We start from the raw sequence: 72,089 nt of genomic DNA, 5'->3' as shown, positions 1-72,089 counted from the left end.
CTCTCTAACACACGTTATACAGTCTCCTGAATATAATTTAGCAGCATGCTACAACTCTCTAACATACGTTATACAGTCTCCTGAATATAATTTAGCAGCATGCTACCACTCTCTAACATACGTTATACAGTCTCATGAATATAATTTAGCAGCATGCTACAACTCTCTAACATACGTTATACAGTCTCCTGAACATAATTTAGCAGCAAGCTACAACTCTCTAACATACGTTATCCAGTCTCCTGAATATAATTTAGCAGCATGCTACAACTCTCTAACATACGTTATACGGTCTCCTGAATATAATTTAGCAGCATGCTACAACTCTCTAACATACGTTATCCAGTCTCCTGAATATAATTTAGCAGCATGCTACAACTCTCTAACATACGTTATACAGTCTCCTGAATATAATTTAGCAGCATGCGACAACTCTCTAACATACGTTATACAGTCTCCTGAATATAATTTAGCAGGATGCTACTACTCTCTAACATATGTTATACAGTCTCCTGAACATAATTTAGCAGCAAGCTACAACTCTCTAACATACGTTATCCAGTCTCCTGAATATAATTTAGCAGCATGCTACAACTCTCTAACATACGTTATACGGTCTCCTGAATATAATTTAGCAGCATGCTACAACTCTCTAACATACGTTATCCAGTCTCCTGAATATAATTTAGCAGCATGCTACAACTCTCTAACATACGTTATACAGTCTCCTGAATATAATTTAGCAGCATGCGACAACTCTCTAACATACGTTATACAGTCTCCTGAATATAATTTAGCAGGATGCTACTACTCTCTAACATATTTTATACAGTCTCCTGAATATAATTTAGCAGCATGCTACAACTCTCTAACATACGTTATGCAGTCTCCTTAATATAATTTAGCAGCATGCTACAACTCTCTAACATACGTTATCCAGTCTCCTGAATAAAATTTAGCAGCATGCTACAACTCTCTAACATACGTTATACAGTCTCCAGAATATAATTTAGCAGCATGCTACAACTCTCTAACATACGTTATCCAGTCTCCTGAATATAATTTAGCAGCATGCTACAACTCTCTAACATACGTTATACAGTCTCCTGAATATAATTTAGCAGCGTGCTACAACTCTCTAACATACGTTATACAGTCTCCTGAATATAATTTAGCAGCATGCTACAATTCTCTAACATACGTTATACAGTCTCCTGAATATAATTTAGCAGCAAGCTACTACTCTCTAACATATGTTATACAGCCTCCTGAATATAATTTAGTAGCATGCTACAACTCTCTAACATACGTTATACAGCCTCCTGAATATAATTTAGCAGCAAGCTACAACTCTTTAACATACGTTATCCAGTCTCCTGAATATAATTTAGCAGCATGCTACAACTCTCTAACACACGTTATACAGTCTCCTGAATATAATTTAGCAGCATGCTACAACTTTCTAACACACGTTATACAGTCTCCTGAATATAATTTAGCAGCAAGCTACAACTCTCTAACATACGTTATACAGCCTCCTGAATATAATTTAGTAGCATGCTACAACTCTCTAACATACGTTATACAGCCTCCTGAATATAATTTAGCAGCAAGCTACTACTCTCTAACATACGTTATACAGTCTCCTGAATATAATTTGGCAGCATGCTACAACTTTCTAACATACGTTATACAGTCTCCTGAATATAATTTAGCAGCATGCTACAACTCTCTAACATACGTTATCCAGTCTCCTGAATATAATTTAGCAGCATGTTACAACTCTCTAACATGCGTTATACAGTCTCCTGAATATAATTTAGCAGCATGCTACAACTCTCTAACATACGTTATACAGTCTCCTGAATATAATTTAGCGGCATGCTACAACTCTCTAACATACGTTATCCAGTCTCCTGAATATAATTTAGCAGCATGCTACAACTCTCTAACATACGTTATACAGTCTCCTGAATATAATTTAGCAGCAAGCTACAACTCTTTAACATACGTTATCCAGTCTCCTGAATATAATTTAGCAGCATGCTACAACTCTCTAACACACGTTATACAGTCTCCTGAATATAATTTAGCAGCATGCTACAACTTTCTAACACATGTTATACAGTCTCCTGAATATAATTTAGCAGCAAGCTACAACTCTATAACATACGTTATACAGCCTCCTGAATATAATTTAGCAGCAAGCTACAACTCTCTAACATACGTTATACAGCCTCCTGAATATAATTTAGCAGCAAGCTACTACTCTCTAACATACGTTATACAGTCTCCTGAATATAATTTAGCAGCATGCTACAACTTTCTAACATACGTTATACAGTCTCCTGAATATAATTTAGCAGCATGCTACAACTCTCTAACAGACGTTATACAGTCTCCTGAATATAATTTAGCAGCAAGCTACAACTTTCTAACATACGTTATACAGTCTCCAGAATATAATTTAGCAGCATGCTACAACTCTCTAACATACGTTATACAGTCTCCTGAATATAATTTAACAGCATGCTACAACCCTCTAACATACGTTATACAGCCTCCTAAATATAATTTAGCAGCAAGCTACAACTCTTTAACATACGTTATACAGTCTCCTGAATATAATTTAGCAGCATGCTACAACTCTCTAACATACATTATACAGTCTCCTGAATATAATTTAGCAGCAAGCTACTACTCTCTAACATACGTTATACAGTCTCCTGAATATAATTTAGCAGCATGCTACAACTCTCTAACACACGTTATACAGTCTCCTGAATATAATTTAGTAGCAAGCTACAACCCTCTAACATACGTTATACAGTCTCCTGAATATAATTTAGCAGCATGCTACTACTCTCTAACATACGTTATACAGTCTCCTGAATATAATTTAGCAGCATGCTACAACTCTCTAACATACGTTATACAGTCTCCTGAACATAATTTAGCAGCAAGCTACAACTCTCTAACATACATTATACAGTCTCATGAATATAATTTAGCAGCAAGCTACTACTCTCTAACATACGTTACACAGTCTCCTGAATATAATTTAGCAGCATGCTACAACTCTCTAACACACGTTATACAGTCTCCTGAATATAATTTAGTAGCAAGCTACAACCCTCTAACATACGTTATACAGTCTCCTGAATATAATTTAGCAGCATGCTACTACTCTCTAACATACGTTATACAGTCTCCTGAATATAATTTAGCAGCATGCTACAACTCTCTAACATACGTTATACAGTCTCCTGAACATAATTTAGCAGCAAGCTACAACTCTCTAACATACGTTATACAGTCTCCTGAATATAATTTAGTAGCATGCTACAACTCTCTAACATACGTTATACAGTCTCCTGAATATAATTTAGCAGCATGCTACAACCCTCTAACATACATTATACAGTCTCCTGAATATAATTTAGCAACGAGCTACAACTCTCTAACATACGTTATCCAGTCTCCTGAATATAATTTAGCAGCATGCTACAACTCTCTAACACACGTTATACAGTCTCCTGAATATAATTTAGCAGCATGCTACAACTCTCTAACATACGTTATACAGTCTCCTGAATATAATTTAGCAGCATGCTACTACTCTCTAACATACGTTATACAGTCTCCTGAATATAATTTAGCAGCATGCTACAACTCTCTAACATACGTTATACAGTCTCCTGAACATAATTTAGCAGCAAGCTACAACTCTCTAACATACGTTATCCAGTCTCCTGAATATAATTTAGCAGCATGCTACAACTCTCTAACACACGTTATACAGTCTCCTGAATATAATTTAGTAGCAAGCTACAACCCTCTAACATACGTTATACAGTCTCCTGAATATAATTTAGCAGCATGCTACTACTCTCTAACATACGTTATACAGTCTCCTGAATATATTTTAGCAGCATGCTACAACTCTCTAACATACGTTATACAGTCTCCTGAACATAATTTAGCAGCAAGCTACAACTCTCTAACATACATTATACAGTCTCCTGAATATAATTTAGCAGCAAGCTACTACTCTCTAACATACGTTATACAGTCTCCTGAATATAATTTAGCAGCATGCTACAACTCTCTAACACACGTTATACAGTCTCCTGAATATAATTTAGTAGGAAGCTACAACCCTCTAACATACGTTATACAGTCTCCTGAATATAATTTAGCAGCATGCTACTACTCTCTAACATACGTTATACAGTCTCCTGAATATAATTTAGCAGCATGCTACAACTCTCTAACATACGTTATACAGTCTCCTGAACATAATTTAGCAGCAAGCTACAACTCTCTAACATACGTTATACAGTCTCCTGAATATAATTTAGTAGCATGCTACAACTCTCTAACATACGTTATACAGTCTCCTGAATATAATTTAGCAGCATGCTACAACCCTCTAACATACATTATACAGTCTCCTGAATATAATTTAGCAGCAAGCTACAACTCTCTAACATACGTTATCCAGTCTCCTGAATATAATTTAGCAGCATGCTACAACTCTCTAACACACGTTATACAGTCTCCTGAATATAATTTAGCAGCATGCTACTACTCTCTAACATACGTTATACAGTCCCCTGAATATAATTTAGCAGCATGCTACTACTCTCTAACATACGTTATACAGTCTCCTGAATATAATTTAGCAGCATGCTACAACTCTCTAACATACGTTATACAGTCTCCTGAACATAATTTAGGAGCAAGCTACAACTCTCTAACATACGTTATCCAGTCTCCTGAATATATATTAGCAGCATGCTACAACTCTCTAACATACGTTATACAGTCTCCTGAATATAATTTAGCAGCATGCTACAACTCTCTAACATACGTTATACAGTCTCCTGAATATAATTTAGCAGTATGCTACAACTCTCTACCATACGTTATCCAGTCTCCTGAATATAATTTAGCAGCATGCTACAACTCCCTAACATACGTTATACAGTCTCCTGAATATAATTTAGCAGCATGCGACAACTCTCTAACATACGTTATACAGTCTCCTGAATATAATTTAGCAGGATGCTACTACTCTCTAACATATGTTATACAGTCTCCTGAATATAATTTAGCAGCATGCTACAACTCTCTAACATACGTTATACAGTGTCCTTAATATAATTTAGCAGCATGCTACAACTCTCTAACATACGTTATACAGTCTCCTGAATATAACTTAGCAGCATGCTACAACTCTCTAACATACGTTATCCAGTCTCCTGAATATAATTTAGCAGCATGCTACAACTCTCTAACATACGTTATACAGTCTCCTGAATATAATTTAGCAGCATGCTACAACTCTCTAACATACGTTATACAGTCTCCTGAATATAATTTAGCAGCATGCTACAATTCTCTAACATACGTTATACAGTCTCCTGAATATAATTTAGGAGCAAGCTACAACTCTCTAACATATGTTATACAGCCTCCTGAATATAATTTAGTAGCATGCTACAACTCTCTAACATACGTTATACAGCCTCCTGAATATAATTTAGCAGCAAGCTACAACTCTTTAACATACGTTATCCAGTCTCCTGAATATAATTTAGCAGCATGCTACAACTCTCTAACACACGTTATACAGTCTCCTGAATATAATTTAGCAGCATGCTACAACTTTCTAACACACGTTATACAGTCTCCTGAATATAATTTAGCAGCAAGCTACAACTCTCAAACATATGTTATACAGCCTCCTGAATATAATTTAGTAGCATGCTACAACTCTCTAACATACGTTATACAGCCTCCTGAATATAATTTAGCAGCAAGCTACTACTCTCTAACATACGTTATACAGTCTCCTGAATATAATTTGGCAGCATGCTACAACTTTCTAACATACGTTATACAGTCTCCTGAATATAATTTAGCAGCATGCTACAACTCTCTAACAGACGTTATACAGTCTCCTGAATGTAATTTAGCAGCATGCTACAACTTTCTAACATACGTTATACAGTCTCCTGAATATAATTTAGCAGCATGCTACAACTTTCTAACATACGTCATACAGTCTCCTGAATATAATTTAGCAGCATGCTACAACTCTCTAACACACGTTATACAGTCTCCTGAATATAATTTAGCAGCATGCTACTACTCTCTAACATACGTTATACAGTCTCCTGAATATAATTTAGCAGCATGCTACAACTCTCTAACATACGTTATACAGTCTCCTGAACATAATTTAGCAGCAAGCTACAACTCTCTAACATACGTTATCCAGTCTCCTGAATATAATTTAGCAGCATGTTACAACTCTCTAACGTACGTTATACAGTCTCCTGAATATAATTTAGCAGCATGCTACAACTCTCTAAAATACGTTATACAGTCTCCTGAATATAATTTAGCGGCATGCTACAACTCTCTAACATACGTTATCCAGTCTCCTGAATATAATTTAGCAGCATGCTACAACTCTCTAACATACGTTATACAGTCTCCTGAATATAATTTAGCAGCAAGCTACAACTCTTTAACATACGTTATCCAGTCTCCTGAATATAATTTAGCAGCATGCTACAACTCTCTAACACACGTTATACAGTCTCCTGAATATAATTTAGCAGCATGCTACAACTTTCTAACACACGTTATACAGTCTCCTGAATATAATTTAGCAGCAAGCTACAACTCTCTAACATACGTTATACAGCCTCCTGAATATAATTTAGCAGCAAGCTACAACTCTCTAACATACGTTATACAGCCTCCTGAATATAATTTAGCAGCAAGCTACTACTCTCTAACATACGTTATACAGTCTCCTGAATATAATTTAGCAGCATGCTACAACTTTCTAACATACGTTATACAGTCTCCTGAATATAATTTAGCAGCAAGCTACAACTTTCTAACATACGTTATACAGTCTCCAGAATATAATTTAGCAGCATGCTACAACTCTCTAACATACGTTATACAGTCTCCTGAATATAATTTAACAGCATGCTACAACCCTCTAACATACGTTATACAGCCTCCTAAATATAATTTAGCAGCAAGCTACAACTCTTTAACATACGTTATACAGTCTCCTGAATATAATTTAGCAGCATGCTACAACTCTCTAACATACATTATACAGTCTCCTGAATATAATTTAGCAGCAAGCTACTACTCTCTAACATACGTTATACAGTCTCCTGAATATAATTTAGCAGCATGCTACAACTCTCTAACACACGTTATACAGTCTCCTGAATATAATTTAGTAGCAAGCTACAACCCTCTAACATACGTTATACAGTCTCCTGAATATAATTTAGCAGCATGCTACTACTCTCTAACATACGTTATACAGTCTCCTGAATATAATTTAGCAGCATGCTACAACTCTCTAACATACGTTATACAGTCTCCTGAACATAATTTAGCAGCAAACTACAACTCTCTAACATACATTATACAGTCTCATGAATATAATTTAGCAGCAAGCTACTACTCTCTAACATACGTTACACAGTCTCCTGAATATAATTTAGCAGCATGCTACAACTCTCTAACACACGTTATACAGTCTCCTGAATATAATTTAGTAGCAAGCTACAACCCTCTAACATACGTTATACAGTCTCCTGAATATAATTTAGCAGCATGCTACTACTCTCTAACATACGTTATACAGTCTCCTGAATATAATTTAGCAGCATGCTACAACTCTCTAACATACGTTATACAGTCTCCTGAACATAATTTAGCAGCAAGCTACAACTCTCTAACATACGTTATACAGTCTCCTGAATATAATTTAGTAGCATGCTACAACTCTCTAACATACGTTATACAGTCTCCTGAATATAATTTAGCAGCATGCTACAACCCTCTAACATACATTATACAGTCTCCTGAATATAATTTAGCAGCGAGCTACAACTCTCTAACATACGTTATCCAGTCTCCTGAATATAATTTAGCAGCATGCTACAACTCTCTAACACACGTTATACAGTCTCCTGAATATAATTTAGCAGCATGCTACAACTCTCTAACATACGTTATACAGTCTCCTGAATATAATTTAGCAGCATGCTACCACTCTCTAACATACGTTATACAGTCTCATGAATATAATTTAGCAGCATGCTACAACTCTCTAACATACGTTATACAGTCTCCTGAACATAATTTAGCAGCAAGCTACAACTCTCTAACATACGTTATCCAGTCTCCTGAATATAATTTAGCAGCATGCTACAACTCTCTAACATACGTTATACAGTCTCCTGAATATAATTTAGCAGCATGCTACAACTCTCTAACATACGTTATACGGTCTCCTGAATATAATTTAGCAGCATGCTACAACTCTCTAACATACGTTATCCAGTCTCCTGAATATAATTTAGCAGCATGCTACAACTCTCTAACATACGTTATACAGTCTCCTGAATATAATTTAGCAGCATGCGACAACTCTCTAACATACGTTATACAGTCTCCTGAATATAATTTAGCAGGATGCTACTACTCTCTAACATATGTTATACAGTCTCCTGAATATAATTTAGCAGCATGCTACAACTCTCTAACATACGTTATACAGTCTCCTTAATATAATTTAGCAGCATGCTACAACTCTCTAACATACGTTATCCAGTCTCCTGAATAAAATTTAGCAGCATGCTACAACTCTCTAACATACGTTATACAGTCTCCAGAATATAATTTAGCAGCATGCTACAACTCTCTAACATACGTTATCCAGTCTCCTGAATATAATTTAGCAGCATGCTACAACTCTCTAACATACGTTATACAGTCTCCTGAATATAATTTAGCAGCGTGCTACAACTCTCTAACATACGTTATACAGTCTCCTGAATATAATTTGGCAGCATGCTACAATTCTCTAACATACGTTATACAGTCTCCTGAATATAATTTAGCAGCAAGCTACTACTCTCTAACATATGTTATACAGCCTCCTGAATATAATTTAGTAGCATGCTACAACTCTCTAACATACGTTATACAGCCTCCTGAATATAATTTAGCAGCAAGCTACAACTCTTTAACATACGTTATCCAGTCTCCTGAATATAATTTAGCAGCATGCTACAACTCTCTAACACACGTTATACAGTCTCCTGAATATAATTTAGCAGCATGCTACAACTTTCTAACACACGTTATACAGTCTCCTGAATATAATTTAGCAGCAAGCTACAACTCTCTAACATACGTTATACAGCCTCCTGAATATAATTTAGTAGCATGCTACAACTCTCTAACATACGTTATACAGCCTCCTGAATATAATTTAGCAGCAAGCTACTACTCTCTAACATACGTTATACAGTCTCCAGAATATAATTTGGCAGCATGCTACAACTTTCTAACATACGTTATACAGTCTCCTGAATATAATTTAGCAGCATGCTACAACTCTCTAACATACTTTATCCAGTCTCCTGAATATAATTTAGCAGCATGTTACAACTCTCTAACATACGTTATACAGTCTCCTGAATATAATTTAGCAGCATGCTACAACTCTCTAACATACGTTATACAGTCTCCTGAATATAATTTAGCGGCATGCTACAACTCTCTAACATACGTTATCCAGTCTCCTGAATATAATTTAGCAGCATGCTACAACTCTCTAACATACGTTATACAGTCTCCTGAATATAATTTAGCAGCAAGCTACAACTCTTTAACATACGTTATCCAGTCTCCTGAATATAATTTAGCAGCATGCTACAACTCTCTAACACACGTTATACAGTCTCCTGAATATAATTTAGCAGCATGCTACAACTTTCTAACACATGTTATACAGTCTCCTGAATATAATTTGGCAGCAAGCTACAACTCTCTAACATACGTTATACAGCCTCCTGAATATAATTTAGCAGCAAGCTACAACTCTCTAACATACGTTATACAGCCTCCTGAATATAATTTAGCAGCAAGCTACTACTCTCTAACATACGTTATACAGTCTCCTGAATATAATTTAGCAGCATGCTACAACTTTCTAACATACGTTATACAGTCTCCTGAATATAATTTAGCAGCATGCTACAACTCTCTAACAGACGTTATACAGTCTCCTGAATATAATTTAGCAGCAAGCTACAACTTTCTAACATACGTTATACAGTCTCCAGAATATAATTTAGCAGCATGCTACAACTCTCTAACATACGTTATACAGTCTCCTGAATATAATTTAACAGCATGCTACAACCCTCTAACATACGTTATACAGCCTCCTAAATATAATTTAGCAGCAAGCTACAACTCTTTAACATACGTTATACAGTCTCCTGAATATAATTTAGCAGCATGCTACAACTCTCTAACATACATTATACAGTCTCCTGAATATAATTTAGCAGCAAGCTACTACTCTCTAACATACGTTATACAGTCTCCTGAATATAATTTAGCAGCATGCTACAACTCTCTAACACACGTTATACAGTCTCCTGAATATAATTTAGTAGCAAGCTACAACCCTCTAACATACGTTATACAGTCTCCTGAATATAATTTAGCAGCATGCTACTACTCTCTAACATACGTTATACAGTCTCCTGAATATAATTTAGCAGCATGCTACAACTCTCTAACATACGTTATACAGTCTCCTGAACATAATTTAGCAGCAAGCTACAACTCTCTAACATACATTATACTGTCTCATGAATATAATTTAGCAGCAAGCTACTACTCTCTAACATACGTTACACAGTCTCCTGAATATAATTTAGCAGCATGCTACAACTCTCTAACACACGTTATACAGTCTCCTGAATATAATTTAGTAGCAAGCTACAACCCTCTAACATACGTTATACAGTCTCCTGAATATAATTTAGCAGCATGCTACTACTCTCTAACATACGTTATACAGTCTCCTGAATATAATTTAGCAGCATGCTACAACTCTCTAACATACGTTATACAGTCTCCTGAACATAATTTAGCAGCAAGCTACAACTCTCTAACATACGTTATACAGTCTCCTGAATATAATTTAGTAGCATGCTACAACTCTCTAACATACGTTATACAGTCTCCTGAATATAATTTAGCAGCATGCTACAACCCTCTAACATACATTATACAGTCTCCTGAATATAATTTAGCAACAAGCTACAACTCTCTAACATACGTTATCCAGTCTCCTGAATATAATTTAGCAGCATGCTACAACTCTCTAACACACGTTATACAGTCTCCTGAATATAATTTAGCAGCATGCTACAACTCTCTAACATACGTTATACAGTCTCCTGAATATAATTTAGCAGCATGCTACTACTCTCTAACATACATTATACAGTCTCCTGAATATAATTTAGCAGCAAGCTACTACTCTCTAACATACGTTATACAGTCTCCAGAATATAATTTAGCAGCATGCTACAACTCTCTAACATACGTTATACAGTCTCCTGAATATAATTTAGCAGCAAGCTACAACTCTTTAACATACGTTATCCAGTCTCCTGAATATAATTTAGCAGCATGCTACAACTCTCTAACACACGTTATACAGTCTCCTGAATATAATTTAGCAGCATGCTACAACTTTCTAACACATGTTATACAGTCTCCTGAATATAATTTGGCAGCAAGCTACAACTCTCTAACATACGTTATACAGCCTCCTGAATATAACTTAGCAGCAAGCTACAACTCTCTAACATACGTTATACAGCCTCCTGAATATAATTTAGCAGCAAGCTACTACTCTCTAACATACGTTATACAGTCTCCTGAATATAATTTAGCAGCATGCTACAACTTTCTAACATACGTTATACAGTCTCCTGAATATAATTTAGCAGCATGCTACAACTCTCTAACAGACGTTATACAGTCTCCTGAATATAATTTAGCAGCAAGCTACAACTTTCTAACATACGTTATACAGTCTCCAGAATATAATTTAGCAGCATGCTACAACTCTCTAACATACGTTATACAGTCTCCTGAATATAATTTAACAGCATGCTACAACCCTCTAACATACGTTATACAGCCTCCTAAATATAATTTAGCAGCAAGCTACAACTCTTTAACATACGTTATACAGTCTCCTGAATATAATTTAGCAGCATGCTACAACTCTCTAACATACATTATACAGTCTCCTGAATATAATTTAGCAGCAAGCTACTACTCTCTAACATACGTTATACAGTCTCCTGAATATAATTTAGCAGCATGCTACAACTCTCTAACACACGTTATACAGTCTCCTGAATATAATTTAGTAGCAAGCTACAACCCTCTAACATACGTTATACAGTCTCCTGAATATAATTTAGCAGCATGCTACTACTCTCTAACATACGTTATACAGTCTCCTGAATATAATTTAGCAGCATGCTACAACTCTCTAACATACGTTATACAGTCTCCTGAACATAATTTAGCAGCAAGCTACAACTCTCTAACATACATTATACAGTCTCATGAATATAATTTAGCAGCAAGCTACTACTCTCTAACATACGTTACACAGTCTCCTGAATATAATTTAGCAGCATGCTACAACTCTCTAACACACGTTATACAGTCTCCTGAATATAATTTAGTAGCAAGCTACAACCCTCTAACATACGTTATACAGTCTCCTGAATATAATTTAGCAGCATGCTACTACTCTCTAACATACGTTATACAGTCTCCTGAATATAATTTAGCAGCATGCTACAACTCTCTAACATACGTTATACAGTCTCCTGAACATAATTTAGCAGCAAGCTACAACTCTCTAACATACGTTATACAGTCTCCTGAATATAATTTAGTAGCATGCTACAACTCTCTAACATACGTTATACAGTCTCCTGAATATAATTTAGCAGCATGCTACAACCCTCTAACATACATTATACAGTCTCCTGAATATAATTTAGCAACAAGCTACAACTCTCTAACATACGTTATCCAGTCTCCTGAATATAATTTAGCAGCATGCTACAACTCTCTAACACACGTTATACAGTCTCCTGAATATAATTTAGCAGCATGCTACAACTCTCTAACATACGTTATACAGTCTCCTGAATATAATTTAGCAGCATGCTACTACTCTCTAACATACATTATACAGTCTCCTGAATATAATTTAGCAGCAAGCTACAACTTTCTAACATACGTTATACAGTCTCCAGAATATAATTTAGCAGCATGCTACAACTCTCTAACATACGTTATACAGTCTCCTGAATATAATTTAACAGCATGCTACAACCCTCTAACATACGTTATACAGCCTCCTAAATATAATTTAGCAGCAAGCTACAACTCTTTAACATACGTTATACAGTCTCCTGAATATAATTTAGCAGCATGCTACAACTCTCTAACATACATTATACAGTCTCCTGAATATAATTTAGCAGCAAGCTACTACTCTCTAACATACGTTATACAGTCTCCTGAATATAATTTAGCAGCATGCTACAACTCTCTAACACACATTATACAGTCTCCTGAATATAATTTAGTAGCAAGCTACAACCCTCTAACATACGTTATACAGTCTCCTGAATATAATTTAGCAGCATGCTACTACTCTCTAACATACGTTATACAGTCTCCTGAATATAATTTAGCAGCATGCTACAACTCTCTAACATACGTTATACAGTCTCCTGAACATAATTTAGCAGCAAGCTACAACTCTCTAACATACATTATACAGTCTCATGAATATAATTTAGCAGCAAGCTACTACTCTCTAACATACGTTACACAGTCTCCTGAATATAATTTAGCAGCATGCTACAACTCTCTAACACACGTTATACAGTCTCCTGAATATAATTTAGTAGCAAGCTACAACCCTCTAACATACGTTATACAGTCTCCTGAATATAATTTAGCAGCATGCTACTACTCTCTAACATACGTTATACAGTCTCCTGAATATAATTTAGCAGCATGCTACAACTCTCTAACATACGTTATACAGTCTCCTGAACATAATTTAGCAGCAAGCTACAACTCTCTAACATACGTTATACAGTCTCCTGAATATAATTTAGTAGCATGCTACAACTCTCTAACATACGTTATACAGTCTCCTGAATATAATTTAGCAGCATGCTACAACCCTCTAACATACATTATACAGTCTCCTGAATATAATTTAGCAACGAGCTACAACTCTCTAACATACGTTATCCAGTCTCCTGAATATAATTTAGCAGCATGCTACAACTCTCTAACACACGTTATACAGTCTCCTGAATATAATTTAGCAGCATGCTACAACTCTCTAACATACGTTATACAGTCTCCTGAATATAATTTAGCAGCATGCTACTACTCTCTAACATACGTTATACAGTCTCCTGAATATAATTTAGCAGCATGCTACAACTCTCTAACATACGTTATACAGTCTCCTGAACATAATTTAGCAGCAAGCTACAACTCTCTAACATACGTTATCCAGTCTCCTGAATATAATTTAGCAGCATGCTACAACTCTCTAACACACGTTATACAGTCTCCTGAATATAATTTAGTAGCAAGCTACAACCCTCTAACATACGTTATACAGTCTCCTGAATATAATTTAGCAGCATGCTACTACTCTCTAACATACGTTATACAGTCTCCTGAATATATTTTAGCAGCATGCTACAACTCTCTAACATACGTTATACAGTCTCCTGAACATAATTTAGCAGCAAGCTACAACTCTCTAACATACATTATACAGTCTCCTGAATATAATTTAGCAGCAAGCTACTACTCTCTAACATACGTTATACAGTCTCCTGAATATAATTTAGCAGCATGCTACAACTCTCTAACACACGTTATACAGTCTCCTGAATATAATTTAGTAGGAAGCTACAACCCTCTAACATACGTTATACAGTCTCCTGAATATAATTTAGCAGCATGCTACTACTCTCTAACATACGTTATACAGTCTCCTGAATATAATTTAGCAGCATGCTACAACTCTCTAACATACGTTATACAGTCTCCTGAACATAATTTAGCAGCAAGCTACAACTCTCTAACATACGTTATACAGTCTCCTGAATATAATTTAGTAGCATGCTACAACTCTCTAACATACGTTATACAGTCTCCTGAATATAATTTAGCAGCATGCTACAACCCTCTAACATACATTATACAGTCTCCTGAATATAATTTAGCAGCAAGCTACAACTCTCTAACATACGTTATCCAGTCTCCTGAATATAATTTAGCAGCATGCTACAACTCTCTAACACACGTTATACAGTCTCCTGAATATAATTTAGCAGCATGCTACTACTCTCTAACATACGTTATACAGTCCCCTGAATATAATTTAGCAGCATGCTACTACTCTCTAACATACGTTATACAGTCTCCTGAATATAATTTAGCAGCATGCTACAACTCTCTAACATACGTTATACAGTCTCCTGAACATAATTTAGGAGCAAGCTACAACTCTCTAACATACGTTATCCAGTCTCCTGAATATATATTAGCAGCATGCTACAACTCTCTAACATACGTTATACAGTCTCCTGAATATAATTTAGCAGCATGCTACAACTCTCTAACATACGTTATACAGTCTCCTGAATATAATTTAGCAGTATGCTACAACTCTCTACCATACGTTATCCAGTCTCCTGAATATAATTTAGCAGCATGCTACAACTCCCTAACATACGTTATACAGTCTCCTGAATATAATTTAGCAGCATGCGACAACTCTCTAACATACGTTATACAGTCTCCTGAATATAATTTAGCAGGATGCTACTACTCTCTAACATATGTTATACAGTCTCCTGAATATAATTTAGCAGCATGCTACAACTCTCTAACATACGTTATACAGTGTCCTTAATATAATTTAGCAGCATGCTACAACTCTCTAACATACGTTATACAGTCTCCTGAATATAACTTAGCAGCATGCTACAACTCTCTAACATACGTTATCCAGTCTCCTGAATATAATTTAGCAGCATGCTACAACTCTCTAACATACGTTATACAGTCTCCTGAATATAATTTAGCAGCATGCTACAACTCTCTAACATACGTTATACAGTCTCCTGAATATAATTTAGCAGCATGCTACAATTCTCTAACATACGTTATACAGTCTCCTGAATATAATTTAGGAGCAAGCTACAACTCTCTAACATATGTTATACAGCCTCCTGAATATAATTTAGTAGCATGCTACAACTCTCTAACATACGTTATACAGCCTCCTGAATATAATTTAGCAGCAAGCTACAACTCTTTAACATACGTTATCCAGTCTCCTGAATATAATTTAGCAGCATGCTACAACTCTCTAACACACGTTATACAGTCTCCTGAATATAATTTAGCAGCATGCTACAACTTTCTAACACACGTTATACAGTCTCCTGAATATAATTTAGCAGCAAGCTACAACTCTCAAACATATGTTATACAGCCTCCTGAATATAATTTAGTAGCATGCTACAACTCTCTAACATACGTTATACAGCCTCCTGAATATAATTTAGCAGCAAGCTACTACTCTCTAACATACGTTATACAGTCTCCTGAATATAATTTGGCAGCATGCTACAACTTTCTAACATACGTTATACAGTCTCCTGAATATAATTTAGCAGCATGCTACAACTCTCTAACAGACGTTATACAGTCTCCTGAATATAATTTAGCAGCATGCTACAACTTTCTAACATACGTTATACAGTCTCCTGAATATAATTTAGCAGCATGCTACAACTTTCTAACATACGTCATACAGTCTCCTGAATATAATTTAGCAGCATGCTACAACTCTCTAACACACGTTATACAGTCTCCTGAATATAATTTAGCAGCATGCTACTACTCTCTAACATACGTTATACAGTCTCCTGAATATAATTTAGCAGCATGCTACAACTCTCTAACATACGTTATACAGTCTCCTGAACATAATTTAGCAGCAAGCTACAACTCTCTAACATACGTTATCCAGTCTCCTGAATATAATTTAGCAGCATGTTACAACTCTCTAACGTACGTTATACAGTCTCCTGAATATAATTTAGCAGCATGCTACAACTCTCTAAAATACGTTATACAGTCTCCTGAATATAATTTAGCGGCATGCTACAACTCTCTAACATACGTTATCCAGTCTCCTGAATATAATTTAGCAGCATGCTACAACTCTCTAACATACGTTATACAGTCTCCTGAATATAATTTAGCAGCAAGCTACAACTCTTTAACATACGTTATCCAGTCTCCTGAATATAATTTAGCAGCATGCTACAACTCTCTAACACACGTTATACAGTCTCCTGAATATAATTTAGCAGCATGCTACAACTTTCTAACACACGTTATACAGTCTCCTGAATATAATTTAGCAGCAAGCTACAACTCTCTAACATACGTTATACAGCCTCCTGAATATAATTTAGCAGCAAGCTACAACTCTCTAACATACGTTATACAGCCTCCTGAATATAATTTAGCAGCAAGCTACTACTCTCTAACATACGTTATACAGTCTCCTGAATATAATTTAGCAGCATGCTACAACTTTCTAACATACGTTATACAGTCTCCTGAATATAATTTAGCAGCATGCTACAACTCTCTAACAGACATTATACAGTCGCCTGAATATAATTTAGCAGCAAGCTACAACTTTCTAACATACGTTATACAGTCTCCAGAATATAATTTAGCAGCATGCTACAACTCTCTAACATACGTTATACAGTCTCCTGAATATAATTTAACAGCATGCTACAACCCTCTAACATACGTTATACAGCCTCCTAAATATAATTTAGCAGCAAGCTACAACTCTTTAACATACGTTATACAGTCTCCTGAATATAATTTAGCAGCATGCTACAACTCTCTAACATACATTATACAGTCTCCTGAATATAATTTAGCAGCAAGCTACTACTCTCTAACATACGTTATACAGTCTCCTGAATATAATTTAGCAGCATGCTACAACTCTCTAACACACGTTATACAGTCTCCTGAATATAATTTAGTAGCAAGCTACAACCCTCTAACATACGTTATACAGTCTCCTGAATATAATTTAGCAGCATGCTACTACTCTCTAACATACGTTATACAGTCTCCTGAATATAATTTAGCAGCATGCTACAACTCTCTAACATACGTTATACAGTCTCCTGAACATAATTTAGCAGCAAACTACAACTCTCTAACATACATTATACAGTCTCATGAATATAATTTAGCAGCAAGCTACTACTCTCTAACATACGTTACACAGTCTCCTGAATATAATTTAGCAGCATGCTACAACTCTCTAACACACGTTATACAGTCTCCTGAATATAATTTAGTAGCAAGCTACAACCCTCTAACATACGTTATACAGTCTCCTGAATATAATTTAGCAGCATGCTACTACTCTCTAACATACGTTATACAGTCTCCTGAATATAATTTAGCAGCATGCTACAACTCTCTAACATACGTTATACAGTCTCCTGAACATAATTTAGCAGCAAGCTACAACTCTCTAACATACGTTATACAGTCTCCTGAATATAATTTAGTAGCATGCTACAACTCTCTAACATACGTTATACAGTCTCCTGAATATAATTTAGCAGCATGCTACAACCCTCTAACATACATTATACAGTCTCCTGAATATAATTTAGCAGCAAGCTACAACTCTCTAACATACGTTATCCAGTCTCCTGAATATAATTTAGCAGCATGCTACAACTCTCTAACACACGTTATACAGTCTCCTGAATATAATTTAGCAGCATGCTACAACTCTCTAACATACGTTATACAGTCTCCTGAATATAATTTAGCAGCATGCTACCACTCTCTAACATACGTTATACAGTCTCATGAATATAATTTAGCAGCAAGCTACAACTCTCTAACATACGTTATACAGTCTCCTGAACATAATTTAGCAGCAAGCTACAACTCTCTAACATACGTTATCCAGTCTCCTGAATATAATTTAGCAGCATGCTACAACTCTCTAACATACGTTATACAGTCTCCTGAATATAATTTAGCAGCATGCTACAACTCTCTAACATACGTTATACGGTCTCCTGAATATAATTTAGCAGCATGCTACAACTCTCTAACATACGTTATCCAGTCTCCTGAATATAATTTAGCAGCATGCTACAACTCTCTAACATACGTTATACAGTCTCCTGAATATAATTTAGCAGCATGCGACAACTCTCTAACATACGTTATACAGTCTCCTGAATATAATTTAGCAGGATGCTACTACTCTCTAACATATGTTATACAGTCTCCTGAATATAATTTAGCAGCATGCTACAACTCTCTAACATACGTTATACAGTCTCCTTAATATAATTTAGCAGCATGCTACAACTCTCTAACATACGTTATCCAGTCTCCTGAATAAAATTTAGCAGCATGCTACAACTCTCTAACATACGTTATACAGTCTCCAGAATATAATTTAGCAGCATGCTACAACTCTCTAACATACGTTATCCAGTCTCCTGAATATAATTTAGCAGCATGCTACAACTCTCTAACATACGTTATACAGTCTCCTGAATATAATTTAGCAGCGTGCTACAACTCTCTAACATACGTTATACAGTCTCCTGAATATAATTTGGCAGCATGCTACAATTCTCTAACATACGTTATACAGTCTCCTGAATATAATTTAGCAGCAAGCTACTACTCTCTAACATATGTTATACAGCCTCCTGAATATAATTTAGTAGCATGCTACAACTCTCTAACATACGTTATACAGCCTCCTGAATATAATTTAGCAGCAAGCTACAACTCTTTAACATACGTTATCCAGTCTCCTGAATATAATTTAGCAGCATGCTACAACTCTCTAACACACGTTATACAGTCTCCTGAATATAATTTAGCAGCATGCTACAACTTTCTAACACACGTTATACAGTCTCCTGAATATAATTTAGCAGCAAGCTACAACTCTCTAACATACGTTATACAGCCTCCTGAATATAATTTAGTAGCATGCTACAACTCTCTAACATACGTTATACAGCCTCCTGAATATAATTTAGCAGCAAGCTACTACTCTCTAACATACGTTATACAGTCTCCAGAATATAATTTGGCAGCATGCTACAACTTTCTAACATACGTTATACAGTCTCCTGAATATAATTTAGCAGCATGCTACAACTCTCTAACATACTTTATCCAGTCTCCTGAATATAATTTAGCAGCATGTTACAACTCTCTAACATACGTTATACAGTCTCCTGAATATAATTTAGCAGCATGCTACAACTCTCTAACATACGTTATACAGTCTCCTGAATATAATTTAGCGGCATGCTACAACTCTCTAACATACGTTATCCAGTCTCCTGAATATAATTTAGCAGCATGCTACAACTCTCTAACATACGTTATACAGTCTCCTGAATATAATTTAGCAGCAAGCTACAACTCTTTAACATACGTTATCCAGTCTCCTGAATATAATTTAGCAGCATGCTACAACTCTCTAACACACGTTATACAGTCTCCTGAATATAATTTAGCAGCATGCTACAACTTTCTAACACATGTTATACAGTCTCCTGAATATAATTTGGCAGCAAGCTACAACTCTCTAACATACGTTATACAGCCTCCTGAATATAATTTAGCAGCAAGCTACAACTCTCTAACATACGTTATACAGCCTCCTGAATATAATTTAGCAGCAAGCTACTACTCTCTAACATACGTTATACAGTCTCCTGAATATAATTTAGCAGCATGCTACAACTTTCTAACATACGTTATACAGTCTCCTGAATATAATTTAGCAGCATGCTACAACTCTCTAACAGACGTTATACAGTCTCCTGAATATAATTTAGCAGCAAGCTACAACTTTCTAACATACGTTATACAGTCTCCAGAATATAATTTAGCAGCATGCTACAACTCTCTAACATACGTTATACAGTCTCCTGAATATAATTTAACAGCATGCTACAACCCTCTAACATACGTTATACAGCCTCCTAAATATAATTTAGCAGCAAGCTACAACTCTTTAACATACGTTATACAGTCTCCTGAATATAATTTAGCAGCATGCTACAACTCTCTAACATACATTATACAGTCTCCTGAATATAATTTAGCAGCAAGCTACTACTCTCTAACATACGTTATACAGTCTCCTGAATATAATTTAGCAGCATGCTACAACTCTCTAACACACGTTATACAGTCTCCTGAATATAATTTAGTAGCAAGCTACAACCCTCTAACATACGTTATACAGTCTCCTGAATATAATTTAGCAGCATGCTACTACTCTCTAACATACGTTATACAGTCTCCTGAATATAATTTAGCAGCATGCTACAACTCTCTAACATACGTTATACAGTCTCCTGAACATAATTTAGCAGCAAGCTACAACTCTCTAACATACATTATACAGTCTCATGAATATAATTTAGCAGCAAGCTACTACTCTCTAACATACGTTACACAGTCTCCTGAATATAATTTAGCAGCATGCTACAACTCTCTAACACACGTTATACAGTCTCCTGAATATAATTTAGTAGCAAGCTACAACCCTCTAACATACGTTATACAGTCTCCTGAATATAATTTAGCAGCATGCTACTACTCTCTAACATACGTTATACAGTCTCCTGAATATAATTTAGCAGCATGCTACAACTCTCTAACATACGTTATACAGTCTCCTGAACATAATTTAGCAGCAAGCTACAACTCTCTAACATACGTTATACAGTCTCCTGAATATAATTTAGTAGCATGCTACAACTCTCTAACATACGTTATACAGTCTCCTGAATATAATTTAGCAGCATGCTACAACCCTCTAACATACATTATACAGTCTCCTGAATATAATTTAGCAACAAGCTACAACTCTCTAACATACGTTATCCAGTCTCCTGAATATAATTTAGCAGCATGCTACAACTCTCTAACACACGTTATACAGTCTCCTGAATATAATTTAGCAGCATGCTACAACTCTCTAACATACGTTATACAGTCTCCTGAATATAATTTAGCAGCATGCTACTACTCTCTAACATACGTTATACAGTCTCCTGAATATAATTTAGCAGCATGCTACAACTCTCTAACATACGTTATACAGTCTCCTGAACATAATTTAGCAGCAAGCTACAACTCTCTAACATACGTTATCCAGTCTCCTGAATATAATTTAGCAGCATGCTACAACTCTCTAACATACGTTATACAGTCTCCTGAATATAATTTAGCAGCATGCTACAACTCTCTAACATACGTTATACGGTCTCCTGAATGTAATTTAGCAGCATGCTACAACTCTCTAACATACGTTATCCAGTCTCCTGAATATAATTTAGCAGCATGCTACAACTCTCTAACATACGTTATACAGTCTCCTGAATATAATTTAGCAGCATGCGACAACTCTCTAACATACGTTATACAGTCTCCTGAATATAATTTAGCAGGATGCTACTACTCTCTAACATATGTTATACAGTCTCCTGAATATAATTTAGCAGCATGCTACAACTCTCTAACATACGTTATACAGTCTCCTTAATATAATTTAGCAGCATGCTACAACTCTCTAACATACGTTATCCAGTCTCCTGAATAAAATTTAGCAGCATGCTACAACTCTCTAACATACGTTATACAGTCTCCAGAATATAATTTAGCAGCATGCTACAACTCTCTAACATACGTTATCCAGTCTCCTGAATATAATTTAGCAGCATGCTACAACTCTCTAACATACGTTATACAGTCTCCTGAATATAATTTAGCAGCGTGCTACAACTCTCTAACATACGTTATACAGTCTCCTGAATATAATTTAGCAGCATGCTACAATTCTCTAACATACGTTATACAGTCTCCTGAATATAATTTAGCAGCAAGCTACTACTCTCTAACATATGTTATACAGCCTCCTGAATATAATTTAGTAGCATGCTACAACTCTCTAACATACGTTATACAGCCTCCTGAATATAATTTAGCAGCAAGCTACAACTCTTTAACATACGTTATCCAGTCTCCTGAATATAATTTAGCAGCATGCTACAACTCTCTAACATACGTTATACAGTCTCCTGAACATAATTTAGCAGCAAGCTACAACTCTCTAACATACGTTATCCAGTCTCCTGAATATAATTTAGGAGCAAGCTACAACTCTCTAACATATGTTATACAGCCTCCTGAATATAATTTAGTAGCATGCTACAACTCTCTAACATACGTTATACAGCCTCCTGAATATAATTTAGCAGCAAGCTACAACTCTTTAACATACGTTATCCAGTCTCCTGAATATAATTTAGCAGCATGCTACAACTCTCTAACACACGTTATACAGTCTCCTGAATATAATTTAGCAGCATGCTACAACTTTCTAACACACGTTATACAGTCTCCTGAATATAATTTAGCAGCAAGCTACAACTCTCAAACATATGTTATACAGCCTCCTGAATATAATTTAGTAGCATGCTACAACTCTCTAACATACGTTATACAGCCTCCTGAATATAATTTAGCAGCAAGCTACTACTCTCTAACATACGTTATACAGTCTCCTGAATATAATTTGGCAGCATGCTACAACTTTCTAACATACGTTATACAGTCTCCTGAATATAATTTAGCAGCATGCTACCACTCTCTAACACACGTTATACAGTCTCCTGAATATAATTTAGCAGCATGCTACAACTTTCTAACACACGTTATACAGTCTCCTGAATATAATTTAGCAGCAAGCTACAACTCTCAAACATATGTTATACAGCCTCCTGAATATAATTTAGTAGCATGCTACAACTCTCTAACATACGTTATACAGCCTCCTGAATATAATTTAGCAGCAAGCTACTACTCTCTAACATACGTTATACAGTCTCCTGAATATAATTTGGCAGCATGCTACAACTTTCTAACATACGTTATACAGTCTCCTGAATATAATTTAGCAGCATGCTACAACTCTCTAACAGACGTTATACAGTCTCCTGAATATAATTTAGCAGCATGCTACAACTTTCTAACACACGTTATACAGTCTCCTGAATATAATTTAGCAGCATGCTACAACTTTCTAACATACGTCATACAGTCTCCTGAATATAATTTAGCAGCATGCTACAACTCTCTAACACACGTTATACAGTCTCCTGAATATAATTTAGCAGCATGCTACTACTCTCTAACATACGTTATACAGTCTCCTGAATATAATTTAGCAGCATGCTACAACTCTCTAACATACGTTATACAGTCTCCTGAACATAATTTAGCAGCAAGCTACAACTCTCTAACATACGTTATCCAGTCTCCTGAATATAATTTAGCAGCATGTTACAACTCTCTAACGTACGTTATACAGTCTCCTGAATATAATTTAGCAGCATGCTACAACTCTCTAAAATACGTTATACAGTCTCCTGAATATAATTTAGCGGCATGCTACAACTCTCTAACATACGTTATCCAGTCTCCTGAATATAATTTAGCAGCATGCTACAACTCTCTAACATACGTTATACAGTCTCCTGAATATAATTTAGCAGCAAGCTACAACTCTTTAACATACGTTATCCAGTCTCCTGAATATAATTTAGCAGCATGCTACAACTCTCTAACACACGTTATACAGTCTCCTGAATATAATTTAGCAGCATGCTACAACTTTCTAACACACGTTATACAGTCTCCTGAATATAATTTAGCAGCAAGCTACAACTCTCTAACATACGTTATACAGCCTCCTGAATATAATTTAGCAGCAAGCTACAACTCTCTAACATACGTTATACAGCCTCCTGAATATAATTTAGCAGCAAGCTACTACTCTCTAACATACGTTATACAGTCTCCTGAATATAATTTAGCAGCATGCTACAACTTTCTAACATACGTTATACAGTCTCCTGAATATAATTTAGCAGCATGCTACAACTCTCTAACAGACGTTATACAGTCTCCTGAATATAATTTAGCAGCAAGCTACAACTTTCTAACATACGTTATACAGTCTCCAGAATATAATTTAGCAGCATGCTACAACTCTCTAACATACGTTATACAGTCTCCTGAATATAATTTAACAGCATGCTACAACCCTCTAACATACGTTATACAGCCTCCTAAATATAATTTAGCAGCAAGCTACAACTCTTTAACATACGTTATACAGTCTCCTGAATATAATTTAGCAGCATGCTACAACTCTCTAACATACATTATACAGTCTCCTGAATATAATTTAGCAGCAAGCTACTACTCTCTAACATACGTTATACAGTCTCCTGAATATAATTTAGCAGCATGCTACAACTCTCTAACACACGTTATACAGTCTCCTGAATATAATTTAGTAGCAAGCTACAACCCTCTAACATACGTTATACAGTCTCCTGAATATAATTTAGCAGCATGCTACTACTCTCTAACATACGTTATACAGTCTCCTGAATATAATTTAGCAGCATGCTACAACTCTCTAACATACGTTATACAGTCTCCTGAACATAATTTAGCAGCAAACTACAACTCTCTAACATACATTATACAGTCTCATGAATATAATTTAGCAGCAAGCTACTACTCTCTAACATACGTTACACAGTCTCCTGAATATAATTTAGCAGCATGCTACAACTCTCTAACACACGTTATACAGTCTCCTGAATATAATTTAGTAGCAAGCTACAACCCTCTAACATACGTTATACAGTCTCCTGAATATAATTTAGCAGCATGCTACTACTCTCTAACATACGTTATACAGTCTCCTGAATATAATTTAGCAGCATGCTACAACTCTCTAACATACGTTATACAGTCTCCTGAACATAATTTAGCAGCAAGCTACAACTCTCTAACATACGTTATACAGTCTCCTGAATATAATTTAGTAGCATGCTACAACTCTCTAACATACGTTATACAGTCTCCTGAATATAATTTAGCAGCATGCTACAACCCTCTAACATACATTATACAGTCTCCTGAATATAATTTAGCAGCAAGCTACAACTCTCTAACATACGTTATCCAGTCTCCTGAATATAATTTAGCAGCATGCTACAACTCTCTAACACACGTTATACAGTCTCCTGAATATAATTTAGCAGCATGCTACAACTCTCTAACATACGTTATACAGTCTCCTGAATATAATTTAGCAGCATGCTACCACTCTCTAACATACGTTATACAGTCTCATGAATATAATTTAGCAGCATGCTACAACTCTCTAACATACGTTATACAGTCTCCTGAACATAATTTAGCAGCAAGCTACAACTCTCTAACATACGTTATCCAGTCTCCTGAATATAATTTAGCAGCATGCTACAACTCTCTAACATACGTTATACAGTCTCCTGAATATAATTTAGCAGCATGCTACAACTCTCTAACATACGTTATACGGTCTCCTGAATATAATTTAGCAGCATGCTACAACTCTCTAACATACGTTATCCAGTCTCCTGAATATAATTTAGCAGCATGCTACAACTCTCTAACATACGTTATACAGTCTCCTGAATATAATTTAGCAGCATGCGACAACTCTCTAACATACGTTATACAGTCTCCTGAATATAATTTAGCAGGATGCTACTACTCTCTAACATATGTTATACAGTCTCCTGAATATAATTTAGCAGCATGCTACAACTCTCTAACATACGTTATACAGTCTCCTTAATATAATTTAGCAGCATGCTACAACTCTCTAACATACGTTATCCAGTCTCCTGAATAAAATTTAGCAGCATGCTACAACTCTCTAACATACGTTATACAGTCTCCAGAATATAATTTAGCAGCATGCTACAACTCTCTAACATACGTTATCCAGTCTCCTGAATATAATTTAGCAGCATGCTACAACTCTCTAACATACGTTATACAGTCTCCTGAATATAATTTAGCAGCGTGCTACAACTCTCTAACATACGTTATACAGTCTCCTGAATATAATTTGGCAGCATGCTACAATTCTCTAACATACGTTATACAGTCTCCTGAATATAATTTAGCAGCAAGCTACTACTCTCTAACATATGTTATACAGCCTCCTGAATATAATTTAGTAGCATGCTACAACTCTCTAACATACGTTATACAGCCTCCTGAATATAATTTAGCAGCAAGCTACAACTCTTTAACATACGTTATCCAGTCTCCTGAATATAATTTAGCAGCATGCTACAACTCTCTAACACACGTTATACAGTCTCCTGAATATAATTTAGCAGCATGCTACAACTTTCTAACACACGTTATACAGTCTCCTGAATATAATTTAGCAGCAAGCTACAACTCTCTAACATACGTTATACAGCCTCCTGAATATAATTTAGTAGCATGCTACAACTCTCTAACATACGTTATACAGCCTCCTGAATATAATTTAGCAGCAAGCTACTACTCTCTAACATACGTTATACAGTCTCCAGAATATAATTTGGCAGCATGCTACAACTTTCTAACATACGTTATACAGTCTCCTGAATATAATTTAGCAGCATGCTACAACTCTCTAACATACGTTATCCAGTCTCCTGAATATAATTTAGCAGCATGTTACAACTCTCTAACATACGTTATACAGTCTCCTGAATATAATTTAGCAGCATGCTACAACTCTCTAACATACGTTATACAGTCTCCTGAATATAATTTAGCGGCATGCTACAACTCTCTAACATACGTTATCCAGTCTCCTGAATATAATTTAGCAGCATGCTACAACTCTCTAACATACGTTATACAGTCTCCTGAATATAATTTAGCAGCAAGCTACAACTCTTTAACATACGTTATCCAGTCTCCTGAATATAATTTAGCAGCATGCTACAACTCTCTAACACACGTTATACAGTCTCCTGAATATAATTTAGCAGCATGCTACAACTTTCTAACACATGTTATACAGTCTCCTGAATATAATTTGGCAGCAAGCTACAACTCTCTAACATACGTTATACAGCCTCCTGAATATAATTTAGCAGCAAGCTACAACTCTCTAACATACGTTATACAGCCTCCTGAATATAATTTAGCAGCAAGCTACTACTCTCTAACATACGTTATACAGTCTCCTGAATATAATTTAGCAGCATGCTACAACTTTCTAACATACGTTATACAGTCTCCTGAATATAATTTAGCAGCATGCTACAACTCTCTAACAGACGTTATACAGTCTCCTGAATATAATTTAGCAGCAAGCTACAACTTTCTAACATACGTTATACAGTCTCCAGAATATAATTTAGCAGCATGCTACAACTCTCTAACATACGTTATACAGTCTCCTGAATATAATTTAACAGCATGCTACAACCCTCTAACATACGTTATACAGCCTCCTAAATATAATTTAGCAGCAAGCTACAACTCTTTAACATACGTTATACAGTCTCCTGAATATAATTTAGCAGCATGCTACAACTCTCTAACATACATTATACAGTCTCCTGAATATAATTTAGCAGCAAGCTACTACTCTCTAACATACGTTATACAGTCTCCTGAATATAATTTAGCAGCATGCTACAACTCTCTAACACACGTTATACAATCTCCTGAATATAATTTAGTAGCAAGCTACAACCCTCTAACATACGTTATACAGTCTCCTGAATATAATTTAGCAGCATGCTACTACTCTCTAACATACGTTATACAGTCTCCTGAATATAATTTAGCAGCATGCTACAACTCTCTAACATACGTTATACAGTCTCCTGAACATAATTTAGCAGCAAGCTACAACTCTCTAACATACATTATACAGTCTCATGAATATAATTTAGCAGCAAGCTACTACTCTCTAACATACGTTACACAGTCTCCTGAATATAATTTAGCAGCATGCTACAACTCTCTAACACACGTTATACAGTCTCCTGAATATAATTTAGTAGCAAGCTACAACCCTCTAACATACGTTATACAGTCTCCTGAATATAATTTAGCAGCATGCTACTACTCTCTAACATACGTTATACAGTCTCCTGAATATAATTTAGCAGCATGCTACAACTCTCTAACATACGTTATACAGTCTCCTGAACATAATTTAGCAGCAAGCTACAACTCTCTAACATACGTTATACAGTCTCCTGAATATAATTTAGTAGCATGCTACAACTCTCTAACATACGTTATACAGTCTCCTGAATATAATTTAGCAGCATGCTACAACCCTCTAACATACATTATACAGTCTCCTGAATATAATTTAGCAACAAGCTACAACTCTCTAACATACGTTATCCAGTCTCCTGAATATAATTTAGCAGCATGCTACAACTCTCTAACACACGTTATACAGTCTCCTGAATATAATTTAGCAGCATGCTACAACTCTCTAACATACGTTATACAGTCTCCTGAATATAATTTAGCAGCATGCTACTACTCTCTAACATACGTTATACAGTCTCCTGAATATAATTTAGCAGCATGCTACAACTCTCTAACATACGTTATACAGTCTCCTGAACATAATTTAGCAGCAAGCTACAACTCTCTAACATACGTTATCCAGTCTCCTGAATATAATTTAGCAGCATGCTACAACTCTCTAACATACGTTATACAGTCTCCTGAATATAATTTAGCAGCATGCTACAACTCTCTAACATACGTTATACGGTCTCCTGAATGTAATTTAGCAGCATGCTACAACTCTCTAACATACGTTATCCAGTCTCCTGAATATAATTTAGCAGCATGCTACAACTCTCTAACATACGTTATACAGTCTCCTGAATATAATTTAGCAGCATGCGACAACTCTCTAACATACGTTATACAGTCTCCTGAATATAATTTAGCAGGATGCTACTACTCTCTAACATATGTTATACAGTCTCCTGAATATAATTTAGCAGCATGCTACAACTCTCTAACATACGTTATACAGTCTCCTTAATATAATTTAGCAGCATGCTACAACTCTCTAACATACGTTATCCAGTCTCCTGAATAAAATTTAGCAGCATGCTACAACTCTCTAACATACGTTATACAGTCTCCAGAATATAATTTAGCAGCATGCTACAACTCTCTAACATACGTTATCCAGTCTCCTGAATATAATTTAGCAGCATGCTACAACTCTCTAACATACGTTATACAGTCTCCTGAATATAATTTAGCAGCGTGCTACAACTCTCTAACATACGTTATACAGTCTCCTGAATATAATTTAGCAGCATGCTACAATTCTCTAACATACGTTATACAGTCTCCTGAATATAATTTAGCAGCAAGCTACTACTCTCTAACATATGTTATACAGCCTCCTGAATATAATTTAGTAGCATGCTACAACTCTCTAACATACGTTATACAGCCTCCTGAATATAATTTAGCAGCAAGCTACAACTCTTTAACATGCGTTATCCAGTCTCCTGAATATAATTTAGCAGCATGCTACAACTCTCTAACATACGTTATACAGTCTCCTGAACATAATTTAGCAGCAAGCTACAACTCTCTAACATACGTTATACAGTCTCCTGAATATAATTTAGTAGCATGCTACAACTCTCTAACATACGTTATACAGTCTCCTGAATATAATTTAGCAGCATGCTACAACCCTCTAACATACATTATACAGTCTCCTGAATATAATTTAGCAGCAAGCTACAACTCTCTAACATACGTTATCCAGTCTCCTGAATATAATTTAGCAGCATGCTACAACTCTCTAACACACGTTATACAGTCTCCTGAATATAATTTAGCAGCATGCTACAACTCTCTAACATACGTTATACAGTCTCCTGAATATAATTTAGCAGCATGCTACTACTCTCTAACATACGTTATACAGTCTCATGAATATAATTTAGCAGCATGCTACAACTCTCTAACATACGTTATACAGTCTCCTGAACATAATTTAGCAGCAAGCTACAACTCTCTAACATACGTTATCCAGTCTCCTGAATATAATTTAGCAGCATGCTACAACTCTCTAACATACGTTATACAGTCTCCTGAATATAATTTAGCAGCATGCTACAACTCTCTAACATACGTTATACGGTCTCCTGAATATAATTTAGCAGCATGCTACAACTCTCTAACATACGTTATCCAGTCTCCTGAATATAATTTAGCAGCATGCTACAACTCTCTAACATACGTTATACAGTCTCCTGAATATAATTTAGCAGCATGCGACAACTCTCTAACATACGTTATACAGTCTCCTGAATATAATTTAGCAGGATGCTACTACTCTCTAACATATGTTATACAGTCTCCTGAATATAATTTAGCAGCATGCTACAACTCTCTAACATACGTTATACAGTCTCCTTAATATAATTTAGCAGCATGCTACAACTCTCTAACATACGTTATCCAGTCTCCTGAATAAAATTTAGCAGCATGCTACAACTCTCTAACATACGTTATACAGTCTCCAGAATATAATTTAGCAGCATGCTACAACTCTCTAACATACGTTATCCAGTCTCCTGAATATAATTTAGCAGCATGCTACAACTCTCTAACATACGTTATACAGTCTCCTGAATATAATTTAGCAGCGTGCTACAACTCTCTAACATACGTTATACAGTCTCCTGAATATAATTTAGCAGCATGCTACAATTCTCTAACATACGTTATACAGTCTCCTGAATATAATTTAGCAGCAAGCTACTACTCTCTAACATATGTTATACAGCCTCCTGAATATAATTTAGTAGCATGCTACAACTCTCTAACATACGTTATACAGCCTCCTGAATATAATTTAGCAGCAAGCTACAACTCTTTAACATACGTTATCCAGTCTCCTGAATATAATTTAGCAGCATGCTACAACTCTCTAACACACGTTATACAGTCTCCTGAATATAATTTAGCAGCATGCTACAACTTTCTAACACACGTTATACAGTCTCCTGAATATAATTTAGCAGCAAGCTACAACTCTCTAACATACGTTATACAGCCTCCTGAATATAATTTAGTAGCATGCTACAACTCTCTAACATACGTTATACAGCCTCCTGAATATAATTTAGCAGCAAGCTACTACTCTCTAACATACGTTATACAGTCTCCTGAATATAATTTGGCAGCATGCTACAACTTTCTAACATACGTTATACAGTCTCCTGAATATAATTTAGCAGCATGCTACAACTCTCTAACATACGTTATCCAGTCTCCTGAATATAATTTAGCAGCATGTTACAACTCTCTAACATACGTTATACAGTCTCCTGAATATAATTTAGCAGCATGCTACAACTCTCTAACATACGTTATACAGTCTCCTGAATATAATTTAGCGGCATGCTACAACTCTCTAACATACGTTATCCAGTCTCCTGAATATAATTTAGCAGCATGCTACAACTCTCTAACATACGTTATACAGTCTCCTGAATATAATTTAGCAGCAAGCTACAACTCTTTAACATACGTTATCCAGTCTCCTGAATATAATTTAGCAGCATGCTACAACTCTCTAACACACGTTATACAGTCTCCTGAATATAATTTAGCAGCATGCTACAACTTTCTAACACATGTTATACAGTCTCCTGAATATAATTTGGCAGCAAGCTACAACTCTCTAACATACGTTATACAGCCTCCTGAATATAATTTAGCAGCAAGCTACAACTCTCTAACATACGTTATACAGCCTCCTGAATATAATTTAGCAGCAAGCTACTACTCTCTAACATACGTTATACAGTCTCCTGAATATAATTTAGCAGCATGCTACAACTTTCTAACATACGTTATACAGTCTCCTGAATATAATTTAGCAGCATGCTACAACTCTCTAACAGACGTTATACAGTCTCCTGAATATAATTTAGCAGCAAGCTACAACTTTCTAACATACGTTATACAGTCTCCAGAATATAATTTAGCAGCATGCTACAACTCTCTAACATACGTTATACAGTCTCCTGAATATAATTTAACAGCATGCTACAACCCTCTAACATACGTTATACAGCCTCCTAAATATAATTTAGCAGCAAGCTACAACTCTTTAACATACGTTATACAGTCTCCTGAATATAATTTAGCACCATGCTACAACTCTCTAACATACATTATACAGTCTCCTGAATATAATTTAGCAGCAAGCTACTACTCTCTAACATACGTTATACAGTCTCCTGAATATAATTTAGCAGCATGCTACAACTCTCTAACACACAGTATACAGTCTCCTGAATATAATTTAGTAGCAAGCTACAACCCTCTAACATACGTTATACAGTCTCCTGAATATAATTTAGCAGCATGCTACTACTCTCTAACATACGTTATACAGTCTCCTGAATATAATTTAGCAGCATGCTACAACTCTCTAACATACGTTATACAGTCTCCTGAACATAATTTAGCAGCAAGCTACAACTCTCTAACATACATTATACAGTCTCATGAATATAATTTAGCAGCAAGCTACTACTCTCTAACATACGTTACACAGTCTCCTGAATATAATTTAGCAGCATGCTACAACTCTCTAACACACGTTATACAGTCTCCTGAATATAATTTAGTAGCAAGCTACAACCCTCTAACATACGTTATACAGTCTCCTGAATATAATTTAGCAGCATGCTACTACTCTCTAACATACGTTATACAGTCTCCTGAATATAATTTAGCAGCATGCTACAACTCTCTAACATACGTTATACAGTCTCCTGAACATAATTTAGCAGCAAGCTACAACTCTCTAACATACGTTATACAGTCTCCTGAATATAATTTAGTAGCATGCTACAACTCTCTAACATACGTTATACAGTCTCCTGAATATAATTTAGCAGCATGCTACAACCCTCTAACATACATTATACAGTCTCCTGAATATAATTTAGCAACAAGCTACAACTCTCTAACATACGTTATCCAGTCTCCTGAATATAATTTAGCAGCATGCTACAACTCTCTAACACACGTTATACAGTCTCCTGAATATAATTTAGCAGCATGCTACAACTCTCTAACATACGTTATACAGTCTCCTGAATATAATTTAGCAGCATGCTACTACTCTCTGACATACGTTATACAGTCTCCTGAATATAATTTAGCAGCATGCTACAACTCTCTAACATACGTTATACAGTCTCCTGAACATAATTTAGCAGCAAGCTACAACTCTCTAACATACGTTATCCAGTCTCCTGAATATAATTTAGCAGCATGCTACAACTCTCTAACATACGTTATACAGTCTCCTGAATATAATTTAGCAGCATGCTACAACTCTCTAACATACGTTATACGGTCTCCTGAATATAATTTAGCAGCATGCTACAACTCTCTAACATACGTTATCCAGTCTCCTGAATATAATTTAGCAGCATGCTACAACTCTCTAACATACGTTATACAGTCTCCTGAATATAATTTAGCAGCATGCGACAACTCTCTAACATACGTTATACAGTCTCCTGAATATAATTTAGCAGGATGCTACTACTCTCTAACATATGTTATACAGTCTCCTGAATATAATTTAGCAGCATGCTACAACTCTCTAACATACGTTATACAGTCTCCTTAATATAATTTAGCAGCATGCTACAACTCTCTAACATACGTTATCCAGTCTCCTGAATAAAATTTAGCAGCATGCTACAACTCTCTAACATACGTTATACAGTCTCCAGAATATAATTTAGCAGCATGCTACAACTCTCTAACATACGTTATCCAGTCTCCTGAATATAATTTAGCAGCATGCTACAACTCTCTAACATACGTTATACAGTCTCCTGAATATAATTTAGCAGCGTGCTACAACTCTCTAACATACGTTATACAGTCTCCTTAATATAATTTAGCAGCATGCTACAATTCTCTAACATACGTTATACAGTCTCCTGAATATAATTTAGCAGCAAGCTACTACTCTCTAACATAAGTTATACAGCCTCCTGAATATAATTTAGTAGCATGCTACAACTCTCTAACATACGTTATACAGCCTCCTGAATATAATTTAGCAGCAAGCTACAACTCTTTAACATACGTTATCCAGTCTCCTGAATATAATTTAGCAGCATGCTACAACTCTCTAACACACGTTATACAGTCTCCTGAATATAATTTAGCAGCATGCTACAACTTTCTAACACACGTTATACAGTCTCCTGAATATAATTTAGCAGCAAGCTACAACTCTCTAACATACGTTATACAGCCTCCTGAATATAATTTAGTAGCATGCTACAACTCTCTAACATACGTTATACAGCCTCCTGAATATAATTTAGCAGCAAGCTACTACTCTCTAACATACGTTATACAGTCTCCTGAATATAATTTGGCAGCATGCTACAACTTTCTAACATACGTTATACAGTCTCCTGAATATAATTTAGCAGCATGCTACAACTCTCTAACAGACGTTATACAGTCTCCTGAATATAATTTAGCAGCATGCTACAACTTTCTAACATACGTTATACAGTCTCCTGAATATAATTTAGCAGCATGCTACAACTTTCTAACATACGTTATACAGTCTCCTGAATATGATTTAGCAGCATGCTACAGCTCTCTAACATACGTTATACAGTCTCCTGAATATAATTTAACAGCATGCTTCAACCGTCTAACATACGTTATACAGTCTCCTGAATATAATTTAGCAGCATGCTACAACTTTCTAACATACGTTATACAGTCTCCTGAATATAATTTAGCAGCATGCTACAGCTCTCTAACATACGTTATACAGTCTCCTGAATATAATTTAACAGCATGCTTCAACCCTCTAACATACGTTATACAGTCTCCTGAATATAATTTAGCAGCATGCTACAACTTTCTAACATACGTTATACAGTCTCCTGAATATAATTTAGCAGCATGCTACAGCTCTCTAACATACGTTATACAGTCTCCTGAATATAATTTAGCAGCATGCTACAGCTCTCTAACATACGTTATACAACCTCCTGAATATAATTTAGCAGCATGCTACAATTCTCTAACATACGTTATACAGTCTCCTGAATATAATTTAGCAGCAAGCTACTACTCTCTAACATATGTTATACAGCCTCCTGAATATAATTTAGTAGCATGCTACAACTCTCTAACATACGTTATACAGCCTCCTGAATATAATTTAGCAGCAAGCTACAACTCTTTAACATACGTTATCCAGTCTCCTGAATATAATTTAGCAGCATGCTACAACTCTCTAACACACGTTATACAGTCTCCTGAATATAATTTAGCAGCATGCTACAACTTTCTAACACACGTTATACAGTCTCCTGAATATAATTTAGCAGCAAGCTACAACTCTCTAACATACGTTATACAGCCTCCTGAATATAATTTAGTAGCATGCTACAACTCTCTAACATACGTTATACAGCCTCCTGAATATAATTTAGCAGCAAGCTACTACTCTCTAACATACGTTATACAGTCTCCTGAATATAATTTGGCAGCATGCTACAACTTTCTAACATACGTTATACAGTCTCCTGAATATAATTTAGCAGCATGCTACAACTCTCTAACATACGTTATCCAGTCTCCTGAATATAATTTAGCAGCATGTTACAACTCTCTAACATACGTTATACAGTCTCCTGAATATAATTTAGCAGCATGCTACAACTCTCTAACATACGTTATACAGTCTCCTGAATATAATTTAGCGGCATGCTACAACTCTCTAACATACGTTATCGAGTCTCCTGAATATAATTTAGCAGCATGCTACAACTCTCTAACATACGTTATACAGTCTCCTGAATATAATTTAGCAGCAAGCTACAACTCTTTAACATACGTTATCCAGTCTCCTGAATATAATTTAGCAGCATGCTACAACTCTCTAACACACGTTATACAGTCTCCTGAATATAATTTAGCAGCATGCTACAACTTTCTAACACATGTTATACAGTCTCCTGAATATAATTTGGCAGCAAGCTACAACTCTCTAACATACGTTATACAGCCTCCTGAATATAATTTAGCAGCAAGCTACAACTCTCTAACATACGTTATACAGCCTCCTGAATATAATTTAGCAGCAAGCTACTACTCTCTAACATACGTTATACAGTCTCCTGAATATAATTTAGCAGCATGCTACAACTTTCTAACATACGTTATACAGTCTCCTGAATATAATTTAGCAGCATGCTACAACTCTCTAACAGACGTTATACAGTCTCCTGAATATAATTTAGCAGCAAGCTACAACTTTCTAACATACGTTATACAGTCTCCAGAATATAATTTAGCAGCATGCTACAACTCTCTAACATACGTTATACAGTCTCCTGAATATAATTTAACAGCATGCTACAACCCTCTAACATACGTTATACAGCCTCCTAAATATAATTTAGCAGCAAGCTACAACTCTTTAACATACGTTATACAGTCTCCTGAATATAATTTAGCACCATGCTACAACTCTCTAACATACATTATACAGTCTCCTGAATATAATTTAGCAGCAAGCTACTACTCTCTAACATACGTTATACAGTCTCCTGAATATAATTTAGCAGCATGCTACAACTCTCTAACACACAGTATACAGTCTCCTGAATATAATTTAGTAGCAAGCTACAACCCTCTAACATACGTTATACAGTCTCCTGAATATAATTTAGCAGCATGCTACTACTCTCTAACATACGTTATACAGTCTCCTGAATATAATTTAGCAGCATGCTACAACTCTCTAACATACGTTATACAGTCTCCTGAACATAATTTAGCAGCAAGCTACAACTCTCTAACATACATTATACAGTCTCATGAATATAATTTAGCAGCAAGCTACTACTCTCTAACATACGTTACACAGTCTCCTGAATATAATTTAGCAGCATGCTACAACTCTCTAACACACGTTATACAGTCTCCTGAATATAATTTAGTAGCAAGCTACAACCCTCTAACATACGTTATACAGTCTCCTGAATATAATTTAGCAGCATGCTACTACTCTCTAACATACGTTATACAGTCTCCTGAATATAATTTAGCAGCATGCTACAACTCTCTAACATACGTTATACAGTCTCCTGAACATAATTTAGCAGCAAGCTACAACTCTCTAACATACGTTATACAGTCTCCTGAATATAATTTAGTAGCATGCTACAACTCTCTAACATACGTTATACAGTCTCCTGAATATAATTTAGCAGCATGCTACAACCCTCTAACATACATTATACAGTCTCCTGAATATAATTTAGCAACAAGCTACAACTCTCTAACATACGTTATCCAGTCTCCTGAATATAATTTAGCAGCATGCTACAACTCTCTAACACACGTTATACAGTCTCCTGAATATAATTTAGCAGCATGCTACAACTCTCTAACATACGTTATACAGTCTCCTGAATATAATTTAGCAGCATGCTACTACTCTCTGACATACGTTATACAGTCTCCTGAATATAATTTAGCAGCATGCTACAACTCTCTAACATACGTTATACAGTCTCCTGAACATAATTTAGCAGCAAGCTACAACTCTCTAACATACGTTATCCAGTCTCCTGAATATAATTTAGCAGCATGCTACAACTCTCTAACATACGTTATACAGTCTCCTGAATATAATTTAGCAGCATGCTACAACTCTCTAACATACGTTATACGGTCTCCTGAATATAATTTAGCAGCATGCTACAACTCTCTAACATACGTTATCCAGTCTCCTGAATATAATTTAGCAGCATGCTACAACTCTCTAACATACGTTATACAGTCTCCTGAATATAATTTAGCAGCATGCGACAACTCTCTAACATACGTTATACAGTCTCCTGAATATAATTTAGCAGGATGCTACTACTCTCTAACATATGTTATACAGTCTCCTGAATATAATTTAGCAGCATGCTACAACTCTCTAACATACGTTATACAGTCTCCTTAATATAATTTAGCAGCATGCTACAACTCTCTAACATACGTTATCCAGTCTCCTGAATAAAATTTAGCAGCATGCTACAACTCTCTAACATACGTTATACAGTCTCCAGAATATAATTTAGCAGCATGCTACAACTCTCTAACATACGTTATCCAGTCTCCTGAATATAATTTAGCAGCATGCTACAACTCTCTAACATACGTTATACAGTCTCCTGAATATAATTTAGCAGCGTGCTACAACTCTCTAACATACGTTATACAGTCTCCTTAATATAATTTAGCAGCATGCTACAATTCTCTAACATACGTTATACAGTCTCCTGAATATAATTTAGCAGCAAGCTACTACTCTCTAACATATGTTATACAGCCTCCTGAATATAATTTAGTAGCATGCTACAACTCTCTAACATACGTTATACAGCCTCCTGAATATAATTTAGCAGCAAGCTACAACTCTTTAACATACGTTATCCAGTCTCCTGAATATAATTTAGCAGCATGCTACAACTCTCTAACACACGTTATACAGTCTCCTGAATATAATTTAGCAGCATGCTACAACTTTCTAACACACGTTATACAGTCTCCTGAATATAATTTAGCAGCAAGCTACAACTCTCTAACATACGTTATACAGCCTCCTGAATATAATTTAGTAGCATGCTACAACTCTCTAACATACGTTATACAGCCTCCTGAATATAATTTAGCAGCAAGCTACTACTCTCTAACATACGTTATACAGTCTCCTGAATATAATTTGGCAGCATGCTACAACTTTCTAACATACGTTATACAGTCTCCTGAATATAATTTAGCAGCATGCTACAACTCTCTAACAGACGTTATACAGTCTCCTGAATATAATTTAGCAGCATGCTACAACTTTCTAACATACGTTATACAGTCTCCTGAATATAATTTAGCAGCATGCTACAACTTTCTAACATACGTTATACAGTCTCCTGAATATAATTTAGCAGCATGCTACAGCTCTCTAACATACGTTATACAGTCTCCTGAATATAATTTAACAGCATGCTTCAACCGTCTAACATACGTTATACAGTCTCCTGAATATAATTTAGCAGCATGCTACAACTTTCTAACATACGTTATACAGTCTCCTGAATATAATTTAGCAGCATGCTACAGCTCTCTAACATACGTTATACAGTCTCCTGAATATAATTTAACAGCATGCTTCAACCCTCTAACATACGTTATACAGTCTCCTGAATATAATTTAGCAGCATGCTACAACTTTCTAACATACGTTATACAGTCTCCTGAATATAATTTAGCAGCATGCTACAGCTCTCTAACATACGTTATACAGTCTCCTGAATATAATTTAGCAGCATGCTACAGCTCTCTAACATACGTTATACAACCTCCTGAATATAATTTAGCAGCATGCTACAACTCTCTAACATACGTTATACAGTCTCCTGAATATAGTTTAGCAGCAAGCTACAACTCTCTAACATACGTTATACAGTCTCCTGAATATAATTTAGCAGCAAGCTACAACTCTCTAACATACGTTATACAGTCTCCTGAATATAATTTAGCAGCATGCTACAACTCTCTAACACACGTTATACAGTCTCCTGAATATAATTTAGCAGCATGCTGCAACTTTCTAACATACGTTATACAGTCTCCTGCATATAATTTAGCAGCATGCTACAACTCTCTAACATACGTTATACAGTCTCCTGAATATGATTTAGCAACATGCTACTACTCTCTAACATACGTTATACAGTCTCCTGAATATAATTTAGCAGCATGCTACAACTCTCTAACATACGTTATACAGTCTCCTGAACATAATTTAGCAGCAAGCTACAACTCTCTAACATACGTTGTCCAGTCTCCTGAATATAATTTAGCAGCATGCTACAACTCTCTAACATACGTTATACAGTCTCCTGAATATAATTTAGCAGCATGCTACAACTCTCTAACATACGTTATACAGTCTCCTGAATATAATTTAGCAGCATGCTACAACTCTCTAACATACGTTATCCAGTCTCCTGAATATAATTTAGCAGCATGCTACAACTCTCTAACATACGTTATACAGTCTCCTGAATATAATTTAGCAGCAAGCTACAACTCTTTAACATACGTTATCCAGTCTCCTGAATATAATTTAGCAGCATGCTACAACTCTCTAACACACGTTATACAGTCTCCTGAATATAATTTAACAGCATGCTACAACTTTCTAACACACGTTATACAGTCTCCTGAATATAATTTAGCAGCAAGCTACAACTCTCTAACATACGTTATACAGCCTCCTGAATATAATTTAGCAGCAAGCTACAACTCTCTAACATATGTTATACAGCCTCCTGAATATAATTTAGCAGCATGCTACAACTCTCTAACACACGTTATACAGTCTCCTGAATATAATTTAGTAGCAAGCTACAACCCTCTAACATACGTTATACAGTCTCCTGAATATAATTTAGCAGCACGCTACTACTCTCTAACATACGTTATACAGTCTCCTGAATATAATTTAGCAGCATGCTACAACTCTCTAACATACGTTATACAGTCTCCTGAACATAATTTAGCAGCAAGCTACAACTCTCTAACATACATTATACAGTCTCCTGAATATAATTTAGCAGCAAGCTACTACTCTCTAACATACGTTATACAGTCTCCTGAATATAATTTAGCAGCATGCTACAACTCTCTAACACACGTTATACAGTCTCCTGAATATAATTTAGTAGGAAGCTACAACCCTCTAACATACGTTATACAGTCTCCTGAATATAATTTAGCAGCATGCTACTACTCTCTAACATACGTTATACAGTCTCCTGAATATAATTTAGCAGCATGCTACAACTCTCTAACATACGTTATACAGTCTCCTGAACATAATTTAGCAGCAAGCTACAACTCTCTAACATACGTTATACAGTCTCCTGAATATAATTTAGTAGCATGCTACAACTCTCTAACATACGTTATACAGTCTCCTGAATATAGTTTAGCAGCATGCTACAACCCTCTAACATACATTATACAGTCTCCTGAATATAATTTAGCAGCAAGCTACAACTCTCTAACATACGTTATCCAGTCTCCTGAATATAATTTAGCAGCATGCTACAACTCTCTAACACACGTTATACAGTCTCCTGAATATAATTTAGCAGCATGCTACAACTCTCTAACATACGTTATACAGTCCCCTGAATATAATTTAGCAGCATGCTACTACTCTCTAACATACGTTATACAGTCTCCTGAATATAATTTAGCAGCATGCTACAACTCTCTAACATACGTTATACAGTCTCCTGAACATAATTTAGGAGCAAGCTACAACTCTCTAACATACGTTATCCAGTCTCCTGAATATATATTAGCAGCATGCTACAACTCTCTAACATACGTTATACAGTCTCCTGAATATAATTTAGCAGCATGCTACAACTCTCTAACATACGTTATACAGTCTCCTGAATATAATTTAGCAGCATGCTACAACTCTCTAACATACGTTATCAAGTCTCCTGAATATAATTTAGCAGCATGCTACAACTCCCTAACATACGTTATACAGTCTCCTGAATATAATTTAGCAGCATGCGACAACTCTCTGACATACGTTATACAGTCTCCTGAATATAATTTAGCAGGATGCTACAACTCTCTAACATATGTTATACAGTCTCCTGAATATAATTTAGCAGCATGCTACAACTCTCTAACATACGTTATACAGTGTCCTTAATATAATTTAGCAGCATGCTACAACTCTCTAACATACGTTATACAGTCTCCTGAATATAATTTAGCAGCATGCTACAACTCTCTAACATACGTTATCCAGTCTCCTGAATATAATTTAGCAGCATGCTACAACTCTCTAACATACGTTATACAGTCTCCTGAATATAATTTAGCAGCATGCTACAACTCTCTAACATACGTTATACAGTCTCCTGAATATAATTTAGCAGCATGCTACAATTCTCTAACATACGTTATACAGTCTCCTGAATATAATTTAGGAGCAAGCTACAACTCTCTAACATATGTTATACAGCCTCCTGAATATAATTTAGTAGCATGCTACAACTCTCTAACATACGTTATACAGCCTCCTGAATATAATTTAGCAGCAAGCTACAACTCTTTAACATACGTTATCCAGTCTCCTGAATATAATTTAGCAGCATGCTACAACTCTCTAACACACGTTATACAGTCTCCTGAATATAATTTAGCAGCATGCTACAACTTTCTAACACACGTTATACAGTCTCCTGAATATAATTTAGCAGCAAGCTACAACTCTCAAACATACGTTATACAGCCTCCTGAATATAATTTAGTAGCATGCTACACCTCTCTAACATACGTTATACAGCCTCCTGAATATAATTTAGCAGCATGCTACAACTCTCTAACATACGTTATCCAGTCTCCTGAATAAAATTTAGCAGCATGCTACAACTCTCTAACATACGTTATACAGTCTCCAGAATATAATTTAGCAGCATGCTACAACTCTCTAACATACGTTATCCAGTCTCCTGAATATAATTTAGCAGCATGCTACAACTCTCTAACATACGTTATACAGTCTCCTGAATATAATTTAGCAGCGTGCTACAACTCTCTAACATACGTTATACAGTCTCCTGAATATAATTTAGCAGCATGCTACAATTCTCTAACATACGTTATACAGTCTCCTGAATATAATTTAGCAGCAAGCTACTACTCTCTAACATATGTTATACAGCCTCCTGAATATAATTTAGTAGCATGCTACAACTCTCTAACATACGTTATACAGCCTCCTGAATATAATTTAGCAGCAAGCTACAACTCTTTAACATACGTTATCCAGTCTCCTGAATATAATTTAGCAGCATGCTACAACTCTCTAACACACGTTATACAGTCTCCTGAATATAATTTAGCAGCATGCTACAACTTTCTAACACACGTTATACAGTCTCCTGAATATAATTTAGCAGCAAGCTACAACTCTCTAACATACGTTATACAGCCTCCTGAATATAATTTAGTAGCATGCTACAACTCTCTAACATACGTTATACAGCCTCCTGAATATAATTTAGCAGCAAGCTACTACTCTCTAACATACGTTATACAGTCTCCTGAATATAATTTGGCAGCATGCTACAACTTTCTAACATACGTTATACAGTCTCCTGAATATAATTTAGCAGCATGCTACAACTCTCTAACATACTTTATCCAGTCTCCTGAATATAATTTAGCAGCATGTTACAACTCTCTAACATACGTTATACAGTCTCCTGAATATAATTTAGCAGCATGCTACAACTCTCTAACATACGTTATACAGTCTCCTGAATATAATTTAGCGGCATGCTACAACTCTCTAACATACGTTATCCAGTCTCCTGAATATAATTTAGCAGCATGCTACAACTCTCTAACATACGTTATACAGTCTCCTGAATATAATTTAGCAGCAAGCTACAACCCTTTAACATACGTTATCCAGTCTCCTGAATATAATTTAGCAGCATGCTACAACTCTCTAACACACGTTATACAGTCTCCTGAATATAATTTAGCAGCATGCTACAACTTTCTAACACACGTTATACAGTCTCCTGAATATAATTTAGCAGCAAGCTACAACTCTCTAACATACGTTATACAGCCTCCTGAATATAATTTAGCAGCAAGCTACAACTCTCTAACATACGTTATACAGCCTCCTGAATATAATTTAGCAGCAAGCTACTACTCTCTAACATACGTTATACAGTCTCCTGAATATAATTTAGCAGCATGCTACAACTTTCTAACATACGTTATACAGTCTCCTGAATATAATTTAGCAGCATGCTACAACTCTCTAACAGACGTTATACAGTCTCCTGAATATAATTTAGCAGCAAGCTACAACTTTCTAACATACGTTATACAGTCTCCAGAATATAATTTAGCAGCATGCTACAACTCTCTAACATACGTTATACAGTCTCCTGAATATAATTTAACAGCATGCTACAACCCTCTAACATACGTTATACAGCCTCCTAAATATAATTTAGCAGCAAGCTACAACTCTTTAACATACGTTATCCAGTCTCCTGAATATAATTTAGCAGCATGCTACAACTCTCTAACACACGTTATACAGTCTCCTGAATATAATTTAGCAGCATGCTACAACTTTCTAACACACGTTATACAGTCTCCTGAATATAATTTAGCAGCAAGCTACAACTCTCTAACATACGTTATACAGCCTCCTGAATATAATTTAGTAGCATGCTACAACTCTCTAACATACGTTATACAGCCTCCTGAATATAATTTAGCAGCAAGCTACTACTCTCTAACATACGTTATACAGTCTCCTGAATATAATTTGGCAGCATGCTACAACTTTCTAACATACGTTATACAGTCTCCTGAATATAATTTAGCAGCATGCTACAACTCTCTAACATACTTTATCCAGTCTCCTGAATATAATTTAGCAGCATGTTACAACTCTCTAACATACGTTATACAGTCTCCTGAATATAATTTAGCAGCATGCTACAACTCTCTAACATACGTTATACAGTCTCCTGAATATAATTTAGCGGCATGCTACAACTCTCTAACATACGTTATCCAGTCTCCTGAATATAATTTAGCAGCATGCTACAACTCTCTAACATACGTTATACAGTCTCCTGAATATAATTTAGCAGCAAGCTACAACCCTTTAACATACGTTATCCAGTCTCCTGAATATAATTTAGCAGCATGCTACAACTCTCTAACACACGTTATACAGTCTCCTGAATATAATTTAGCAGCATGCTACAACTTTCTAACACACGTTATACAGTCTCCTGAATATAATTTAGCAGCAAGCTACAACTCTCTAACATACGTTATACAGCCTCCTGAATATAATTTAGCAGCAAGCTACAACTCTCTAACATACGTTATACAGCCTCCTGAATATAATTTAGCAGCAAGCTACTACTCTCTAACATACGTTATACAGTCTCCTGAATATAATTTAGCAGCATGCTACAACTTTCTAACATACGTTATACAGTCTCCTGAATATAATTTAGCAGCATGCTACAACTCTCTAACAGACGTTATACAGTCTCCTGAATATAATTTAGCAGCAAGCTACAACTTTCTAACATACGTTATACAGTCTCCAGAATATAATTTAGCAGCATGCTACAACTCTCTAACATACGTTATACAGTCTCCTGAATATAATTTAACAGCATGCTACAACCCTCTAACATACGTTATACAGCCTCCTAAATATAATTTAGCAGCAAGCTACAACTCTTTAACATACGTTATACAGTCTCCTGAATATAATTTAGCAGCATGCTACAACTCTCTAACGTACATTATACAGTCTCCTGAATATAATTTAGCAGCAAGCTACTACTCTCTAACATACGTTATACAGTCTCCTGAATATAATTTAGCAGCATGCTACAACTCTCTAACACACGTTATACAGTCTCCTGAATATAATTTAGTAGCAAGCTACAACCCTCTAACATACGTTATACAGTCTCCTGAATATAATTTAGCAGCATGCTACTACTCTCTAACATACGTTATACAGTCTCCTGAATATAATTTAGCAGCAAGCTACAACTCTCTAACATACATTATACAGTCTCATGAATATGATTTAGCAGCAAGCTACTACTCTCTAACATACGTTACACAGTCTCCTGAATATAATTTAGCAGCATGCTACAACTCTCTAACACACGTTATACAGTCTCCTGAATATAATTTAGTAGCAAGCTACAACCCTCTAACATACGTTATACAGTCTCCTGAATATAATTTAGCAGCATGCTACTACTCTCTAACATACGTTATACAGTCTCCTGAATATAATTTAGCAGCATGCTACAACTCTCTAACATACGTTATACAGTCTCCTGAACATAATTTAGCAGCAAGCTACAACTCTCTAACATACGTTATACAGTCTCCTGAATATAATTTAGTAGCATGCTACAACTCTCTAACATACGTTATACAGTCTCCTGAATATAATTTAGCAGCATGCTACAACCCTCTAACATACATTATACAGTCTCCTGAATATAATTTAGCAGCAAGCTACAACTCTCTAACATACGTTATCCAGTCTCCTGAATATAATTTAGCAGCATGCTACAACTCTCTAACACACGTTATACAGTCTCCTGAATATAATTTAGCAGCATGCTACAACTCTCTAACATACGTTATACAGTCTCCTGAATATAATTTAGCAGCATGCTACTACTCTCTAACATACGTTATACAGTCTCCTGAATATAATTTAGCAGCATGCTACAACTCTCTAACATACGTTATACAGTCTCCTGAACATAATTTAGCAGCAAGCTACAACTCTCTAACATACGTTATCCAGTCTCCTGAATATAATTTAGCAGCATGCTACAACTCTCTAACATACGTTATACAGTCTCCTGAATATAATTTAGCAGCATGCTACAACTCTCTAACATACGTTATACGGTCTCCTGAATATAATTTAGCAGCATGCTACAACTCTCTAACGTACGTTCTCCAGTCTCCTGAATATAATTTAGCAGCATGCTACAACTCTCTAACATACGTTATACAGTCTCCTGAATATAATTTAGCAGCATGCGACAACTCTCTAACATACGTTATACAGTCTCCTGAATATAATTTAGCAGGATGCTACTACTCTCTAACATATGTTATACAGTCTCCTGAATATAATTTAGCAGCATGCTACAACTCTCTAACATACGTTATATAGTCTCCTTAATATAATTTAGCAGCATGCTACAACTCTCTAACATACGTTATCCAGTCTCCTGAATAAAATTTAGCAGCATGCTACAACTCTCTAACATACGTTATACAGTCTCCAGAATATAATTTAGCAGCATGCTACAACTCTCTAACATACGTTATCCAGTCTCCTGAATATAATTTAGCAGCATGCTACAACTCTCTAACATACGTTATACAGTCTCCTGAATATAATTTAGCAGCGTGCTACAACTCTCTAACATACGTTATACAGTCTCCTGAATATAATTTAGCAGCATGCTACAATTCTCTAACATACGTTATACAGTCTCCTGAATATAATTTAGCAGCAAGCTACTACTCTCTAACATATGTTATACAGTCTCCTGAATATAATTTAGTAGCATGCTACAACTCTCTAACATACGTTATACAGCCTCCTGAATATAATTTAGCAGCAAGCTACAACTCTTTAACATACGTTATCCAGTCTCCTGAATATAATTTAGCAGCATGCTACAACTCTCTAACACACGTTATACAGTCTCCTGAATATAATTTAGCAGCATGCTACAACTCTCTAACATACGTTATACAGTCTCCTGAATATAGTTTAGCAGCAAGCTACAACTCTCTAACATACGTTATACAGTCTCCTGAATATAATTTAGCAGCAAGCTACAACTCTCTAACATACGTTATACAGTCTCCTGAATATAATTTAGCAGCATGCTACAACTCTCTAACACACGTTATACAGTCTCCTGAATATAATTTAGCAGCATGCTACAACTTTCTAACATACGTTATACAGTCTCCTGCATATAATTTAGCAGCATGCTACAACTCTCTAACATACGTTATACAGTCTCCTGAATATAATTTAGCAACATGCTACTACTCTCTAACATACGTTATACAGTCTCCTGAATATAATTTAGCAGCATGCTACAACTCTCTAACATACGTTATACAGCCTCCTGAATATAATTTAGCAGCAAGCTACAACTCTCTAACATATGTTATACAGCCTCCTGAATATAATTTAGCAGCAAGCTACTACTCTCTAACATACGTTATACAGTCTCCTGAATATAATTTAGCAGCATGCTACAACTCTCTAACACACGTTATACAGTCTCCTGAATATAATTTAGTAGCAAGCTACAACCCTCTAACATACGTTATACAGTCTCCTGAATATAATTTAGCAGCATGCTACTACTCTCTAACATACGTTATACAGTCTCCTGAATATAATTTAGCAGCATGCTACAACTCTCTAACATACGTTATACAGTCTCCTGAACATAATTTAGCAGCAAGCTACAACTCTCTAACATACATTATACAGTCTCCTGAATATAATTTAGCAGCAAGCTACTACTCTCTAACATACGTTATACAGTCTCCTGAATATAATTTAGCAGCATGCTACAACTCTCTAACACACGTTATACAGTCTCCTGAATATAATTTAGTAGGAAGCTACAACCCTCTAACATACGTTATACAGTCTCCTGAATATAATTTAGCAGCATGCTACTACTCTCTAACATACGTTATACAGTCTCCTGAATATAATTTAGCAGCATGCTACAACTCTCTAACATACGTTATACAGTCTCCTGAACATAATTTAGCAGCAAGCTACAACTCTCTAACATACGTTATACAGTCTCCTGAATATAATTTAGTAGCATGCTACAACTCTCTAACATACGTTATACAGTCTCCTGAATATAATTTAGCAGCATGCTACAACCCTCTAACATACATTATACAGTCTCCTGAATATAATTTAGCAGCAAGCTACAACTCTCTAACATACGTTATCCAGTCTCCTGAATATAATTTATCAGCATGCTACAACTCTCTAACACACGTTATACAGTCTCCTGAATATAATTTAGCAGCATGCTACAACTCTCTAACATACGTTATACAGTCTCCTGAATATAATTTAGCAGCATGCTACAATTCTCTAACATACGTTATACAGTCTCCTGAATATAATTTAGCAGCAAGCTACAACTCTCTAACATACGTTATACAGTCTCCTGAATATAATTTAGCAGCATGCTACAATTCTCTAACATACGTTATACAGTCTCCTGAATATAATTTAGCAGCAAGCTACTACTCTCTAACATATGTTATACAGCCTCCTGAATATAATTTAGTAGCATGCTACAACTCTCTAACATACGTTATACAGCCTCCTGAATATAATTTAGCAGCAAGCTACAACTTTCTAACACACGTTATACAGTCTCCTGAATATAATTTAGCAGCAAGCTACAACTCTCTAACATACGTTATCCAGTCTCCTGAATATAATTTAGCAGCATGCTACAACTCTCTAACACACGTTATACAGTCTCCTGAATATAATTTAGCAGCATGCTACAACTTTCTAACACACGTTATACAGTCTCCTGAATATAATTTAGCAGCAAGCTACAACTCTCTAACATACGTTATACAGCCTCCTGAATATAATTTAGTAGCATGCTACAACTCTCTAACATACGTTATACAGCCTCCTGAATATAATTTAGCAGCAAGCTACTACTCTCTAACATACGTTATACAGTCTCCTGAATATAATTTGGCAGCATGCTACAACTTTCTAACATACGTTATACAGTCTCCTGAATATAATTTAGCAGCATGCTACAACTCTCTAACATACTTTATCCAGTCTCCTGAATGTAATTTAGCAGCATGTTACAACTCTCTAACATACGTTATACAGTCTCCTGAATATAATTTAGCAGCATGCTACAACTCTCTAACATACGTTATACAGTCTCCTGAATATAATTTAGCGGCATGCTACAACTCTCTAACATACGTTATCCAGTCTCCTGAATATAATTTAGCAGCATGCTACAACTCTCTAACATACGTTATACAGTCTCCTGAATATAATTTAGCAGCAAGCTACAACCCTTTAACATACGTTATCCAGTCTCCTGAATATAATTTAGCAGCATGCTACAACTCTCTAACACACGTTATACAGTCTCCTGAATATAATTTAGCAGCATGCTACAACTTTCTAACACACGTTATACAGTCTCCTGAATATAATTTAGCAGCAAGCTACAACTCTCTAACATACGTTATACAGCCTCCTGAATATAATTTAGCAGCAAGCTACAACTCTCTAACATACGTTATACAGCCTCCTGAATATAATTTAGCAGCAAGCTACTACTCTCTAACATACGTTATACAGTCTCCTGAATATAATTTAGCAGCATGCTACAACTTTCTAACATACGTTATACAGTCTCCTGAATATAATTTAGCAGCATGCTACAACTCTCTAACAGACGTTATACAGTCTCCTGAATATAATTTAGCAGCAAGCTACAACTTTCTAACATACGTTATACAGTCTCCTGAATATAATTTAGCAGCAAGCTACAACTTTCTAACATACGTTATACAGTCTCCTGAATATAATTTAACAGCATGCTACAACCCTCTAACATACGTTATACAGCCTCCTAAATATAATTTAGCAGCAAGCTACAACTCTTTAACATACGTTATACAGTCTCCTGAATATAATTTAGCAGCATGCTACAACTCTCTAACATACATTATACAGTCTCCTGAATATAATTTAGCAGCAAGCTACTACTCTCTAACATACGTTATACAGTCTCCTGAATATAATTTAGCAGCATGCTACAACTCTCTAACACACGTTATACAGTCTCCTGAATATAATTTAGTAGCAAGCTACAACCCTCTAACATACGTTATACAGTCTCCTGAATATAATTTAGCAGCATGCTACTACTCTCTAACATACGTTATACAGTCTCCTGAATATAATTTAGCAGCATGCTACAACTCTCTAACATACGTTATACAGTCTCCTGAACATAATTTAGCAGCAAGCTACAACTCTCTAACATACATTATACAGTCTCATGAATATAATTTAGCAGCAAGCTACTACTCTCTAACATACGTTACACAGTCTCCTGAATATAATTTAGCAGCATGCTACAACTCTCTAACACACGTTATACAGTCTCCTGAATATAATTTAGTAGCAAGCTACAACCCTCTAACATACGTTATACAGTCTCCTGAATATAATTTAGCAGCATGCTACTACTCTCTAACATACGTTATACAGTCTCCTGAATATAATTTAGCAGCATGCTACAACTCTCTAACATACGTTATACAGTCTCCTGAACATAATTTAGCAGCAAGCTACAACTCTCTAACATACGTTATACAGTCTCCTGAATATAATTTAGTAGCATGCTACAACTCTCTAACATATGTTATACAGTCTCCTGAATATAATTTAGCAGCATGCTACAACCCTCTAACATACATTATACAGTCTCCTGAATATAATTTAGCAGCAAGCTACAACTCTCTAACATACGTTATCCAGTCTCCTGAATATAATTTAGCAGCATGCTACAACTCTCTAACATACGTTATCCAGTCTCCTGAATATAATTTAGCAGCATGCTACAACTCTCTAACACACGTTATACAGTCTCCTGAATATAATTTAGCAGCATGCTACAACTCTCTAACATACGTTATACAGTCTCCTGAATATAATTTAGCAGCATGCTACAACTCTCTAACATACGTTATACAGTCTCCTGAACATAATTTAGCAGCAAGCTACAACTCTCTAACATACGTTATCCAGTCTCCTGAATATAATTTAGCAGCATGCTACAACTCTCTAACATACGTTATACAGTCTCCTGAATATAATTTAGCAGCATGCTACAACTCTCTAACATACGTTATACGGTCTCCTGAATATAATTTAGCAGCATGCTACAACTCTCTAACATACGTTATCCAGTCTCCTGAATATAATTTAGCAGCATGCTACAACTCTCTAACATACGTTATACAGTCTCCTGAATATAATTTAGCAGCATGCGACAACTCTCTAACATACGTTATACAGTCTCCTGAATATAATTTAGCAGGATGCTACTACTCTCTAACATATGTTATACAGTCTCCTGAATATAATTTAGCAGCATGCTACAACTCTCTAACATACGTTATATAGTCTCCTTAATATAATTTAGCAGCATGCTACAACTCTCTAACATACGTTATCCAGTCTCCTGAATAAAATTTAGCAGCATGCTACAACTCTCTAACATACGTTATACAGTCTCCAGAATATAATTTAGCAGCATGCTACAACTCTCTAACATACGTTATCCAGTCTCCTGAATATAATTTAGCAGCATGCTACAACTCTCTAACATATGTTATACAGTCTCCTGAATATAATTTAGCAGCGTGCTACAACTCTCTAACATACGTTATACAGTCTCCTGAATATAATTTAGCAGCATGCTACAATTCTCTAACATACGTTATACAGTCTCCTGAATATAATTTAGCAGCAAGCTACTACTCTCTAACATATGTTATACAGTCTCCTGAATATAATTTAGTAGCATGCTACAACTCTCTAACATACGTTATACAGCCTCCTGAATATAATTTAGCAGCAAGCTACAACTCTTTAACATACGTTATCCAGTCTCCTGAATATAATTTAGCAGCATGCTACAACTCTCTAACACACGTTATACAGTCTCCTGAATATAATTTAGCAGCATGCTACAACTCTCTAACATACGTTATACAGTCTCCTGAATATAGTTTAGCAGCAAGCTACAACTCTCTAACATACGTTATACAGTCTCCTGAATATAATTTAGCAGCATGCTACAACTCTCTAACACACGTTATACAGTCTCCTGAATATAATTTAGCAGCATGCTACAACTTTCTAACATACGTTATACAGTCTCCTGCATATAATTTAGCAGCATGCTACAACTCTCTAACATACGTTATACAGTCTCCTGAATATAATTTAGCAACATGCTACTACTCTCTAACATACGTTATACAGTCTCCTGAATATAATTTAGCAGCATGCTACAACTCTCTAACATACGTTATACAGTCTCCTGAACATAATTTAGCAGCAAGCTACAACTCTCTAACATACGTTATCCAGTCTCCTGAATATAATTTAGCAGCATGCTACAACTCTCTAACATACGTTATACAGTCTCCTGAATATAATTTAGCAGCATGCTACAACTCTCTAACATACGTTATACAGTCTCCTGAATATAATTTAGCAGCATGCTACAACTCTCTAACATACGTTATCCAGTCTCCTGAATATAATTTAGCAGCATGCTACAACTCTCTAACATACGTTATACAGTCTCCTGAATATAATTTAGCAGCAAGCTACAACTCTTTAACATACGTTATCCAGTCTCCTGAATATAATTTAGCAGCATGCTACAACTCTCTAACACACGTTATACAGTCTCCTGAATATAATTTAGCAGCATGCTACAACTTTCTAACACACGTTGTACAGTCTCCTGAATATAATTTAGCAGCAAGCTACAACTCTTTAACATACGTTATCCAGTCTCCTGAATATAATTTAGCAGCATGCTACAACTCTCTAACACACGTTATACAGTCTCCTGAATATAATTTAGCAGCATGCTACAACTTTCTAACACACGTTGTACAGTCTCCTGAATATAATTTAGCAGCAAGCTACAACTCTTTAACATACGTTATCCAGTCTCCTGAATATAATTTAGCAGCATGCTACAACTCTCTAACATACGTTATACAGTCTCCTGAATATAATTTAGCAGCAAGCTACAACTCTTTAACATACGTTATCCAGTCTCCTGAATATAATTTAGCAGCATGCTACAACTCTCTAACACACGTTATACAGTCTCCTGAATATAATTTAGCAGCATGCTACAACTCTCTAACATACGTTATACAGTCTCCTGAATATAATTTAGCAGCATGCGACAACTCTCTAACATACGTTATACAGTCTCCTGAATATAATTTAGCAGGATGCTACTACTCTCTAACATATGTTATACAGTCTCCTGAATATAATTTAGCAGCATGCTACAACTCTCTAACATACGTTATATAGTCTCCTTAATATAATTTAGCAGCATGCTACAACTCTCTAACATACGTTATCCAGTCTCCTGAATAAAATTTAGCAGCATGCTACAACTCTCTAACATACGTTATACAGTCTCCAGAATATAATTTAGCAGCATGCTACAACTCTCTAACATACGTTATCCAGTCTCCTGAATATAATTTAGCAGCATGCTACAACTCTCTAACATACGTTATACAGTCTCCTGAATATAATTTAGCAGCGTGCTACAACTCTCTAACATACGTTATACAGTCTCCTGAATATAATTTAGCAGCATGCTACAATTCTCTAACATACGTTATACAGTCTCCTGAATATAATTTAGCAGCAAGCTACTACTCTCTAACATATGTTATACAGTCTCCTGAATATAATTTAGTAGCATGCTACAACTCTCTAACATACGTTATACAGCCTCCTGAATATAATTTAGCAGCAAGCTACAACTCTTTAACATACGTTATCCAGTCTCCTGAATATAATTTAGCAGCATGCTACAACTCTCTAACACACGTTATACAGTCTCCTGAATATAATTTAGCAGCATGCTACAACTCTCTAACATACGTTATACAGTCTCCTGAATATAGTTTAGCAGCAAGCTACAACTCTCTAACATACGTTATACAGTCTCCTGAATATAATTTAGCAGCAAGCTACAACTCTCTAACATACGTTATACAGTCTCCTGAATATAATTTAGCAGCATGCTACAACTCTCTAACACACGTTATACAGTCTCCTGAATATAATTTAGCAGCATGCTACAACTTTCTAACATACGTTATACAGTCTCCTGCATATAATTTAGCAGCATGCTACAACTCTCTAACATACGTTATACAGTCTCCTGAATATAATTTAGCAACATGCTACTACTCTCTAACATACGTTATACAGACTCCTGAATATAATTTAGCAGCATGCTACAACTCTCTAACATACGTTATACAGTCTCCTGAACATAATTTAGCAGCAAGCTACAACTCTCTAACATACGTTATCCAGTCTCCTGAATATAATTTAGCAGCATGCTACAACTCTCTAACATACGTTATACAGTCTCCTGAATATAATTTAGCAGCATGCTACAACTCTCTAACATACGTTATACAGTCTCCTGAATATAATTTAGCAGCATGCTACAACTCTCTAACATACGTTATCCAGTCTCCTGAATATAATTTAGCAGCATGCTACAAATCTCTAACATACGTTATACAGTCTCCTGAATATAATTTAGCAGCAAGCTACAACTCTTTAACATACGTTATCCAGTCTCCTGAATATAATTTAGCAGCATGCTACAACTCTCTAACACACGTTATACAGTCTCCTGAATATAATTTAGCAGCATGCTACAACTTTCTAACACACGTTGTACAGTCTCCTGAATATAATTTAGCAGCAAGCTACAACTCTCTAACATACGTTATACAGCCTCCTGAATATAATTTAGCAGCAAGCTACAACTCTCTAACATATGTTATACAGCCTCCTGAATATAATTTAGCAGCAAGCTACTACTCTCTAACATACGTTATACAGTCTCCTGAATATAATTTAGCAGCATGCTACAACTCTCTAACACACGTTATACAGTCTCCTGAATATAATTTAGTAGCAAGCTACAACCCTCTAACATACGTTATACAGTCTCCTGAATATAATTTAGCAGCATGCTACTACTCTCTAACATACGTTATACAGTCTCCTGAATATAATTTAGCAGCATGCTACAACTCTCTAACATACGTTATACAGTCTCCTGAACATAATTTAGCAGCAAGCTACAACTCTCTAACATACATTATACAGTCTCCTGAATATAATTTAGCAGCAAGCTACTACTCTCTAACATACGTTATACAGTCTCCTGAATATAATTTAGCAGCATGCTACAACTCTCTAACACACGTTATACAGTCTCCTGAATATAATTTAGTAGGAAGCTACAACCCTCTAACATACGTTATACAGTCTCCTGAATATAATTTAGCAGCATGCTACTACTCTCTAACATACGTTATACAGTCTCCTGAATATAATTTAGCAGCATGCTACAACTCTCTAACATACGTTATACAGTCTCCTGAACATAATTTAGCAGCAAGCTACAACTCTCTAACATACGTTATACAGTCTCCTGAATATAATTTAGTAGCATGCTACAACTCTCTAACATACGTTATACAGTCTCCTGAATATAATTTAGCAGCATGCTACAACCCTCTAACATACATTATACAGTCTCCTGAATATAATTTAGCAGCAAGCTACAACTCTCTAACATACGTTATCCAGTCTCCTGAATATAATTTAGCAGCATGCTACAACTCTCTAACACACGTTATACAGTCTCCTGAATATAATTTAGCAGCATGCTACAACTCTCTAACATACGTTATACAGTCCCCTGAATATAATTTAGCAGCATGCTACTACTCTCTAACATACGTTATACAGTCTCCTGAATATAATTTAGCAGCATGCTACAACTCTCTAACATACGTTATACAGTCTCCTGAACATAATTTAGGAGCAAGCTACAACTCTCTAACATACGTTATCCAGTCTCCTGAATATATATTAGCAGCATGCTACAACTCTCTAACATACGTTATACAGTCTCCTGAATATAATTTAGCAGCATGCTACAACTCTCTAACATACGTTATACAGTCTCCTGAATATAATTTAGCAGCATGCTACAACTCTCTAACATACGTTATCCAGTCTCCTGAATATAATTTAGCAGCATGCTACAACTCCCTAACATACGTTATACAGTCTCCTGAATATAATTTAGCAGCATGCGACAACTCTCTAACATACGTTATACAGTCTCCTGAATATAATTTAGCAGGATGCTACTACTCTCTAACATATGTTATACAGTCTCCTGAATATAATTTAGCAGCATGCTACAACTCTCTAACATACGTTATACAGTGTCCTTAATATAATTTAGCAGCATGCTACAACTCTCTAACATACGTTATACAGTCTCCTGAATATAATTTAGCAGCATGCTACAACTCTCTAACATACGTTATCCAGTCTCCTGAATATAATTTAGCAGCATGCTACAACTCTCTAACATACGTTATACAGTCTCCTGAATATAATTTAGCAGCATGCTACAACTCTCTAACATACGTTATACAGTCTCCTGAATATAATTTAGCAGCATGCTACAATTCTCTAACATACGTTATACAGTCTCCTGAATATAATTTAGGAGCAAGCTACAACTCTCTAACATATGTTATACAGCCTCCTGAATATAATTTAGTAGCATGCTACAACTCTCTAACATACGTTATACAGCCTCCTGAATATAATTTAGCAGCAAGCTACAACTCTTTAACATACGTTATCCAGTCTCCTGAATATAATTTAGCAGCATGCTACAACTCTCTAACACACGTTATACAGTCTCCTGAATATAATTTAGCAGCATGCTACAACTTTCTAACACACGTTATACAGTCTCCTGAATATAATTTAGCAGCAAGCTACAACTCTCAAACATACGTTATACAGCCTCCTGAATATAATTTAGTAGCATGCTACAACTCTCTAACATACGTTATACAGCCTCCTGAATATAATTTAGCAGCAAGCTACTACTCTCTAACATACGTTATACAGTCTCCTGAATATAATTTGGCAGCATGCTACAACTTTCTAACATACGTTATACAGTCTCCTGAATATAATTTAGCAGCATGCTACAACTCTCTAACAGACGTTATACAGTCTCCTGAATATAATTTAGCAGCATGCTACAACTTTCTAACATACGTTATACAGTCTCCTGAATATAATTTAGCAGCATGCTACAACTTTCTAACATACGTTATACAGTCTCCTGAATATAATTTAGCAGCATGCTACAACTCTCTAACAGACGTTATACAGTCTCCTGAATATAATTTAGCAGCATGCTACTACTCTCTAACATACGTTATACAGTCTCCTGAATATAATTTAGCAGCATGCTACAACTCTCTAACATACGTTATACAGTCTCCTGAACATAATTTAGCAGCAAGCTACAACTCTCTAACATACGTTATCCAGTCTCCTGAATATAATTTAGCAGCATGTTACAACTCTCTAACATACGTTATACAGTCTCCTGAATATAATTTAGCAGCATGCTACAACTCTCTAACATACGTTATACAGTCTCCTGAATATAATTTAGCGGCATGCTACAACTCTCTAACATACGTTATCCAGTCTCCTGAATATAATTTAGCAGCATGCTACAACTCTCTAACATACGTTATACAGTCTCCTGAATATAATTTAGCAGCAAGCTACAACTCTTTAACATACGTTATCCAGTCTCCTGAATATAATTTAGCAGCATGCTACAACTCTCTAACACACGTTATACAGTCTCCTGAATATAATTTAGCAGGATGCTACAACTTTCTAACACACGTTATACAGTCTCCTGAATATAATTTAGCAGCAAGCTACAACTATCTAACATACGTTATACAGCCTCCTGAATATAATTTAGCAGCAAGCTACAACTCTCTAACATACGTTATACAGCCTCCTGAATATAATTTAGCAGCAAGCTACTACTCTCTAACATACGTTATACAGTCTCCTGAATATAATTTAGCAGCATGCTACAACTTTCTAACATACGTTATACAGTCTACTGAATATAATTTAGCAGCATGCTACAACTCTCTAACAGACGTTATACAGTCTCCTGAATATAATTTAGCAGCAAGCTACAACTTTCTAACATACGTTATACAGTCTCCAGAATATAATTTAGCAGCATGCTACAACTCTCTAACATACGTTATACAGTCTCCTGAATATAATTTAACAGCATGCTACAACCCACTAACATACGTTATACAGCCTCCTAAATATAATTTAGCAGCAAGCTACAACTCTTTAACTTACGTTATACAGTCTCCTGAATATAATTTAGCAGCATGCTACAACTCTCTAACATACATTATACAGTCTCCTGAATATAATTTAGCAGCAAGCTACTACTCTCTAACATACGTTATACAGTATCCTGAATATAATTTAGCAGCATGCTACAACTCTCTAACACACGTTATACAGTCTCCTGAATATAATTTAGTAGCAAGCTACAACCCTCTAACATACGTTATACAGTCTCCTGAATATAATTTAGCAGCATGCTACTACTCTCTAACATACGTTATACAGTCTCCTGAATATAATTTAGCAGCATGCTACAACTCTCTAACATACGTTATACAGTCTCCTGAACATAATTTAGCAGCAAGCTACAACTCTCTAACATACATTATACAGTCTCATGAATATAATTTAGCAGCAAGCTACTACTCTCTAACATACGTTACACAGTCTCCTGAATATAATTTAGCAGCATGCTACAACTCTCTAACACACGTTATACAGTCTCCTGAATATAATTTAGTAGCAAGCTACAACCCTCTAACATACGTTATACATTCTCCTGAATATAATTTAGCAGCATGCTACTACTCTCTAACATACGGTATACAGTCTCCTGAATATAATTTAGCAGCATGCTACAACTCTCTAACATACGTTATACAGTCTCCTGAACATAATTTAGCAGCAAGCTACAACTCTCTAACATACGTTATACAGTCTCCTGAATATAATTTAGTAGCATGCTACAACTCTCTAACATACGTTATACTGTCTCCTGAATATAATTTAGCAGCATGCTACAACCCTCTAACATACATTATACAGTCTCCTGAATATAATTTAGCAGCAAGCTACAACTCTCTAACATACGTTATCCAGTCTCCTGAATATAATTTAGCAGCATGCTACAACTCTCTAACACACGTTATACAGTCTCCTGAATATAATTTAGCAGCATGCTACAACTCTCTAACATACGTTATACAGTCTCCTGAATATAATTTAGCAGCATGCTACTACTCTCTAACATACGTTATACAGTCTCCTGAATATAATTTAGCAGCATGCTACAACTCTCTAACATACGTTATACAGTCTCCTGAACATAATTTAGCAGCAAGCTACAACTCTCTAACATACGTTATCCAGTCTCCTGAATATAATTTAGCAGCATGCTACAACTCCCTAACATACGTTATACAGTCTCCTGAATATAATTTAGCAGCATGCTACAACTCTCTAACATACGTTATACGGTCTCCTGAATATAATTTAGCAGCATGCTACAACTCTCTAACATACGTTATACAGTCTCCTGAATATAATTTAGCAGGATGCTACTACTCTCTAACATATGTTATACAGTCTCCTGAATATAATTTAGCAGCATGCTACAACTCTCTAACATACGTTATACAGTCTCCTTAATATAATTTAGCAGCATGCTACAACTCTCTAACATACGTTATCCAGTCTCCTGAATAAAATTTAGCAGCATGCTACAACTCTCTAACATACGTTATACAGTCTCCTGAATATAATTTAGTAGCATGCTACAACTCTCTAACATACGTTATCCAGTCTCCTGAATATAATTTAGCAGCATGCTACAACTCTCTAACATACGTTATACAGTCTCCTGAATATAATTTAGCAGCGTGCCACAACTCTCTAACATACGTTATACAGTCTCCTGAATATAATTTAGCAGCAAGCTACTACTCTCTAACATATGTTATACAGCCTCCTGAATATAATTTAGTAGCATGCTACAACTCTCTAACATACGTTATACAGCCTCCCGAATATAATTTAGCAGCAAGCTACAACTCTTTAACATATGTTATACAGCCTCCTGAATATAATTTAGCAGCATGCTACAACTCTCTAACATACGTTATACGGTCTCCTGAATATAATTTAGCAGCATGCTACAACTCTCTAACATACGTTATCCAGTCTCCTGAATATAATTTAGCAGCATGCTACAACTCTCTAACATACGTTATACAGTCTCCTGAATATAATTTAGCAGCATGCGACAAATCTCTAACATACGTTATACAGTCTCCTGAATATAATTTAGCAGGATGCTACTACTCTCTAACATATGTTATACAGTCTCCTGAATATAATTTAGCAGCAAGCTACTACTCTCTAACATATGTCATACAGCCTCCTGAATATAATTTAGCAGCATGCTACAACTCTCTAACATACGTTATCCAGTCTCCTGAATAAAATTTAGCAGCATGCTACAACTCTCTAACACACGTTATACAGTCTCCTGAATATAATTTAGCAGCATGCTACAACTTTCTAACACACGTTATACAGTCTCCTGAATATAATTTAGCAGCAAGCTACAACTCTCTAACATACGTTATACAGCCTCCTGAATATAATTTAGTAGCATGCTACAACTCTCTAACATACGTTATACAGCCTCCTGAATATAATTTAGCAGCAAGCTACTACTCTCTAACATACGTTATACAGTCTCCTGAATATAATTTGGCAGCATGCTACAACTTTCTAACATACGTTATACAGTCTCCTGAATATAATTTAGCAGCATGCTACAACTCTCTAACAGACGTTATACAGTCTCCTGAATATAATTTAGCAGCATGCTACAACTTTCTAACATACGTTATACAGTCTCCTGAATATAATTTAGCAGCATGCTACAACTTTCTAACATACGTTATACAGTCTCCTGAATATAATTTAGCAGCATGCTACAGCTCTCTAACATACGTTATACAGTCTCCTGAATATAATTTAACAGCATGCTTCAACCGTCTAACATACGTTATACAGTCTCCTGAATATAATTTAACAGCATGCTTCAACCGTCTAACATACGTTATACAGTCTCCTGAATATAATTTAGCAGCATGCTACAACTTTCTAACATACGTTATACAGTCTCCTGAATATAATTTAGCAGCATGCGACAACTCTCTAACATACGTTATACAGTCTCCTGAATATAATTTAGCAGGATGCTACTACTCTCTAACATATGTTATACAGTCTCCTGAATATAATTTAGCAGCATGCTACAACTCTCTAACATACGTTATACAGTCTCCTTAATATAATTTAGCAGCATGCTACAACTCTCTAACATACGTTATACAGTCTCCTTAATATAATTTAGCAGCATGCTACAACTCTCTAACATACGTTATCCAGTCTCCTGAATAAAATTTAGCAGCATGCTACAACTCTCTAACATACGTTATACAGTCTCCTGAATATAATTTAGCAGCATGCTACAACTCTCTAACATACGTTATCCAGTCTCCTGAATATAATTTAGCAGCATGCTACAACTCTCTAACATACGTTATACAGTCTCCTGAATATAATTTAGCAGCGTGCTACAACTCTCTAACATACGTTATACAGTCTCCTGAATATAATTTAGCAGCAAGCTACTACTCTCTAACATATGTTATACAGCCTCCTGAATATAATTTAGTAGCATGCTACAACTCTCTAACATACGTTATACAGCCTCCCGAATATAATTTAGCAGCAAGCTACAACTCTTTAACATACGTTATCCAGTCTCCTGAATATAATTTAGCAGCATGCTACAACTCTCTAACACACGTTATACAGTCTCCTGAATATAATTTAGCAGCATGCTACAACTTTCTAACACACGTTATACAGTCTCCTGAATATAATTTAGCAGCAAGCTACAACTCTCTAACATACGTTATACAGCCTCCTGAATATAATTTAGTAGCATGCTACAACTCTCTAACATACGTTATACAGCCTCCTGAATATAATTTAGCAGCAAGCTACTACTCTCTAACATACGTTATACAGTCTCCTGAATATAATTTGGCAGCATGCTACAACTTTCTAACATACGTTATACAGTCTCCTGAATATAATTTAGCAGCATGCTACAACTCTCTAACAGACGTTATACAGTCTCCTGAATATAATTTAGCAGCATGCTACAACTTTCTAACATACGTTATACAGTCTCCTGAATATAATTTAGCAGCATGCTACAACTTTCTAACATACGTTATACAGTCTCCTGAATATAATTTAGCAGCATGCTACAGCTCTCTAACATACGTTATACAGTCTCCTGAATATAATTTAACAGCATGCTTCAACCGTCTAACATACGTTATACAGTCTCCTGAATATAATTTAGCAGCATGCTACAACTTTCTAACATACGTTATACAGTCTCCTGAATATAATTTAGCAGCATGCTACAGCTCTCTAACATACGTTATACAGTCTCCTGAATATAATTTAACAGCATGCTTCAACCCTCTAACATACGTTATACAGTCTCCTGAATATAATTTAGCAGCATGCTACAACTTTCTAACATACGTTATACAGTCTCCTGAATATAATTTAGCAGCATGCTACAGCTCTCTAACATACGTTATACAGTCTCCTGAATATAATTTAGCAGCATGCTACAGCTCTCTAACATACGTTATACAACCTCCTGAATATAATTTAGCAGCATGCTACAACTCTCTAACATACGTTATACAGTCTCCTGAATATAGTTTAGCAGCAAGCTACAACTCTCTAACATACGTTATACAGTCTCCTGAATATAATTTAGCAGCAAGCTACAACTCTCTAACATACGTTATACAGTCTCCTGAATATAATTTAGCAGCATCCTACAACTCTCTAACATACGTTATACAGTCTCCTGAATATAATTTAGCAGCATGCTACAACTTTCTAACATACGTTATACAGTCTCCTGCATATAATTTAGCAGAATGCTACAACTCTCTAACATACGTTATACAGTCTCCTGAATATAATTTAGCAACATGCTACTACTCTCTAACATACGTTATACAGTCTCCTGAATATAATTTAGCAGCATGCTACAACTCTCTAACATACGTTATACAGTCTCCTGAACATAATTTAGCAGCAAGCTACAACTCTCTAACATACGTTATCCAGTCTCCTGAATATAATTTAGCAGCATGCTACAACTCTCTAACATACGTTATACAGTCTCCTGAATATAATTTAGCAGCATGCTACAACTCTCTAACATACGTTATACAGTCTCCTGAATATAATTTAGCAGCATGCTACAACTCTCTAACATACGTTATCCAGTCTCCTGAATATAATTTAGCAGCATGCTACAACTCTCTAACATACGTTATACAGTCTCCTGAATATAATTTAGCAGCAAGCTACAACTCTTTAACATACGTTATCCAGTCTCCTGAATATAATTTAGCAGCATGCTACAACTCTCTAACACGCGTTATACAGTCTCCTGAATATAATTTAGCAGCATGCTACAACTTTCTAACACACGTTATACAGTCTCCTGAATATAATTTAGCAGCAAGCTACAACTCTCTAACATACGTTATACAGCCTCCTGAATATAATTTAGCAGCAAGCTACAACTCTCTAACATATGTTATACAGCCTCCTGAATATAATTTAGCAGCAAGCTACTACTCTCTAACATACGTTATACAGTCTCCTGAATATTATTTAGCAGCATGCTACAACTTTCTAACATACGTTATACAGTCTCCTGAATATAATTTAGCAGCATGCTACAACTCTCTAACAGACGTTATACAGTCTCCTGAATATAATTTAGCAGCAAGCTACAACTTTCTAACATACGTTATACAGTCTCCAGAATATAATTTAGCAGCATGCTACAACTCTCTAACATACGTTATACAGTCTCCTGAATATAATTTAACAGCATGCTACAACCCTCTAACATACGTTATACAGCCTCCTAAATATAATTTAGCAGCAAGCTACAACTCTTTAACATACGTTATACAGTCTCCTGAATATAATTTAGCAGCATGCTACAACTCTCTAACATACATTATACAGTCTCCTGAATATAATTTAGCAGCAAGCTACTACTCTCTAACATACGTTATACAGTCTCCTGAATATAATTTAGCAGCATGCTACAACTCTCTAACACACGTTATACAGTCTCCTGAATATAATTTAGTAGCAAGCTACAACCCTCTAACATACGTTATACAGTCTCCTGAATATAATTTAGCAGCATGCTACTACTCTCTAACATACGTTATACAGTCTCCTGAATATAATTTAGCAGCATGCTACAACTCTCTAACATACGTTATACATTCTCCTGAACATAATTTAGCAGCAAGCTACAATTCTCTAACATACATTATACAGTCTCCTGAATATAATTTAGCAGCAAGCTACTACTCTCTAAAATACGTTATACAGTCTCCTGAATATAATTTAGCAGCATGCTACAACTCTCTAACACACGTTATACAGTCTCCTGAATATAATTTAGTAGCAAGCTACAACCCTCTAACATACGTTATACAGTCTCCTGAATATAATTTAGCAGCATGCTACTACTCTCTAACATACGTTATACAGTCTCCTGAATATAATTTAGCAGCATGCTACAACTCTCTAACATACGTTATACAGTCTCCTGAACATAATTTAGCAGCAAGCTACAACTCTCTAACATACGTTATACAGTCTCCTGAATATAATTTAGTAGCATGCTACAACTCTCTAACATACGTTATACAGTCTCCTGAATATAATTTAGCAGCATGCTACAACCCTCTAACATACATTATACATTCTCCTGAATATAATTTAGCAGCAAGCTGCAACTCTCTAACATACATTATCCAGTCTCCTGAATATAATTTAGCAGCATGCTACAACTCTCTAACACACGTTATACAGTCTCCTGAATATAATTTAGCAGCATGCTACAACTCTCTAACATACGTTATACAGTCTCCTGAATATAATTTAGCAGCATGCTACTACTCTCTAACATACGTTATACAGTCTCCTGAATATAATTTAGCAGCATGCTACAACTCTCTAACATACGTTATACAGTCTCCTGAACATAATTTAGCAGCAAGCTACAACTCTCTAACATACGTTATCCAGTCTCCTGAATATAATTTAGCAGCATGCTACAACTCTCTAACATACGTTATACAGTCTCCTGAATATAATTTAGCAGCATGCTACAACTCTCTAACATACGTTATACAGTCTCCTGAATATAATTTAGCAGCATGCTACAATTCTCTAACATACGTTATACAGTCTCCTGAATATAATTTAGCAGCAAGCTACAACTCTCTAACATATGTTATACAGCCTCCTGAATATAATTTAGTAGCATGCTACAACTCTCTAACATACGTTATACAGCCTCCTGAATATAATTTAGCAGCAAGCTACAACTCTTTAACATACGTTATCCAGTCTCCTGAATATAATTTAGCAGCATGCTACAACTCTCTAACACACGTTATACAGTCTCCTGAATATAATTTAGCAGCATGCTACAACTTTCTAACACACGTTATACAGTCTCCTGAATATAATTTAGCAGCAAGCTACAACTCTCTAACATACGTTATACAGCCTCCTGAATATAATTTAGTAGCATGCTACAACTCTCTAACATACGTTATACAGCCTCCTGAATATAATTTAGCAGCAAGCTACTACTCTCTAACATACGTTATACAGTCTCCTGAATATAATTTGGCAGCATGCCACAACTTTCTAACATACGTTATACAGTCTCCTGAATATAATTTAGCAGCATGCTACAACTCTCTAACAGACGTTATACAGTCTCCTGAATATAATTTAGCAGCATGCTACAACTTTCTAACATACGTTATACAGTCTCCTGAATATAATTTAGCACCATGCTACAACTTTCTAACATACGTTATACAGTCTCCTGAATATAATTTAGCAGCATGCTACAGCTCTCTAACATACGTTATACAGTCTCCTGAATATAATTTAACAGCATGCTTCAACCGTCTAACATACGTTATACAGTCTCCTGAATATAATTTAGCAGCATGCTACAACTTTCTAACATACGTTATACAGTCTCCTGAATATAATTTAGCAGCATGCTACAGCTCTCTAACATACGTTATACAGTCTCCTGAATATAATTTAACAGCATGCTTCAACCCTCTAACATACGTTATACAGTCTCCTGAATATAATTTAGCAGCATGCTACAACTTTCTAACATACGTTATACAGTCTCCTGAATATAATTTAGCAGCATGCTACAGCTCTCTAACATACGTTATACAGTCTCCTGAATATAATTTAGCAGCATGCTACAGCTCTCTAACATACGTTATACAACCTCCTGAATATAATTTAGCAGCATGCTACAACTCTCTAACATACGTTATACAGTCTCCTGAATATAGTTTAGCAGCAAGCTACAACTCTCTAACATACGTTATACAGTCTCCTGAATATAATTTAGCAGCAAGCTACAACTCTCTAACATACGTTATACAGTCTCCTGAATATAATTTAGCAGCATGCTACAACTCTCTAACATACGTTATACAGTCTCCTGAATATAATTTAGCAGCATGCTACAACTCTCTAACACACGTTATACAGTCTCCTGAATATAATTTAGCAGCATGCTACAACTCTCTAACATACGTTATACAGTCTCCTGAATATAATTTAGCAGCATGCTACAACTCTCTAACACACGTTATACAGTCTCCTGAATATAATTTAGCAGCATGCTACAACTCTCTAACCTACGTTATACAGTCTCCTGAATATAATTTAGCAGCAAGCTACAACTCTCTAACATACGTTATACAGTCTCCTGAATATACTTTAGCAGCATGCTACAACTCTCTAACATACGTTATACAGTCTCCTGAATATAATTTAGCAGCATGCTACAACTCTCTAACACACGTTATACAGTCTCTTGAATATAATTTAGTAGCATTCTACAACTTTCTAACATACGTTATACAGTCTCCTGAATATAATTTAAAAATAGAATGTAACTTTTTCTTGTGGAATGGTTTAGTCAAATATTCTTAGTTTTGTTAAATATAAGTTGTCATGCACAAATATTATTGCAAATATAATTAAATGAAGCATCCTCTCAGAAATATGTCAGGCTTTTACGGTACGATATTGAAGTTCTGGATGGCTGCTGAGAAAGTTTGCAATAAATAAATGCAAGCTGAATATTTATTGATGAGATTGATACTCATTGATGATACAATGAGTTCAATTGTATGGATTTATCAGTTCAATTTGCAGATGAAGTGGCATCAGTTTTTCAAGTTGCCTCTGTTTCGTATCCACTAGCATAGTAAAATACTGTGCAATTATAATTTATTGCTAGTCAGATGTGCAAAAGCATAAATATTATGTTCTCGTAAAACCCAATGGGTGATGAAATCTGACAAAAATTAAATAAAACACATATTAATAATAGCAGGTCAAAGCATTTATAATTACCATGACAAGTAAAATGAAAGCATTACAACAACCCTAAAAATCAAGTGAAACCGTTAAAAAAGCTTAATACAAAAATACTAAACTTCAAATAAAAATAATACAATAATATTTAAGACAGAAGAGTGCAAGGCAGAATTTACATTTAAAAATAATAACAAGTTTTAGGCTGTGAAAGAGAAAGTGAGAGCTAGCAAAGATAAACCAAAACTTTAAATTAAATCTGCATCATCAGTAAAAAAATGTTATTTGGTCAGCAAAGTTTTAATTAGGGTTCTGCCTTTTAAAGCAAAACAAGCAGTCATACCTGTTTGCAAGAATATTACCATAATTTTGGTTCATAGGAACAATTGATTAATTTTTTTCTAGCGTCTTGAGTTGTAGCTTTGGTGAAAAATTATTTTGAAATCTTGAACGGAGCGAAAATTATTAATGTTTGTGTGTCCACTTGTTACATAATCATTATAAGACGAGGTCTGTGTACACGTGGGCATCTTCTTGATTTCTAAAATACCAACAATGAATGAAAAGGCATGTTTACTTGCTTACATATCCTATGAACAAGCTACATAACTAACCTTTATAACTTTATGAAATTTTATTCGACTCTCGCAAATTTTAGCGGTAATTTTACGTACAAATTCTAGCATAAAAGGGTAGCTTATGCATATATTTTTGTATGTATCAATACAACACCTTTATATTTGCTGTTTTGGCTGTTTTTCTAATAAAATACAATAGTAGAATGTTTGAGCTCAGTTTAAACTTGTGACTTTCAGCTTAGCCGACCAACACTCTACTACCAGTACTATTCGATTGATTAGCGGCGTTTGATAATAACTAAAGTCACTTATTCCTTATTCTTTTTAGTGGACCTGATGATGACTCTTTGCACACTAAACTACCAAGGTACTAGCTTTTGTTCAATCTGTGAGTAAAAAAAAAAGTTGTTATGCAGAATCAAGCAGCAATGATAGCACACCAACCTTCTTTTTGACACTGTAGAGTTACATGCCCTTAGAACAATAGCTATTACCAACACACTCAAATACAACATATACTGCGAACACACATATGCAAGCCAATAAATGTTCAGCAGCCCCATTGCTACAAAATGGTCTCTATTGGCAAAAACCCTCATTTCTAACAGTTTCCAGCCAGTAAAGGAAAATGACATGGTCAACTTTTTAGCACAGCTCACACACTCTTTGTTTTCTTTCATCAGCCTTCTGCTTTACACCATTTTACTCCTCTCTGGCTCTTTATGCCAACCAGTTTGTACTACTTTCTAATCACAAGAAAGCGCTAGATATTGACATAATTTTCCACAGATTCAACAACCTTCACAGTCTTTAAAAACTGGACAGGAACAAATTTGTGTGGCACATATAACCAAAACTCTAAATAGCTTTTTTCCAAATTTAGTTAAAATTTCTTGCAAACAAAGACTTTGCTCTTTTTCGAGTTATCTTGAGAAAATTTATTAGCAAATTTAAAAGATCCTTAGCAATTAAAACACACTGTCGGCTCATTTATTTAATTATTTACAAAGAAAAAAAGTCCAAAAAAGGCAGTCAGGAAAGGCAGGCAGAGAATGTACTCTTATATCTCAGCATATATAAGAATACATTGCTGCAGAAGTTTTATTAGTTGGAATACTGTCGATAAAAACCAATACAAAATAACAAACTGTGGTAAACTAGCTGCTTCACAATTCATTCAACAAATTTCTCATACTAGTGATTTACTCTTCAATTAACAGTGATACAGATTTTATAAACTTAATTTTTGAACTTTTCAAATGATCTTAAATTTGTGAAAAGATTAGACTGAATAAAATATAGTTATTTTCATACCATTACTGCAAAATTTGTAATTAACACCCACATCATCTTTTAATTCTTATAGAATTTACGCAATTAGAATGATTAGTTCTAATTAGTCTTAATAATAGTCCTATTAACAGTTAGCCTTAATAATAAGCCACAATTATGCTAGGACTTTACTTACATAGCTTCAAAAATTTGCCTTTATAATATAAATAATATCTATAATAACTCTCACATATAGATAGACAGTTTAGATATACAATCAGTAAACTCGGTTAACAAAAGGAAATCAGAAAGCATAGTCAGCACCCAGAAAGAGCTCAGATACTTATTACAAAAGCCCCGAAAAAATTAAACTTATGAAGAAAAAAATAATAGTTTGACTAAAATGCATGAATATAATGCACAATTACCTGCTGGATGATTCTATCCCAGTGTAGGTTTCATTAGAATCATCTGTTTCATCAGCTTTGGAACTGGAGTCAATAGTAGATGGATTTCCTGTGGCAAAATCACCTGTAATTGAAACACATGAAAATTTCAGTATTTTTACACGCTCTACTAGAAATTCCACTGTCATACAGCCTGCGACCAAAGAAATGGCCAGAGATATTGGCAAAAAATAAAGGGTATTGGTGGTTGAGAAATGCAATATTAGCAATCAAACTGCTCTGCAGTGCAATAGGATAACTGCAATGGTAGCTGTAATGTACTGGGTGTGGGTGTTATTATATACAACAATAAGCAATAATGAATGGAAAAGATGTTTATATTTTCCCCCTGCAATAGGAGAAATGCAATATTGGCCAATATTAGAAGTAAAATGCACTGATATTCTTAGAATAATCAATTTTATTAATATAGTAATAATAGAAAAACAATACACAATTTTGTTTACATTTCAAAACGTCATAGGTAGCAATATCGATAAGTTGTGGTATTTATATAGGTTTTTGAAAATTTATTTAAAAAGTGTCTGGTCATGACAAACAACAACAATGAAA

This window comes from Watersipora subatra, chromosome 2, assembly GCF_963576615.1.
Source record: "Watersipora subatra chromosome 2, tzWatSuba1.1, whole genome shotgun sequence".
Taxonomy (NCBI): domain Eukaryota; kingdom Metazoa; phylum Bryozoa; class Gymnolaemata; order Cheilostomatida; family Watersiporidae; genus Watersipora; species Watersipora subatra.
The sequence above is the reverse complement of the archived record's forward strand: the minus strand, read 5'-3'. Positions refer to the sequence as shown.